Below are 72,089 nucleotides of genomic sequence, written 5' to 3'. Positions count from 1 at the left end.
AGCTTGTTACTTTCCTCCACGTTAAAAAGTGGAGGCCTCTTTCACTAGCCATTCATCATAAAATTATTGATTGCCATCACAAACAACACACACACAGCGAAGGGCCTTCCCTAGCAAATTGAGGTCTTAGAAGTGAAAGGGGCGTGGGACATCATCTGGACCAACCGCCTACACAAAGCAGGACTCCGCTCCCCAGCATCCCTGACAGATGTCTAGCTCAGTGGTTTTCGAACTGTGCTGCACATTAGCACCATCGGTGGAGTTTTTAAAGACCCCAATGCCGGGGTCACCCCAGATCAATTAAATTAGAATTGCTGGCATCAGCATTTCAAAACTTTCCTAGGGATTGTCCCGTGCAAGTGAGTGTTGCCTGGGGATCTAGCTCCTGCTCAGCTGTGCCCTGAGATGAAGAGTCCCTGTCCTGCTTTGGGGCGGGGGGTGGGGGGGGGCATTCACTGATGGGGAGCCTTTTCTGTTAGAATGAACAGGAAGTCATTCCTCTTTGAAAGCCACACAGAGCCAGTCAGCTTCCTCCGTCACTGGCCAGCCCTTCAGACATTTAAAGCTATTTGCAATATACCACACGCCATGACCCACAACGTTTTCCTTCCTGTGACCCAAAATATACTTTCATTAAACTCTTACAAATGCCATTCTGTAATGTGGATTTTGATTTACTCTTTAGATATTACTCTATCCCAGTTTCATTATTTTGGCTTCTTGAAAAAACCATTTGCCAACTGTAGAGAAAAAGGTGACGTGTCTCTCGAAGCTAAAGCGAACAGATTTCTGAGGAGCCAGTGTGGGACCCGAGGTGTCCTTTCCGCCAGCTGTCATGTTCCCGGCGGCCTGGCTCTGCCTGTCCCTGCACCCTCACTGCCTGTCGCTCCTGGCTCCCTTCGCTGTCCCTCCACTTTGCTCATCACCAGCGGCTGAGCCTGGGTGATGGCCAGCCTGCAGACGAGTGGCAGAAGGAAGAAGAGGAGAGGAGAGGAGAGGAGAGGGGAGGGGAGGGGAGGGGAGGGGAGGGGAGGGGAGGGGAGGGGAGGGGAGGGGAGGAGAGGATCTCATTGTCACACCCCCGATTCAGGCACCCAGAGGCCAGATCGAGCAGCAGATGACAAATTCCAGACTCATTTCTTGGGTTGGAATCCTGGCTCCCCCACTCACTGTAGGGACAATCATGCAAAAGCCTCGGAACTTAGAGCCTCAGTTACTTCATCTGTGAACCAAGAGAGTAATAACCATCACTAACCTCTATGAAATGCAAGTAATCTGTATAATGTACTTGGTGCGATGCCTGGTGCATAGCCACTCAGACAAAGAATTAACGTTACTGCCTGATTACTCCCCCCTGCCCCTCCCCCAAGCTCACCAGCCACCTACAATGTTCTAATCCATTTCCAACTTTGGCTGCCCAACAACACCGTCCACCCCAGCCTCCGCCAGCCTTGTCTTCGAACACCTGTCCGGAGCTTCACTTAGATTTTCAAGCCCAACACCCTGCCGCTCAAGACCTCAGCTGCGCTCCTAATGCCTCCCACAGGCACGAGGGGGTGGCGGTGGGGGAGTGAATATCCGCTCCTGTCCCACTGGCTCACAGGGGTTGGAAGGGAGGACCAGCAGCAGAACTCTTGCTCCTGATCAGAGTTCTTCTTTTCTGCCTTCGGCTGTTTTCCTCCAGCGGCCGAATGAAATGGAACCTGGAACTGTGATTTGTCCTCTCTTCGCAGCCTGCCAGGAGAATCACTACGGCTGTCTCGGGCACTGGAGGGTGGACTCTTATGTCCCTTTCCATTTAACAAACATTACATTTCTGACCAGGGTTTCTCAGACTCTGCGTACCAGCGATATGGCTTTTACTTTATTGGCTTCTTCATTTCGTTTCGTCAGGGCTGCCAGCAAAACTCTGGGAAAGCGATCTGTTAGGCCCCGTCTTCACCAGCCAAGATTTGAAGGGTGCAACAGACTGCAGACTTCCCAACTACAAAACAGCGCTTCCAATATGTGTTCCTGAGCAAGGGAACGCTTCCTTGTGGGAGCCCTTGCTCCCTCTGTTGGGTAAATGGATGACTTTCCAGGGACGCTGTGTAAGAGAGGGATTAAATAGAAATGGCCGGAGGCAGCTGCCAGATGGATGCCGCAGCCCAGCATACATTTCTAGCTGCTTCAACACAAGTTGAAATGAGGTCCTCTAACCATTCAGCCACGTTCCCTGAAGTGTGTACACGAGTCACTCACTAGGAAAGGGAAGAGGAGGTGGTACATTGGGTGTTGCTGATAGCTTCCGGGTGCCTGCTCCCCAAATATCAGACTGGTTTTACATGGATTTTATCTCAGTCCTCCCTCTTCTTACTACCACGGGCTTACCCACAGTGATTTCAAAGCAAGCAGCAAACAGAGAGCAAAAGGGGGGAAAACACCCGAAATTCCACCAAGAGATGAGAAAAAAATGTTTGATTCCAAGAACTCAGAATCACTTTAAGTAATACAAACCCCAATACTGTTCTCACTTCAAGTTACAATCTCTCAATCTTTCCATCCTAATTTCCAGTCACTTTACTTTAAGTGGGTGAATCTTTCCGGGTATCATGGCGGGCTTGCACTTCCTTATCCAAAGACATGACTTTACCTTGCCTGCACAGGTAGGGAGACACATCCACCAATACACTACAGGCATAACTGCATGAAGAGGTCCCAGCAGCTAACCCTGGCCTGTATATAAAGAAGATGTGCCTTCTATATTCACTCCCTGCAGTGGTTCTCAACCTTCTGGCCCTTTAAATACAGTTCCTCATGTTGTGACCCAACCATAAAATTATTTTTGTTGCTACTTCATAATTGTAATGTTGCTACTGTTATGAATCGCAATATAAATATCTGATATGCAGGATGGTCTTAGGCGACCCCTGTGAAAGGGTCGTTCGACAGCCAAAGGGGTCGCAACCCACAGGTTGAGATCTGCTGCCCTAGAGGGTAGAGTGCATCTTCTAAATTCACTCTAAGGCAGAGGACATCTGCTCTGAATCTAGTGGTGATGGGCAATAGTCCAGAGTGTGGTATTGGAGCAAGAAATAGTCCTACATCATTGACTTTATAACATCGTCACAGAACCAACTACATCAACCACCTCCAGGTAATTAACACACGCATACTCACAAACATCTGCCCTGAAATAAGCATCATGTCATTTCCTGTCATGTGATGCATTCCGTTATTTGTCAAACAAGTGTTAATCCACTCACTGTTAATATAGAAATGAAAACAGGAGCAGCACAGTTACTGTTTCTAAAATTCATGTTCTGAGTCTCCCTTGTCCTTGAGGTTCACAGATACCAGGATAAAACAAAATCAATATTTGTTCTCTTCATCCTGCATAAATATTTCCCCAGACAAGTGGCTATTTACTAGGCTGCGTCAAGATATGCTGCTGGAATATAAGAAGGTTTCCTGGAATGTTCTCTCCCACTGTGGGTCTGGGACCATGGCCTAGGAGGCTGTGCAAAAGGGAGAGGGAAGACATTGGTTGTGTGCCTACGACCGTGAGTCAACATGCCAGGCATTTACATGTGTTCTAGCGCTTCACCCTCGTAAACGCCCGACGAGACAGCTGCTTTTATTCACTTCGCTTTATAGACGAGAAAACTGGGACTCTGAAAGGTTAAGTAAATTTTCTTCTTAAAATGTTTCAATGACACATTTTCCCTTTTCTTCTCCTTCTCAGCCTGTTGGCTCTTTCTCCTTCTCCTCTTCATCCCTGACTCAGTTTTGGACATTCTCCATCTATCCCCCCTGGTGGTCGCATCCGGTACAAAGGTATTGAATACCATCCGTGTGCTCAGGGCTCTCTAAGTGGATATCCAGGCCCTAAGTCTCCTGTGACTACGAGACTTGTACATCCAACTGCCTATTTGACATCTACACTCACATGATGGGCAAGCATCTCCAAAATGTATGTCTCAATTGGAGGCCTTGATTTTCTTTTTCTCTCCAGATCTCTTTCTTCCTGATTTTGAACCACTTAAGTGAATGGCTACCTTATTCACACAACTGCTCAAAAAATCATTCTTTTTTCCTACCACTCTCCCAATCCATAACAAAAATATTGTGTGAATCTATTTCCATTTCCACCTTTGCTCTGATTGCTGGTAATATACCTCATCTTCCTTTCTTCTTCTTCTTGCCTAGAATGCAGATTTGATGGCTCGAGCTGCTGCAGCCATTTGTGAGTATGAGAGGAAAGGCACCAGAATCACAGAAACACTAGCTCTGATCGAACAGATACAAAAGTCACACTTCCAGACATCATATTCTCAGTAAAAATAACTCTTATTTCGTTAATCCAAAGTAGTCATTACTTGCAGATGAAAACATTCCTGATATACATTTTCTCCCCACCCTCATCTATCCATAGCCATACAGTACCTGGAGAGAACTTGTATTTTTGTAAACATTGGCAAGATTTGTTCAGTAGCCAAATATTTACTGAGCACATACTATGTGCACACAGATACAAGACACATCAATGAACAAAGCAAACAAAGCTAGGACACATCTGTGAACAAAGCAAAGACCCTCACCTTTGTGAAAGGATGAAAAGCAATAAGCATAATAAATACGTATTTTACATAGTATGTTAGAAGATGAGATGTACTGTATGGGGAAAAGGGGAGGAAAAAATAAAGCAGGGTTGATCAGAAGTGAGAGGTGCAATTTTAAACAGGTGGTCAGGACAGGCTTCTATGAGGTGACATTTGAGAAAAGACATGAGGGGCCTGGTGATCGTGGAGACAGGACGGAGTTGCCATCAGCTGAGATGAGGAAGGCTGATGTGGTATGAGATGGACATCTCGGTTTCAGCCATGTTGAATTTTAGATCTCTATCAAACATTTGAGAAAGATGATGTCGAATGGCAGGGAGATGTGCATGTCAACAATTCAGTTAGCAGGTCTGCACAGCAGATGGAAATGTGGGAGTCATGGCTATAGTTGGTATTTAAAGCCATGAGATCATGTGACATCACTAGGAAGGTGAGTGCAGTGAGAGAACAAAGAGGATGAGGGTCCTAGAACTCAATTAAAAAAATATATATATATTAATTGATTTTAATATATATATAATTGATTTTTTTTTTTAAAGAGGGAGAAGGGAGGGGGATAGAGAGATAGAAACATCAAAGAGAGAGAAACATCACTGATCAGCTGCCTCCTGCACACCCCCCATAGGGGATTGAGCCAGCAACCTGGGCATGTGCCCTGACTGGGAATCGAACCAGTTGCTCATACAATTTACCCCACTACCCAACACCTGGACACATCTTCAGTATAGCCCAAAGAACCCTTTATTTGCTTAGCTATCTTTCTCCTCTAGACTTTAAGCTCCTAAGGGTAAAGGTAAGATCTGATTTATTCTTTTATACCTTGCCAGGACTTAGTACAGTTGCTGAATGGGTATATAAATTAATGACTGACCCAACAATTCAAGATGGAAAAATGCAGGAAGAAGATTGAGTTTGTTAAACGTAATGTGTTCAGTACCAACCTCATAGGCCAAATATGTTCTGAGCACTGTCCTGGTAATGGAACTGTCATTTTTAATACAGTCACTAGGAACTAATGTGTTCTGAGTTCTATACTATCAACTCAGAATCACTCTTTTGGAAAATCTTAAAATAGTCAGTGATTTTAAAAATAGATTTTACTTTTTAGAGAAGTTTTAGGCTCACAGCAAAATTGAGTGGAAGGTAGAGAGGTTTTCTACACCCACCCATGCATAGATAGCCTCCCCTATTATTCACATTCCCCACCAGAGTGGAACATTGGTTACAACTGATGAACCTACACTGACACATCAAAATCACTCAAAGTCCATAGTTTACATGAAGGGTTTACACTTGGTGTTTTACATTCTATGGGTTTGGATAAATGTATAATAACATATATCCACCATTATAGTATCATAAAAAGTTTCACTACCTTAAAAATGCTCTGTGCTCTGCCTATTCATCCCTTTTGACCTCTACCACCAACCCAGGGCATTCATTGCTATTTTTTTCTTTTCTTTCCAATCCTCACTCGAGAATATGTTCTCATTGATTTTTAGAGATAGAGGAAGGGAGTAAGGGGGAGAGAGAGAGAGAGAGAAACAACAATGTGAGAAAGAAACATTGATTAGCTGCCTCTGGAACTTGCTCCAGCTGGGGATTGAACCTGCAACCTAGGTATGTGCCCTGACTAGGAATCGGACCCACACCTTTTGGTATACAGGATGACACTCCAACCAACTGATCTTTTTAATGTCTCCGTAGTCTTGCCTTTTTCAGATGTCATATAGTTAGAGTCACATAGTTTATAGCCTTTTCAGATTGGCTTTTTTCACTTAGTAAAATGCATTTACATTTCTTCCATGTCTTTTCTTGGCTTGATAGCCCATTTCTTCTTAATGCTGGATAATATTTCATTGTCTGGATGTGCCAAGTATATCCATCCATTCATTTACTGAAGGACATCTTCGTTGCTTCCAGGTTTGGGCAGTTATGAATAAAGCTTCTATAAACATTCATGTGTAGGTTTATGTGTGGACCTAAGTTTTCAACTCCCATGGGTAAATTCCAATGAATGTGATTGCTAGATCATATGGTAAGAGTATGTTTAATTTTGTAAACTGTCTTCCAAAGTGGCCGTGCCATTTTGCATTTCCACCAGCAATGACTGAGCGTTCCTATTGTTCCATATCCTTGTCAGCATTTGGTGTTGCCAGAGTTCCAGACTTTGGCCATTCTTACAGGTATGTAATGATATCTCATTGCTGTTTTAATTTGCATTTCCCTGGTGACATATGATGTGGAGAATCTTTCCATATGCTTATTTGTCATCTGTATATCTTCCTTGGTGAAGTGTCTGTTAAGGTCACTGGTCCACTTTTTAATTGGGTTGTTTATTTTCTTATTGTTGAGTTGCCTGTAATTTTGTGATTGGCCAATAACCTTGATCTTAAATGTTCTCAAATCTTAAACACCAATAGTTTTAAAGTTGGTTTTCCTACTTTTAGAAGCTACCATTAAGGAAGACTAGTTACATAGTAGTAAAATCTGGTCTCAGAACTTAAAAAATAACAGAAAAAGAGAATGGAAAGATAGATAAGAGCACAATGTTTTAGACTTCAGAGAGTCCTTGAACCTCTGAAATTGCAAAATTTGGCGTGTGTACACATGCACACTTGTCTAGAGAAAGAGACTACAGTCATGTATTAGAGTTCTAAAGGAATTTGTAAATCACAAAAGTTTAAATAAACCCATTGTTGCCAAGAGAAGACAGAAGAAACATCATTTTTATTTATTCCCAGATGACGGTATTAACAGTCACTTATTGAACATTTACTTTGTGGTTGGCACTGTTCTAAGCACTTTCGTAGATATTCTCATTTACTTGTCAAAACAACTCTTATTAATATCTTTAATTTTTAAATATGGAGACTTGAATTTAGAGAAGTCCTATAGTTCCACGTCCTGTGCCTAGTCCGTGGCAGAGAGAGATGCCAGAGCTGCCCCTTAACCACGATGCCATTTTCCTTCAGTCCTCTACATCATTTTCCTTTACCCCTCTCTGCCTTTCTTAATAATTTTGGTTAAAAAATAGCTTTTATTTTTAGCTCCCTGGCAGTCACACACTGGACAGTTCTCAGGTTTCTGGCAGAGCAACCCAGTTTGCGTGTCATAAATATAACTGAAGACATAACTGGCCACTGAGATACATTTTCCTTATTTTGCAATCTTGCTAATGGATGGGCCTCACAGTCCAAATGGAAAAGTCCTGGTGCCTCACCTAATTGACAGGCACTTTCCAAGTCCCGTTCGACTACTGAGTTCTGCTCATTAGGTTAATGAAAAGCAAATTTGCAGGATCCCTGCTAATGCAAAGCCTTCTAGTAGCAGCGATACACTTGCATGAAATGTATTTATCCGCTCTGATGTAAGTCCTAGCAAACCTCCAGAAATGTCCTGCATCTGCTGGCAATGCACTTGCTGCGGAAAACACCGAGCATCTCTCCAAAGGTCCTCTTTCAGGGAAATATTTAAAGGAGTGACATTAAATTGCTTTACCCCATGCGATGAGTGCAAGGCCATATTGTGTGTGCACCGGAGTGGGTGTTGGGTTTATGATCTGCCAGAAGTTAAAGATAAATCAGTGGTAGGCACTGTCGCGGGAGGGTTCAGCTCTCCAGGAACCTTTACCTCTGAGTGGTTACCTTGCCGATTTGACATTTACATTTGTCAAGTGCCTTTGCCCTCCACTGGGTGCAGGCACGTTTTGTGATTGCTAGTTCCAACGTGGAGAGGCTGACAGGGCGCCAGGGCACCTCTGAGCAGCCGCTGTGGTCACTTGCTCCTCTGAGACGACTGTCCCTGTATGTCTCTTTTATTTGCTCCCTCCCTTTCCTTTTCTGTTTTTTTTTCATGCTTCCCAGTAACACTGCACAAATATGACTACACGACAGGAAGCAGCACATACAAAGTGCTTAAGAGGAGGAGTCCAGAGTCAAACTGACCTAGCCCAGCTGAAATGACCTTGGGCAATAAACTCAACCGTAAAATGGGGCTAATAAAATAATTCCTTACAGAACTGGTACGAGGATTTTAATCCAGTCAGACCACATATGTGTAGTGCCTGTTGTAACTTTTGTTACCGTCAGCAGAAACAAAACAATATATGGCAGAATGAATGGAAAGGGTTACCTCTACGGTGCAGACCATTGGCTGTGGGATTTTTATTAAAGGAGAAGTGACTGAGGTCTGGAGCACTGGGGTGTCTCCAGAGGCCCAGAAACATGTAACCTGGCTGCAAAGGATGACAGGATTTTAGTAAGCAGGTGGGAAAGAGAGGAAACAGTGTAATTGGGCTGGTTTTAAACATGTCGGCAAGTTCTTGAACACGTCTTCCATGAAAGAAAACTCCAATTCCCTACCCTTGAAGGTGGGCTGGCCTCGCCGCTTGCTTCTAATGACCAGAACGTGGTGAAGGTGAGACTGCATGATTTCTGCTACTAAGTTAGAAAATGTGATCCACTGTGTCTGTCCCTCCAGTATCTATCTATCTATCTATCTATCTATCTATCTATCTACATACCTATCTATCACCTTCAGAGTCCCCAGCTACCCAGTAAGAAGTCAGGCTACCCTGAAGCTCCCATGGACTACGTGGGGAGACCACACAGAGTGAGGACACAGGCCCAAGGAGCCCCAGCATCCCAGCTTTCTCAGCTCTGGCATCAGGTATGTGCAGGAGCCTTCAGATAACTTTAGTCCCAGCCACCACCTGACAGTAACTGTGTGGGAGACCCTGAGCGACAACTGCCTAGTGGAGCCCAGTCAACCACCAGAACCCAAAAAAATAATAATAAAATGTTGTTATTTTAAGCCACTAAATTTGGGAGTAATTTGTTACCCATAGTAACTGAAACAACAAACCAAAAGCATTAGAGCACTGACCAACCAAAGCAAATTTACAAATGAAGTAACAAAAGTACGAAACCAGTCATTTTCAGCTCAAATAGGTTAATTTATTTTGATGGATGATGTTTTGCAGTAGCCAAATGGATGCTGACATCACTGAAAGCCAAATGCTACAGTGCAAGCTCTCATGCAGCAGACTGATACACGTGTGTCCCGAGATGACTCGCCGCTCCCGCCCCACTGCTCCATCCCAACCACCAGGCAAAAGCTGGCTTCCACGTAGCGCTGCATGCCATCATTGTGTTCTGGTCCTGCCTCTGTTCTTACACATCAGCTCATAGCAGTAACAGATGTTCTCCTTGATGCTACAGTGATCCAGACCTGATACTGAGGCTCAGAATTTTAAAAATATTGATTTCTTTTTAAGATTAACATGAAAATAAATATACAACATTTTAGAGGATTATCAACCACGTAGAAAGTATTAGACAACTTGATTGAAAAGGAAAAGAGAGAGACACTCCGGGTAGTTCCACATAAAAGGTGTCGCTACAGTGGAGTTGGGTTAGGAATGGCCCCACCAGCAGCGTCTGGAGTCTGCACTGTTACCTTGTAGTCAGTATGGGGTAGGGAGAGACGTGATGAAAGCTCCATTTAAGACCCATACGTGTATGATGAATTAGACCACGGTGAGGCTGGAGTCAGGGAGAGACTGGCTAACAGTGTCTTTTCTATACTCATCCAGGACTTCAAATATCAGTGCCCACCAAGTTCTCAGTGACGATGTGGTGCTCCACTGGGCTCTTTGAAAACTCAGGCTAGATCGTGAACTGGATGTCGTTTCCGCGCTGGGGATTTATGGTGTTCTTCCTCTACTCCTGCTCGTCATTGATAAATGATATAACCTTGGTCCTACCATTCATGTCCCAGCACCTCTAGGCCTTCATCTATCAAACAAGGGACAGTGACATATATATTCTATTCATGTTATAAATATTAAATGTTGGATATATGAACTCTTCAAGAAGCTTCAAGCCTTCACAGAATAGGATGAGTCTATACTCTTTAGAGTCCACTGTAGAGTTAGATCATACTTACAAGAGAACATTAAACTGTTGTAAAAAAAAAAAAAGACATACGATTTTTTTTTATTGCACAAACTATATTGTACAGCGTTAATAGAAATTTTTAAAATGAATAAAAGCCCAGTATTCCACAGCTACCAAATATCAACCATTTATTTTCCATATTTCTTGCTAGTTCTTATTCATATACATTCACACATTTACAAGGCATAGTTTAGCTGCACTGTTGTATTTTGCTTTTCTCACGTAAACATTAGCATTTTCATGTCATTCTGTACTGTTCAGAATTATAATTTTATACTAGTCCATCAAGTTGATACACCACAATTCATATAACTCCATGTTGCTTGAAGCACATCTGTATGTGTAACCTGTCCCTCCCTGCCCCCCCGCCCCCCCCCCCCCTCCCGACTCCTCTCCTTCCCTTCTGTGGGAGAGGAAAAAAGCAGCTCAAAAAGCACTAGGAATGGAATTACTGAGGCAAAGAGAATGAATATTTTTATTTTAAAATAATTCATTGAGCTCTTTCTTTTAAAAATTAGGGGATACTGTTTTATAAAAGACAAACTTTGGAGTGTGATGAAAACCCTGCACAGACAGGATTCAGTCAGTAGATTTCTCCACTGACGTTCTCCATTTCTGACGCTTGGTTTTCTGTCTTGGTGGCAGGGAAGGAAGTAGGAGTCGCTCCCTGAATCCACTCTGAAGAGTCTTTTTGAGGAGTAATATGTGGAAACACGGGCTCCCTGACTGAGTTAACAAACCGGTGATTGAATTAGCCCTGACAGAGGTGCGATTTAGACTAAGTACCGCCTTAGCACCTTGCCTGTGACGTCAGACGACCTCAGTTTGAGGAAATCTTCAATCCCAGCCAAACGAGGTTAAGCTCGTGTATTAAGTTGCAGGTAGTTCTCCAATATAGGGACACCCGAGGTTTAGCTGCCTGCTTGCAAATCATCCAGGGACAGCTGCTGGAGGACAGGGCTGGGCCTGGGACACCAAGTAAACAAGGTCACAGAGCCAGGGGACAAGCTCGCAGGAACGAGGCCATCCCACGTCCCCCCCCCCCCCCCCCCCCCCCCGCCCTCCCCCCCCACACCTTTTTATAAACAGTCACATCCTTTTCTTTTTTTTCAATCAGCACAAAAGTCTTTTTTATTTTTCCCACTTATCATGCCATGAATTCATAGGGAATGGGTTCCAGCAGCTCAGGCTCCTTTCCACTGGTTCTGACAAAGTGTGCTTGTCTGGGTGGAGCAGGCTGGCGCTTCAGGTGAGCCCAGGTACCTTTCTCTGGCTTCCTTCCTTTTCTGATCATTTCCCTTCACACGTTTCAGGATGCTATCTCGGCTCTTAGCTTAATATGCTCGATACACACATTCATTCTCTTGGCAAGAACCTTGCCCTTAACTTGCTTGTTCACAATAATGCCCACTGCATGCTGGGTGACACTGTAGACTCTTCCAGTTTTGCCCTGGCAACATGTGTGGGGCCTTCCTTTTTGAACAGCGCCCATTCCCTTCATGTCCACAATATCTCCTTCTTGTAGATTGGCATGTATGTGGCCAAAGGAACCGCTCCATGTTTTCTAAGAGGCCTAGAGAACATATAGCGGGGGCCTCTCTTTCCCTTTGTGTTAGTCATTTTGGAGAATGACTGGGAGATGGCAGTTCCAGCCGAAAGACAACAGTCACATTCTTGAAGATTAGGAACTATAACCTGGGACTCCCAGTCCAAGTACCTGAACTCTGTCACAGGTCACGGACCTGCCATCAGAGAACTTAACCAGAGGGGGAGGCAGTCGATTCTCTCCCGTGTGCATGGCTCCGGGACGCACTGAGCTGTTTTGTAAACAGTATAAATATTAACTGTGCCTGTTGCATGCCAAGCCAGCATTAGGCATTATGAAACAGGAATGACAGCCACTGAAAGCTAGACTTCGTCGGGTAAATGATATAAGCATTTCAGTTTTATCATTTGCTTTTGATGGGCGTGTGGAAATGTCTGCCTCGAGGAAGCAGCAGATGGGCTCAACTCCCTGAATCCATGATTCTCAACCTTGGCTGACTTCAGAACTCCCCAAATACAGAAAACGAGGCTCTGCCCACTTCAATTGAATCTGAAATTTCTGTGTGTACGTGGGGTGGGGGTGAGGGGACTTTGGAAATTTTGAATCCTGAACCCAAATTGAGCATCACCGTTCTCACACTATGGCAAAAAGTGTCTGACACGTGGATTTAAGTATAATTAGTACTAACTGTTACCCACATACCCAAGTTATTTGTTTAATGTCATCAACATTATTATTATGCACAGGAATCCTGCCCCCTTAGCATTCTTGGTGCTGGCTCCTTATCTGTCGCTTCCAATGTTTATTTCTCCTAAAGTTTCCCCCAAACCACAATGTGGATTTGGGCAGGCACAACCCATCATCTCATCGACAGCATCAGATACAGTATCATTCAGTGACCTCGTTGGACAAGGGAAAAACTCAATCTTTGCCAACAATGAGGGCCAAATGTGGAGCTCCCAGGCTCCGCCAGGCTCCAGAAAGAATCACAGAATGGAAGGGAACACAGCGTCTCTGCATCTTATGGGTGAGGGGATTGAGAACAGAGAGGTTGGAACTTGTTCATGATCACACACAGCCCGGGAGTGGGACAGTTGGGTCTGGAACCCAGGCCTCCCAGTTCCCCCGCCCCACCTGGGGAGAGAGGATGGGGCCCTTTAGGGGGAGGCGGAGTGGGCTTGCTCCCCCTCGCCCACCAGGCAGCTTTGCTGAAACCTGTTTTACGTAAGAGGCTTTAGGAAGGGTGGAAACCACGGCGCACTAGAGCATACTGGCGGTTCTGGTGTCAGTCACCATGTTTTTTGCAGGTTCAGGTAATCCAGCAGAGCCTGTTTACAGAGCGCTGGCCAGAGAAGTTTCCAGGTCTTTAAAACAGAACACGCACTGGCATCCACTCCTTTAGGGACTCCACCAAACTCGACTCTAGAGATCAGAGGTTCCCTTTCATTTAATCCTTTTAACTTGCAAAAGGGCCAAAGATCACTGTGTCTTGGACATTCTGCAATGTGAGAAGTTAACCTTTTCTAAATGAGTGAGTGAATGAATGAATAAAGTTAACCTTCCCATGCCTCCGTGCAAGAGCGCTTTTCTAGGTTTACGAGGACAAACACTCTTGATGTTTCACTGACCTCTTCAAAGTTCTCTTCAGCTTATGTATAGACATGCAAATTTGTAGCCATAACCTTTATGTTAATAAAAACAATCATAACAGTTCTCTATGTTATGTAGTCTGCAAGAATTATATCATTGAATTCTCCCAACAACCCAGTTATATTAGTTCCATTTTCCAGAGGAAGTCACTGAGCGCTGGGTTCTTGCCAAGGTTGAATACGTAATAGAAAGAGATTTGTCCACAGATTGCTCTGCCTCCAAAGCTGAGTCCTTCATCACTGAGACCAAAGCACACCTCACCTCATAAACCATTATAAATTCACTTGTTATTTGGCTGAGGCATATAAAAGTCACCTATTTTCTTTTTAGATCATCTTTAAATAGAGGGCATTTTGCCCCCACCTCTCATTTATCTGAAGAAACAAGCCCAGTGAATTATTTCAGGAGCAGCTAGAATTGCCACGAGCCTACGACAGACGGGGGCTGTACCCAAAGTAGCGTGGTAAGGCCCAGATATGAATGGGGGTACCGCCAGCACCTGACATGTCATTTATTCAGTATTATATGGACGGTGCTAGGCATCGCAGCTACAAAGTGAGATCAGAATGGGTTTTCTCTCTCGGTGGAACTCACAGTCTAGAGGGGAAACAAGACTTATAAATGGAACATTTCAATATAATATGACAAGTACTCAATTAGCACAAGCACAAGGCAAGTTTGGAGCACAGAGATGAGTCAATGAATCGAGGAAGGGGTGGCCAGAGAAGCCTACCTCAAGGTCATGGCCCATCCCCATCTGGTAAGTCTGGAAGGAGGAGGGGGAGCTAGCCAGACTGAGAAGATGGTGAGGAATGGGTGGGGAAGGGCACTGTAGACAGAAGAAATGGCACAAAGAGTAGAGCAAGAATAACAAAGGGGTACAAGGGGACTGTGAGCAGATCCATGTGTGGGATGTAAGATGTAAGGTAGGAGGGAGGTCGTGAGCTCACAGATGGCCTGATGTGTTTTGCGGAGCTTGGATTTCTCAGTAGACACTGGGAAATTATTTAAGAGCCTTAAGTTCATGAGTGACATGATCATATTTGTGCTTCAGTCTCATCACCCTGACCAGCTATCTCCTGTTTTCTGCTATCACCGGTGACTCAGACGTGTGACATTCTCCCATGAGTTTATCCGGTGGTTATGAGCAAACCCCCAAAAGAAATCCATGTCAAGACACATCATAACGACACTGCTAACAACTATGGACAAAGGAAAAGATCTTGAAATCAGAGAAACATGTCACCTTGTTTATAGGGAGAAGTAGTGAGAATAACAGAAATGGCAAAGGTGCCCGTGCTGTTTTCCCAATGCCGAAAGAAAAGACCATCCAGAATCTTAAAACGACAGAAAACAGTACGACTGAATCTGATTTTATCAAAATTAAAAAGGTTTGTTCTGTGGAAGGCCCTACGGAGAGTATGAAAAGATAGCGTACAGAATGGGAACTGATTTGTAAAACATATCTGACAAACAAGCAGGATCAAGACAATGTAAATAACTCGAGATCCGATGTTTAAAAAATCTAATTAGATTGTGGGCAAAACACATGGAGAGACATTTCACTGAAGAAGGCATTTAGATGGCAAATAAGCCCATGAAAAGATGTTCAAAATCATTCGTTGTTGGGAAATGTCAATTAAAACCACAATGAAATGCCTGTATACACCTATCAAAGCGTCTAAAATGAAAAATAGTGACAACACCAAATGTTGGGGAGGCTGAGGACAGACTGGATCACTCATACATCTCTGCCGAGACTATAAAAGGGGACACACGCTCTGCAAAACACTTTGGCTTGAAGAGGAGGCGGGCGACAGAGAGGTGGGCGTGCCTGCCAAGTTCGGCAGGTGTGTCCTTGTGGTGAGGGACTGTTCTGTGGCTTGGCTGTGTCCGTGTCCAGGTCCTGGTTGTGATGTCCTCCTACTGTTTTAGACGATGATACCACCGGGGGGAAACGGGGTAAGGGGCACGTGGTTCCTCTCTAATAGTTCTCACAACTGCATGTGAATCTGCAATTATCTCAAAATAAAATTTAACTTAAAAATAAGTTTGTCCTTGAAATGCCAGTGAATGGTACTACTTGATAGAGAGTTTCTGTAATTAAAAATGTTTGGCAGACACTGGAATAAACAAAATTTATCAGGTTTCCTTACTGGGGGGCTCCTCAGAGCCCTGCATCTGTATTTTTCTTTTAAAAAATATATTTATTGATTGATTTCAGAGAGGAAGGGAGAGGGAGAGAGAATTAGTACCATAGCAAAGTCTATCACTCATGGGTCCTTACTCCCAACCTCTGCTTCCCACTGAATCACACTGCCATCAAGTCTGATATAGGAGGAAAGGGAATATTCTCATGAGAGAGAATCATCCACTGGCTGCCTCCTTCACGCCCCCTGCTGGGGATCGAGCACACAACCTGGGCACGTGCCCTTGGCCAGAATCGAACCTGAGACCCTTCAGTCCAAAGGCCAACACTTTATCCACTGAGCCAAACCAGCTAGGGCTGCACTTTCTTTTACGTATAAGTAATGTGCCTAATGTCTTTCTAATAAGGCTGTTGTTAGGATTAAATGAGATGATACATGTAAGAGGGTACATAATACCTGAAACAAGTGTTAAGATGATTATTACTATTATATTTACTCTTTACCATAAATTTGTCACATTTGTGTTATTATATTAATTTTAAAAAATCTGGAGATTGAGGCTTAAAGAAGTTAAATAATTTGAAAGAGCACAGCTAGCAAGAGGCAGAGCCAGGATTTGATCTCAGATCTGTCTCTCAAATATCTGCTATTCATTTGATGTAATATTCCCTCAAAAAGTATGATTTCTTTAAAAAGTAAAAGTTAAAAGACAAGGGACAGACTAGGAAAGTATTTATAATTATATCACTTTCAAAGAATTTCATTCATTACCCTCATAAATCAATAAAGAAACTTTTCTAATATAACAATGGGCAAATCACCAATATATCAAATCGTGATAGTACCCAAAGGACATCTCAAAGTGTTCAGACTCAGAATGAAATGAAAAAAAATCCCTTTAAATTAATTTTAAATGCTTTTCTTTTTTCCAAAGTGAGGAAATCTTACATTCACTCATATAACAGCTGTGGTGAAATAGGTACTCTCAAACAGCTGTCCATGTTTAGCATAACTTTGGTAGTAGGGAATTTGCTGTAAAATACTTACTTTTAAACTAGTTTTTTTAATTTCTAAAAATTAATAATATTAATTAAAATTTTTAAAAATGAAGCAGATACAGAAAAACTTAATGCTCAAGAATGTTTATCACTGCATATTCATATGAGCAAACATGTGAGAAAAACTTTAATATCTCTCAGTAGGGGATGGTTAACAAATTATGGGACATTCATATGATTGCAGTAATAATCCTGTTTTTAAAAAGTACTGATATAAGAAAAATGCAAATATTTTTACATGAAAAAAAGCAGAAAACATCCAATTTTATAAAATCAAAATGTGTGTGTGTGTGTGTGTGTGTGTGTGTGTGTTTGAAGAAAATACATCAAAAGGTCAAAGGTGTCTCTGAGCTGAGGCTTTCATGAAGAATGCTTATATTCTTTACTATAATTTCAAAATTTTCCACAATAATAATTCAGGAAAAACAGCGACAATCTGCTTCTTCCAGTGGGTTAAATTCAACACCGATGTGAACACCATCAAGCCCCTGTTTTGTGGGTACCTCCCAGTTGGAAGGACTCCGGGGTCAGGGTGCTATCTCCCAGGGCTGTGGGAGAAGTGAGGGTGGGGAAGGGAACAGGATGTCAGCAGAAATTCTCTCCTGCACCAGCGACTAGTCAGCAGCAGGATGAAATGTGAGAGGACTGGCACGTGGATTCCCCCACGTACGCTCCCCTGCCCCTCCTGCTCACTGTTCACCACAGACTCTGCAATCACACGGGCACCAGGTTAGCTGTGTGCTGAATACCGAACGACTGTCAAAAGTTATCTCTTGCCAATTTGTTGAAAGGGATAATAACATTGAATAGTGTTTGACAGCCTGAGCACACTGTTGTTCACACCAAATATTATTTAGATCTTTTAAAGTGTGGAGCTGCTATGCCTTTTAATTTTCTGTGTAACTGCCTGGTGCATTGAGCATGCAACAGGTTATTTAGTGATTGCTGCCTAACAGGCACATAAACTCAACTTGTCTACAGACCTTTTGGGCTCTTCTACCAAGTCTGTTCTCCCAGTTTTCATCATCTCGGTACAAGGTGCTACCACTAACCATTTGTTTAACTTCCAGCCTATAGATTGGTCTTGCTTCTTCACTTTCCTAATACCTCTGACCCCTCCAGGTACCCACTCTGCTCCCAAAATACAGGGTGCCACCCAAAAATGTGTACATGCTTTAACAGCTGATAGCTCAATTGATGTTTCTTGTCAGATCTAACCCACTGGGATTAGTAATTACTCAAATTGTGTACACATTTTTGGGGGGACACCCTAGATATTCGGAATCCATCCACTTCTTTCTATCCACATTATAACCCATTAATCCAAGCCAAACCAAATGCATCTGGATTGGTACATTTTTCTTTCTGAACAGGTCTTCCTGCTTCTGTCCTGCCTCTTACAATAATCTCTGCCTGGAAATGCAAGTGATGTTTTATAACATAACGACTCTTAGAAAAAACTCCGAACTCCTTAAATAGGCTTTAGGTTCAACGTGATTTGACCCTGCCAACCTCTTTGATTTCACCTCCTACCACTCTCTCCACACCCACTTCCATAGTCTTCTTACTGGTCCCCAAGGAAGCCCGGCTTGTGCCCACCGTGGGGCCTTGTCCCAGCTCATCTCTCTGCCCCGAACCCTTTCCCCCCAGACCTCTGTTATTCAAGCCTTAGTGAAAATTCACCTCTGCATTAACTACCCTCCTTAACTTCCCAGTTCAAAGTCGCTCTATCACTTCCTGTTCTCCTTGCTTCCTAACAATTACAATTCTGCACTTAATATTTTATTTGTTTAATGTCTGTCTCAACTGAACGCAAGTCCCAGGGAGCTGGAGTCTGGTCTGTCTTGTATCCTACACCCCTAGAATCACACCTGGCAGGTAAATATTTATTCATGAATAAACATGTATCTAATCACATAAAATGTAGATATTCTCTGATTGACCTGCTGAGTCAGGAGAGGGTTCCACTAAGTGCAATGGGGTGAGAGACGGAGAGGAACTGACCTGTCAGAGGGGCTGGGAGCAGGGGCAGACCCAGCGGCAGGGACGAGAGAGACTCCAGGACAAGGAGGACAGTGACCCAGTCTGGCAGGTAATGACCACCAACAGGAGTGTGTGGTCAGTGTGCAAAGCACAGCACGGGTGATGTCGGAATGGACGGCGACTTCAGGGACAGTTGTCTGTGAGTGGCAAGCTCCAGGCAACTCACTAAGTTGCAGGTAGAACTGTGGTTGAGGAGAAATGGCAAGCCGCCAGGAGAAGCCCCCACGTAGCAGGAACTGGAGTGTGAGGCAGGTTATTCAGACAGGAACTCAGACTCAAGGAGCCGGGAGGGTCTCGGGACTCAGGACTGAGGCGCCAGACCAGCCTGGGTGTGGAGACAGAGGTTGAAGACGCCTTTCTGCCGGATCCCCTGTTCAGTTGGCTGGCGGCCAGCGCTGGGACTGTGTGTGCTTCAGCAATTTTACTACATCCAAGGGTATTTAATAGAACAAAATAAAAAGTATCCTCAGTCAGCAGGAGAACCAGAAACATCACTGTCGCTTGCGCAGTCGAGTCTGGGCTTAAAGGGAAGAGCGGCAAGGTGACTTCCCGGAGGCTTCCTGTCAGGTGCCACGGGACTAAAAGCACCTACAATGGCACCTTCAGATAGAGATGTAGCGTCATAACCACCCGTAGGCCAGCAGTGTCATCAGGACCCTATCAGGAAAAGCACTCCTCTTACCTGTGGCTCCACAAGCACGCATGGCAGCCGGCCGGGTCCCCTGCACGCTGTCGTCGGGAAGCAGAGGTGGACCTCCAGCAGGCGGGGGCCAGGCCAGGCCCTCCCTGCAGACACCCTCTGTGCCGTCACTGACCCCAGGACCCGATGCTGGGCAAGGCTTCCTTCCAGCCCTTCTCCCGGAGGCCTGCATGAGCCTGGAGCAGTGCTCTCCGCGGTGCCTGGCGAGTGGGATCACCTGGAGAGCTGTAAGAACCACCTCAGCGCCCGTCCTACACTTTCGGAGTCTGATGTGATTGGCCTGGGGTGTAGGCCCAGCTTCCGGGGTTTTTAAAAGCTCCCAGGTGGGTCTAATGTGCAGCCAAGGCAGAGCCTTGGTCCTGGAGCTGGATTGAACACAAATGGAGGAGTCACCTGTGTCAGTGCTGGTGGGGAGGGTGCTGAGGGGTACCCGGAAGCCAGGCAGAGTTGTCTATCAATTCCCAGCACAAATGGCTTTGCATCTATCACGTCTGCTTTATGTTGTCCTGTTAGATCAAATAGCTTTCAAATGTCTTGACATTATCAGTAAATAATTTTTGAAATTTCACCTAGATTTCATTTTGTCAATTATACAAAGAATTTTTACTCCTTGTTTTTTTTCATCTTGAAGAATCAGAGGCTCAGGGTTATGGCTGGAGGTCGCATGGGGCACTAATTATTTTGTTTGAAGCAGTAGCTTAGTGACGGCTGAAGCAGACTGGATAATCAGACAGACCGAGGTTAAAATCCCAGTTTGGCCACTTCCCAAATCTGCAAATGAGAAGTGAGATTTAGAGTGGCACCCATCTGATTCCGTCTTTGTAAAAATTAAATGAGCTTCTATATGTAAAGTTCGTGGCCTGGTAACTAGCCGATAGTAAGATCCTCTATTATCACTTCCACATCTTCGTACTCATTTTCTTTGCTGAAATCTTTCTTTACAGGTTGCAGCGTTCATTTCTTAGACGCACTATCATTTAGGCAACTTAATGTAAGCTTTCACAACAGTTGCATTCTATACTTTGGTATTAGTTAAGTTCCTTTTGGTTGCAAAAAGCAGAAACCAGCTCTGGCTTCCTTAAGGCAAAAAATCTCAAATTTTGGGAGGATAGCAGGTACGAAATAATGACAACCACGTCACAACAAAGCCAGCACTCATTCAGAGCAGCTCTAAGCCGCACAAGTCTAACCGACAGCATTAAAGTTGTCGCCTTTATTTGCCTTGCGGTTTTAAGTAGCATTATTTTTAAATACCTTGAGCTTTTTTGAAACCACATGCAACATGGACCAGGGCTGCCCTCCACAGAGCTGGCTGTGATGGGTGAGACAGCCTGGAAGCACCCGGTGGAGAGGCGGGCACACGTAGGCGCCCACTACAGGTGTGCTTCCAATTCTTTACATTGGTTTTCCTAATTTTTCAAACAAGATGTCCTTTGACCTACTGCATTTGATAAGGATGCCTCCTTGAGGATCCTTTCTTCTCTGTCCCATATGTCTTCAGGACTCAGCACTTCTGGGGGATGAATGAGGTCATATATCTATACCTATGTTCTGCTGGCCTACTGCCTCCACCACACATGCTGCACCTCTAGTCCATTAGGAAGCCACCCTCCTGCCACCCACACAACTGCGTGTCCCAGGAGGTGTCCCTCATGTACACGATGGCCCTGGTGACAATGGGACTCGCTGACCTCACCACTCCCACAGGAGTGGCCATCCTCTCTGCCTGTGGCCACCGTACTCTGCTCTTCACTCTGCTTAAAAGTCTCTTTAAGTACTCTTCTTTCTGTAGATAAGTTCTATTTTTTAAAATATATATTTTTATAGATTTCAGAGAGGAAGAGAGAGGGAGACAGAGATAAAAACATCAATGATGAGAGGGAATCATTGATCAGCTGCCTCTTGCACGCCCCACACTGGGGATCGAGCCTGCAACCCGGGCATGTGCTCTCACCTGGAATCGAACTATGACCTCCTGGTTCATAGGTCGATGCTCAACCACTGAGGCACGCAGGATGGGCAATAAGGTCTCTCTAAACAAGCTCTTCAAACCTCCCCTCCCCCAGATTCCTTATGCCCCTCCCCTGGCCTTCAGCCAGTCCAATGTCTCTGAATCCTAGTAATGGACAGACCTAGTGTTGTCTCCCATGAGGCTCCCTAACAGCCATGCCCAAGGCCCCAGGGAGACCTGCCTGTCCTGATAATTCAACAGATGTGCCGGAAGGTCTGGACCCCAGAGAAATAGAAGTCTCCACGACAAGGTCTTTGCTATGTCTATATCAACGCATCTTTTAATTTCTCTCCTCTTCATTTTCTATCTTCTCTCTTTTCATTTATCTTTATGAAATTTTAATTCATAGGGTACATTCTTTTGAGTTTTCTTTCCTATTAACAACAGAAGAATTTCAGAATGGCCATAAGAAAAACAAAGGCAATAACAACACAAAAATCACCTGAGCAGTTGATGAAGTCAAATTTATCATTTCAGCACCGACAAAAAGTATTATGGTTGAACAGAAATGAGTAAGAGAAAAATGTTTCTTTCTCATGGTTTAAAATCTTCAGTGGCATAGGACTTCTATCTGCTATTTGAAATGTCCCACCTGGGGTGTATTCAAAGTCTAAAACTCCAACAGCAATTCAATTTAGTATTTAAAAAAAAAAAGAACTATGTGTCAGGATAGACTACTATTGCCAGAGGAATCTTTCAAACAAATAAGTTAGGCTAAAGATAAAACAGACATTCAATAGAACAGACATTCAAAGACTAGTTCAACAAATGTTTGTGGGGTGACCAGCTCTTTGCTAGTGAATAGGTTCTTGAACTTACTAGTCAGAGGATTATAAAAATGAAGTTAGTCTTGCTATCTTTGCTAGGCTTCTAAAATGTTTTTTGGTTGTTTTTATTATTATTTTAACACTGAGAAAAAAGGCAATGCTTTCAATACATTAGTGAAAGATTCTGTGCCAATTGCAGCGTAATCAGGAAGCAGGGTTTCTCTTCCAGTAAGTGATTTCTGAAGTGTTTACATGGAAGAAAGGTTCTCAACTGGCACTATGTTAAAAATAGAATTTTATTGTATTTTGTAGTATCATCAGTGCCAGATTAGCCACATCTGTCACATTTACTCTGTAAACCAAGGAGTTAGTAGAATCTTGTTCCTGTACAGTGAAGAACACTGTTTTGTTGTTTTTTGAAATGCCACCTAAAATCTGCGAGGAAGGTTTCTTTTGGCATGAGGGACTTGACAGCTTATGGGGGAGCATGTGCGTGGCCCTGTGCGCAGGCTCGGAGGGTGGCCCCTGGGAGGCTGATAAAAGCTGGAAACAAAAATGCTTACACAGGCTGAGAATTAATTACCTCCATCCAGCACACGCAGTATCAAAGCGAGCCGGTCTCACTCACTGTCAGACCCTGCGGAGCTGAGAAGCAGATGATGATGGCTCCATGGCCAACATCCTTTGCTGCATGTTCTATGTATAGTTGGTGAGATGATTAAAAGATGAGTTCCCATCCTGAGGCATTTATAGCGCCCAGCTGTTGTGGCTCCTCTGATTCTTTCTGGGCTCAGTAGACACCTCTGGCTTTTTTTTTTTTTTTAAACAACCCTTTTTAACATTTTACAACAAGCAAATGTAACTAACATGCTGCTGGACCACTTTCCTGCCTGGCCCCAAATGCCTCCAACTAATACACAGAGATCCTTGAAAACACCCCAAATGTGACTAATTATCCAGCAGCATGTTGTTCAGTAGCAAATGAAAAACCAAAAAGCACGGGAAGGAGAAATATTTCAGGACTATGAAGCTAACCCAGGAATGCAAATTTGTTATGATTGAAATAGGAATCACTGCTGGGACTACATTTTAAAAATTTTTAATGAAGCTCATCTTTTCTCTGTCAAATAGAATCTCTTTAGCCAAGTGTCTGATCTTTTGTCAATGGAAAATAAAGCTAAGCATCATTTTACCGAATACTTACATATTTTCCCATTTTAAATAACCAGGTAGATTCCAGCTTGTACACAATGTTAGTGAAACCCACAGATTCACAACCCTGTGGTCCATCTTTCTTGGCATCTATGCAAGAGAATGAATAACAACAAAAATACTGTGACAGTGAAATTTAATGTCTAAGTGAGGATGTGTATGGGGGTTGCCTAATTTTCCCATTCACCTCTGAAGTCCTGGTGTGTTAGGGGAAGCAAAAATGGGTCTTCTTACAGGGGGCTCTAGGTGGGAAAAGTAGCAAGATATGGTGGAGCTGCCCTAGCCTCAGCATTGAGACGTGTGAAGGAGCAGAGCGGGGAAGACTATCTTTCACCAGTATGGGTAGGGGGCTTACACTTGGGAGCAGAGTGGAGATATCAGAGCTCAGTCCTGGGAGGTGTAACATTGAGTGAGTCGCTATGATGTCATTTTTGTCTTTCATCTTTCTAACTTCAGTGCCTACCCCAATACCTGGCAAATATTTACTTAATAAATATTTGTTGAGTTAGTTTATATTTTCTTTCCACCCACATTCTAGGGAACTTGTTCAGGTTTAAAGATGCAAAGAATCTGTGGGAAGCAATGAGATAAATTATAGCTGTTATGCTAGGAGCACTTTCAGAAACAAAGAAAATAGGGCTACAAAATTTGGGAGTTGTATTAGTCAGACATGTTAAGTTATGCTGTGGTTACAAACAACCCCTTAAATCTCAGAGACTTAACATAATAAAAATTTATTTCTAACTTATGCAAAGTCGAATGCAGATGTTCCTGGTCAGGTCATTCTCCTAGGTGGCTCTCTTCCAGGTGGTAACACAGGGATCTAGACTCTTTCCTTCTAGTACTTTTATCAACCTCTATGCCACCACTGTCCTCTGATCTACCCTTTTAACCAGCCAACCACAAAGTGAAACAAGAGCATAGAGAAGGTGCACCACTTTGAATTGTTTCATCCTGGAAGCTATACACCAGTTCTGCAACAAATTTCCATTATTGAGAACTAGTCACCTGTCCCCAACAGATAGGAGGGGCTGGAAAATGTAGTTTAGCTATGTGCCCAGGAAGAGAAAGGGGTCTGGTGAGTATCTAGATTCTAGCCAGTCTTTGCCATGAGAACCTGATCAAAGCACTGACTAAGACAGTAACAAGATAGTTAATAGCTGGAGAAGCCAAGCCACAGTAATAATGTCAATGAGTCAGAAGACCAGAAGAGGAGCAATCAAAGAGCAGCCAACCAGGGAGGCAGGTCAAGGTCAGTGCAAACACCCAGGGTTGGAGGGTAAAGGTCATTTCTGTCTCCAAGGAGAACCACCTTGAGATAGTGCTAGGGGAAGAAAGTTACTTAGAGGAGCTGGGGTGTAGGCAGGCCTCCTGTGAGGACACATAGACTATTCTCAGAGGTATCCACTTAGTACTTGTAATCTGTGGGCTCCAGGAAGGTGGAAATTATTAGGTGCAAGTCACATAATATTGGGCATATACACAACATGCTAGTAACTTTCATCTATTGAGCATCTGTTTTCCAGGCACTTTATATATATCATCTCTAATTCTTCCAATAGCTTTTCAGTATACTAGTTTTTCCTAGTTTAATGAGGAAACTAAACTTTAGAGCAGTGATGGCGAACCTATGACACACGTGTCAGAGGTGACACGCGAACTCATTTTTTTGGTTGATTTTTCTTTGTTAAATGGCATTTAAATATATAAAATAAATATCAAAAATATAAGTCTTTGTTTTACTATGGTTGCAAATATCAAAAAATTTCTATATGTGACACGGCACCAGAGTTAAGTTAGGGTTTTTCAAGATGCTGAGCTCAAAATGTTCGCCATCACTGCTTTAGAGGGATTAACTTGTCACACATTTTGTGAGTGATAAGCTGGCACATGAACATGTGAATCTGATACTAAATTCCAAACTGTACTGTAATAGCAGCTAAATCTACTGCCATGTGACAAACCGCCCCAATATATAGTGGCTTAAGAAGAAGGCTTCATTCTTTCCCATGAGCCTATGGGTTGGCCGAGCAGTCCTTACAATGTGGGCTGGGATTGGCTGGTTCTCTTGTCCATCTTCAGCCCGAGGGCAGGTGGGTGCAGGCTGCTTGACCTGGAAGGCCCTCAGCCAGGTGACTGGTTCTCCTCCAGGTGTTCTCTCATCCTCCAGCCCCCTCGCTCAGGTTCCAAGAGAGAATGGAAGCACGAGGCCTCATGAGGACGAGGCTTAGAACTGGCACACACCACTTCTGCCACGTGGCCAAAGGCAGTCATGAGACCAGCCCAGGTTCCAGAGCAGGGAAACAAGATCTCCTTCTTGATGGGAGGAGCGAAAAAGTCACTTTGTTAAGAGCTTGGGTGTGAGGAGGAGTAGAGAATTGGGGCCATACTGCAAACAACCTACCATAGCTACTATCTTAGATATTTTCCCCTAAAAAAGGTAGTAACATGGTGGTTAAAACGTGTTTTCCATTAATTGGTAAAAAGGGACGAGTCTTCCAAGGTGTATGTATGTGTTGTCTAGTCCCTCTCTCATCTAAAAAATCCGAGACAGACAATGTGCTAAATATCTTTTTTTATTTAGGGAGGCAGGGCACAAAAATACCCACCTCCAGGCACCGGATCTATCTACACAGAAAATAGTCTTACAGCAGAAGATTTTTAAAAAGGAAAATAAAACTGAACATTGTACTTCCTGCATGCCCTGCAGAGAAGGGAGGGGAGGGGGGTGAGGAGGCTGTGAAAGTGTGATGAGCAGCAGCTGGCTTTTATTTTTAAACACATAACATTGCTTCCCAGATGTGTGTGTGTGTTTTTTTCCTAGAAAAATGGAAGGAGACTTATGGATTCTAATACACAGGAATATCATTGGAGTGGACACTAATGTAATTGATATGGTTTTCAGAATAAAGTTGTTTCTTTATAACCTATTTGTTTTGTTGACAGAGTGGGAAGAAGAAATACACAGTGAATGCTGGAAGGAGAAAAGTGCCATAGATCCTCATTAGGCCCTCCAGAGAGGTTTGAAATGCCTGATTCGGGCTTTAGTCACGATTGACTTTCTTTCCGGGGGCTCAGTTTTGATGTTCATGGGCATGGGAACCCAAATCTCACAATCCTCTAGTACTTGAGGCCTTTGTTGGGAGGGAATAATCCAATACCAGCAGGGGTGGCTAGGGTGCTTCAGTATTATTTTTAAGTCCAAAGTTATGAGTGAACTAAAGGCATAACATTAGGAAAGCCTCAGGGAGAGCCAACCAAATTCCTCTTTTTTTATGAGGCCACTTGGTGGTAAATCTGGAAATGATAAGGCAACTGATGCATAACCAAATTGTCTTGCAGGTTTTATGGTCAATTTATGGGACTAATCTCTATAAACTCTCACCAAGGGTTGTAAAATAAAATGTCCACAGGGATCAGTAAGGTGGTAACTAGAGCAAGCAGGGAGAACGGTGATTATGGTGAACCCCACCTAAAGGGAACCGATTGAAACTTAAAACAAACAAACTCGAAAGCCAAACCAAGCCAGCCTGTGGCAGCTAGGCCTGCGCGGTGCCCGCCGTGACTTCTCAGGGTCAGTGCCAGAGCAATAGAAAGCCGGGTCCCTCCAGTCATGACGACTTGTACCAAATCAACACACGGATTAAAGACATTTTTGTTCTGGCTCCTTTTCTACTCTCTCGTTGTGAAACGTAAAATAATATCACAAAACTACGTGCCAGTCTCAAGAAGCACATTGGTATGTGATTGACAACGCTCAGGTTTCACCTGGTGTCTTCTCTAAAATTGTCTACACATATCAAGAAATGCAAAAACAAGTATTTCTTGGGGGGGGGGGGAGATAAAAAAGGTTCTAAACAACATATTTTCTCTTGAAACATATATGAAATTCAGATAAAAGTGTTATTTTTGCTGTGTTGTTAGGTAGCCCTTAGAGCAGTGGTTCTCAACCTTGGCTGCACATTAGACTCACCTGGGAATCTTTTTAAACTCCTCATCCTCCAGAATGAGGGCCAGAAATCGGGATTTTAAAAAAAGATTCCCAGGTGATTCTAATGTGCAGCCAAGGTTGAGAACCACTGTCTTAGAGACTGTATTGTGAAACCTGACTATAACCGAGACCCAGTGTGGCTCAGTGCATGTACTATGTCAGTTCAAAGGAAAGTACAAAAGCACAAAAGAAATAGATATTTATCTATATGTCTCCATGTCAAAAACCCTAGATATAAAGAAATCCCCAGTTTTTCCCCAATAAGAAAAATCACTGAAAACATGACCACAGTCGCTTTTTGAATCATTTCCACAATTTCCCTCTAAGCTGGCTGATCAGCACTTTCTGATTCCACGAATGAGGCTGTCACGGCAATGTTACCTCAAGGCCCAAGTACCTGCTTGTAAAATGTTAGCTCTCTTGTCTTTCTTGTTATTAATCTTGCTGGTGCTTATGTTTGATCTCCAGAACCTAAGTACTGTTTGCTTTTTAAAGACATATGAAGATCTATTTAAAGATTTATAAGATCTATAAAAGATGTTCTGTAGACCATATCACCAATCGCCATTGTGAGCTGATACCCCCAAAACAAACAACGAAATTTATACTTAGTATTTTTGCTTTTTTCTTAGATGCCACCAGGTGATTTGTAGACTCACTCAAAAAATAGCATCGATTGAGATCTTTTAGGTCAATTGCTTTCCCTGGACAGCACATAGCTGTTCAAAATAAAGTAAATGAGAGAGGGCCCCACATAGGAGAAACTTTGTAGGGACTTGGCTATGATTCCCCTCTTCTAAGGGATACTTTAGGGGAAAAAAAATCTCAGTTTACAACAGGCACAGATGATAATCAAACTAGTCCAATGCTATTTTGTCTTTTACAAAAGACCAAAGAACTGGGGGTGGGGATAGTGTTCCTAACGTCCAACAAAACCTCCTAACAACCCTCTCTCTGCTGGCACTAGTTCCACACGGGCAGCAGCTGCCACTCCACAAATCTCCCCATTCCCGGTTGCCCACTATAACATTCTCCCCCACACCCACCGGCACAGTGTCTCCCACGCACAGAGGTGGCACCATGGCTCACAATCTGCTCCTTTCTCTCCCATCCACGCTTTTCCCTTACCTCCACATGGCTCCTCCATTCTCTCTCCAGCCCACCCTCCACCCCCAGGCCTCCATTTATACTCCCACACAGACTCTCTGGGAAGTGTAGTCTACTCTCACCACAATTCTTTTTCTTGGGACAATTTGTCCATTGGCCAGATTCTACACCCAAAAGGAGTCCAGGTGCTGACAGAGCCACCCAGCAATAACCCTTCCTTCTGGAAAAGCTGAGAGAAGGGAGACAGGCATTTCTGTTCCTGCCACACATGAACAGGCACACCCTGTGTTGGGTGCTGGGATTTCACAACTATGCCCAGGGAGTTGCAAGCTCCCGCACGGCAGTAAAGATGTAACCCTCCTCAAACACGGTGCTAAATCCTCTCATTTCCCAAACCACCTATTGTTCCATCGCATTTGCTCTTATTTCTTTCCAGAATTTTTGGACTGGTGTTTTGTGGTAGGAAAAATTAACCTCTCGTACTCTAATATGTAGAGGCCAATTGCTTGAAGCTTTACCTTGCATTAACCAAGAGGAGGAAACAATGAGGTTTTTGGTGACTCTGTTAATTTTAAGTGGAACAAGAATAATATATTTCAGTTAATCCAGTGGTTTTTCATCCAAAATCTGCTTAGGCAATCCATCTACATTTAGGGATTTCAAAGAACATTCATTCTTGTGAGTCATGAATGTGGGCAGGGCTTAGTGGGGTGATTCTTCTGCCTCCTCTGGCTTGGGCTGGGCATAGTTGGTGGGAATAGGTGGCAGCAGGGCTTCCCTAAAGGATCCATGACAATATCACTCACGTGCCTGGCATGTTGGTAGGGACGGCTGGAAGGCTGGGCTCCACTGCACCCCTCTCATTTCTGTATAATCTCAGGGCCTCTCCATATGGGTAACTGGGATTAAAAAATGTTTTTTAATTTATTGGTTTGAGAGGAACATTGATTTGTTGTTCCACTTATTTATGCATTCATTAGTCAACTCTTGTATGTGCCCTGACCCTGGAATCAAACCCACAACCTTGGTATAGCAGGATGATGCTCTAACCAATTGACCTACGTGGCCAAAGTGGTAATTGGGAGTTTTATGTGACAGTTCAAAGTTTCAAGAGTGTACCAAGAGTCCGAAAGAGGGATCTGCCAATCTCTCAAGGACTGAATTAGAAATGGGTTTATTGCCACTTCCACTGTAGTCTTTTGGTCAAAGTAATTATAAGCTAAGTGAGGCTTCAAATGGAGCCACCATTTGATGGCAAAGGTGTAAAAAATTTGGCTATCTCTAACTCACCACACTTCCTTATCAAGATCTGTGCCTGGAGGACTCAGCTCCACTGGTTTCTTCCACAGCAGGTGCTGGCATACAATGACTATAGACCAAATCCGGCCCACCTCCCCTTTTTGCAAACAAAGCTTTATTAGGGCACAGTCAGACTCATTCATTGATATACCGTTATGGCTGTTTTCATACTACAACAGCAGAATTGAGTAGTTGTGACAGGCCCATGAAGCCCAAGATAATTACTATCTGGCCCTTTTATAGAAAAAGTGTGCCAACTCCTGTACTATCGCATAGAGAACCCAGTTATGACCGAGATAGCAGAAAGCATACCCCTTCCAGCCCTGGTCAATTGAGAGGTAAAGAGAGGGAGGAGCTCAGACATGTGTGTGTCTCATTGTGCCCCCTGGGAGTGGGTCCTCCAAGAAGTCTGTAGTAAAAACAACCAGATGAAAGGGAATCTATGGTCACCAAAGGTGGAGGCGGGGCAGGGCAGCAAGCCTAGGAGAAGACCTGTGTCCAGGCCCCACTGGCACGGACGGGCACAATATCACAGAACTGCTAGCAAGGCGCTGCCTGGATGAGCTGGGGCAGCTTTTCTGGTGGGGCGTTCTGGGGGGTCGGAAGGTCCTGTACGCTTTGGCAAACAGGAGCACAGAGGTGGGCATGTCTTGGGAGCAGCTTGGAGAGTTTAGGACCAGGGAAAAGGTCTGGAACCAGACACGCCCTTGTGGTCATCAGTCTAGAGACAGAACTAGTGGCCTCACTCCTAGCAGAACAATGAGAAACCCCCCCCCAGGTCATGCTTGCTGCCTGGTCCCCCACTGTCCCCAAAAGCAGCAGGAGAGGAGATAAGCTGAGTCCTTTAAGAGAGCAAGAGAGATGGCGCAAACTGAAAGAGACTGTATTTCTATCACTTATGGCAAATTCAGACTTGGTATTTGAACCTTCCCCTGCCCTCATCCCTGAAACGAATCAATAAGGTAACCCTGAGAAATGGCAGATGATTTATAGGAGTAGATAGACTACATTTTTCATATACCTGAATGTGGAGCATAAATTTTAGATGCTGTTACAGTGGGAGTCCACACATTTCTTATATTCTTTCAATTAAATCCCTATTGTGAAGGTCTTAACATCACTGCCAGGTCTTAACGTCAAACTTCTAATAGGACTGGAATGAACCTCCTTCTTGAGAGATGGAGGGTATTCCTGTGGTAGGTCATGAAGTGAGGTTTATGAGCAATCTGGCCCAGTTCCACTGTGGTTTGGCTTGATAATGACCTTGGGCAATGCAGTGTAATATAATGTTGCAAGAAGCCATTACAGCCAGGTTCCTCCCAAGAAAATAACAGTGGAGTTAATTCAGATGACTCCAGGGTACAGTTCCTGCCTCCATCCTAACAACACTATTACACTGTTCTACATGCCAAAGGGTTCATAATCAAACCAGTCCATTGCTGCTTTGTCTTTTAATGAACAAATCATTGGCTGTTGTAAACAGAGCTGAAGGGGTAGTTTTTACCTGTGAGGTCAAGTGCAGAAGGTGTGGTAGTGTGATTTTTCTCAAGCTGAGGCTCCGGCATGGTTGACTGTAACTGCCTGAAGACCTAAGGAAGGGGCATCCTGGGTTTGAAAACAAGGGCAACCTTTCTCTGGGATCCCTACTGGGTCCTTACGGGGCACAGACAAAGCCACCCCCAAAAACTGAGCTGTTAGTAGACAAAGTGTATATACCTTAGGTTACATTTTAAGGTAGGTCATCCACTACTGTGTAACAAACCAGCCCAAAACTCAGTGGCTTAAAACAACAATAATTTTATCTCTTCATGCTGTGGGTTGACTGTGCTCAATTGGGCAGTTCTTTTGCTCCATGTGATGTCATCTGGAGTCACAGTCATCTGAGGGTTCATCTGGTTTTGGAAAAACCAAGATGGTGATGAATTCTCAATGGGAGCTATTTACTACTATTCCACATAATCTATGTGGCTAGGGTCCAAGTCCTGGTGGCTGGGCTCCAAGTGGGAGCATGCCAAGTGCAAGCATCCCAAGAGGAAGGAAGTGAAAGTTCCAAGTCTCTTAAGGCCTGGACTTAGAAGTCATAGAATTTTATGTCTGCCATATTTTATTCATCAAAGCAATCATAGGGCCAGCCCAGGTTCAAGGAGAGGAGAAATAAGCCTTAACTTTGGACATGAGAAGTGGCATGGCTATACACAGAGGGGGAGTATTGGGGGACATCTATATCTATATACCTCTATCTCTATATTTCTCTCTCTCTCTCTCTCTCTCTCTCTCTCTTAGAGATTTACTGATTTTAAGGAAGACACACATGATTATGGAGGCTGATAAGTCTAAAATCTGTGTGGTAGGCCAGTATACTGGAGACCCAGGGAAGAATTAAGGTTTGACCCTAAAGGCAGTCTGCTGGTAGACTTTCTCCTTGCTTGGGCTCCCCAAGGGAAAGGTCAGTCTTTTTCTATTAAGACCTTCAGCTGATTAGATGAGGCCCACCCACATTATGAAAAGTAATCTGCTTTATTCAGAGTCTACTGATTTAAATGTTAATCTCACCCAAAACACACCTTCATCAGCAACCTCTAGAATGATGTTTGACCAAATATCTGGATACCAGGCCCTAACCAAGTTGACATAAAATTAACCATCACAGAGCCAACCTGGGAGCCTGGCTACCATAGAGGCCAAGGTTCCTTATGCCCATACCCCTTCTGACCACTCCTCCCCCTTTCTTCTACCCCACTCCTTTTGCATAGCTTCTTTTCTTCCCTTCTATCCCTTTTGGACTCCGCGGTCCTCTTCTCTGCCCCAGCCGCCTGTCTGTGGCCCTCTCTCTCTTCTAATGTTTTATTTTCCATAGGCAGAAAACTTAATGAAATATTTCCAACCTCAGCTATTATGCAGGGATGCCTCATTTGTTTGGTGCTCAGAGAATGAGGCACTTAAGGACTGTGGTGAGTGAGGTGGAAAGAACCCCTGGCGAGGGAACAGGCCGCTGGTGCTGTGGGACGTGACTGGTAACTTCCTCTCTGACCCTGAGTGTCCCCTCCTCATGCAGATTGAGCCCAAGGTTCTCTCTCTCCTCCCAGGCACCACATGGGCTCTGCAACAATGGCCATCTGGAGACAGTCTTTTTGGTTTTGCTTTGTTCTTAAACAGCAGAAATTTCTAAGATGATAGGAAGAGAGAGTGGCACCTTGTCTAGGCAGTAGGAAAGCTCTATTTTTTAGCAGATGGAGCTTGGAGAGTGGCGGTCAGATCTTTGTGGGTAAACAGTGGCCACCTGTGTTTATGTGGGAGTGGGAGTTACCCTCTGAGCTGGGTAGAAAACATCTCACAGAACTTGCATTTCGAACCTCTGGCCCAGTGCCTAGCTGTGGGATGAATGCAAAGCAAGTCTATCCATTTTTGCAATCTCTAAAAGCTTTTGCAATGTGTTGACTCATGGAGATCCTTTTGTTTGAATTTTTCTCTCTTCCTGGGAATGATTACACACACACACACACACACACACACACACACACACACACTTGAACGGATTGTTGAAGAGAAGATACAGCTCCAACTAACAACTATTAGAAGAGTAAACATTATCTCCGGTATCTGAAAGATAACAGGGAGTAAAAACTGCGAGACAGAAAAACTGAGTTTAAAAATACGTATGAGGGTCTCTACAGCTATGTATTTATGTAAATGCACAGAAAAGGCTCTGGAAGAGTGACTACCCAATATAACCGCGGTTATGCTTGGAGGGGAGAGTACTGGCATGGTGAGGGGGGCGTTCCACATTTGATTCTACATCTTTCTGTATCATTTTAACATCTAATACCAAGCAAGGGTGCCTGCTTTTCTTCGGTTTTTAAAAAGTGTGGGACAGACTATATATTAGGGCTGCTGTAACAAAGTAGCACAAATGAGGTGGCACAAGCAACAAAAACTTATCATCTCACAGTTCTGGAGGCTAGACGTCCAAGATCAAGGTGTTGGTGGCTGCTGAGGGCTGTGAGGGAGGATCTATTCCACGCCTTCGCCCGGCTCCTGGTGGTTGCTGGCAATTTGGGCGATCCTTGGCTTATGGGGGCCTCGCTGTGACTCCTGCCTTCATCTTCATGTGCCGTTTCCCTGTGTGCATGTCTGTGCCAGGTTCCCCCTTCTGATAAGCAAACCAGTTCTATCCGATTAGGAACCCACCCTCCTCTGGTATGACCTCCTCTTCACTCATCACATCTGCAAGGACCCCATTTCCAAGGAAGGCCACATTCTGAAGTGGGTGGGGCAGAGGGGGGACTTCAACATAGGCATTTTTTTTGGAGGGGGAGACAATGCAATCTTAACAGAGCATAACAACACCAATGAGTGTCTTGCAATTGTTTTTTAATGAAAGACACTTTTTGAAAGAATTGTGGTCAGCACCCTGTGGCGCATAAGTGCCAGCAGGACCTCGCCCCGTCATTATCCTCTCTAAGCTTCCCTTCCGCATCTATAAAACGGGGCCAAGAATATCTGCCTTCATTTTCCATGGAGTTGTGGGGAGGGTCGAATGGTACAATGCACCTCCGAGGGCTTTACGCTATGCACGGTCCGTGTCAAGGTAAGCTGATGGGGGTTCAAGCAGGGGAGCGAACCTGCTCACATACTGTGGCTGAAGGTGACCCCGAGGTGACGGATGTCACATCTAGCTTTCCCTCAGAACTATAACGTGCTGTCATACACTGAACCTGTGGGAAGAGATGTCAGGCACGCAGTTCGGGTATTTAAGGCTCTAATTCAGTGCACAGCATAATCCTTTTCATTTGAACAGATGCTTATTTTCCGAACTTCAAAATGTGGTCAAAGGGATACACAAAGGTCAAGGGGAAACAGACTTGTGACCTTGGCTTAGAAAGCAACAGTTCTTAACCTAGTCTGGCTCACACATTCTTTGGAGAATCTGATTTTTTAAAAACCCCATAGATGCTTACCTTAGAAAAAGACACCCACACAATTTTGCATATAATTTCCAGGAGTTCATGAACATGCAGTTCAGAATCTATATGATTTGAATAAAAGTTCTTAAGATAGAAGATACTTGAATGTTCAAAGAAGACTTGAGAAAAGCAATTCTTTAGAAGGAGCCAGATTTTTTTCCTGGTTTAGCTAAAAAGGAATTCTCAGTAAAAGAGGCTGAATTAATTGCAAATGCTTTCTGTACATTCCGTTGTGGGTTCCTGGTATCCTGGGAGCACCCACTTTTGTGATTTGGAACTAGGTTTTCTGAGAGGCACACTGCCAGATGACTCTCTACTAATTTCCAGTGGTGGGTACTGGTGGTCAAAACAGTGACACTGTCCCATGGGACTTGGCCTCAGGAAAGAGGTTCCCAGTAGAGCCAAAGCAGCCTAGTTGAGTTTCAGAAGTTTAGGCCGTGCAGATCCGAGAGAATATCTGATCATGTAAGAGCATGGTGTTCTGTAAGGGAGCTGGTAGAGTGCCCAGGGCCCAGCGTTACACCATTACAGGGAAGAAAGGAGTTGGGGGTCCCTGAGATGGACTTGGGACCTTGCTTCTCTTCCCACTGGGGTGGAGCAATAAAGCCTCCAGGTGGGCGGAGGGAGCTGATGACAGGGCCGGCCTGAGGCCTCACTCCCAGATGTGTCTCCTCTAAGAGGTGAGGCTGAGCGTCCAGGGCCTCAGGGTCACAGGAGTGGGGGGCATTTTGCATGCGCCCAAGAGTGGCCCAGAGGTGGTGGAGGGTCTTCGGCAGACCCACAGAGTTTCCTGCCCCAGTTCCAGAAATAGCAAATGATTCTGAAAGCCTGTTAGGACATGGTGGGGGGCAGGGGGGCCTGGACAAGCTTGACCTAGAAGGGCTGCTTGGTTGGGAGTGCAGGACAACTCTGCCCACCCTGCATGGACCCATAACCAAAGGTCAGAGGGGAGCTGGGTGTCTCTCCAAAGGCAGAGGTGGGATGACCTCAGGGGGACCGAGGCAGTACAGACGCCTTTCCCTTCTCATCCGCCACCTCCCAGCTCAGCTGCAACTCCATATCTACTGAATGACAGAGCTCAGTGGGAACTCCAAACAGAAGCAAAAATTAAGTACATATATACTTCATTTCTTGCTTTTGATGGGATTCAGGACACGCTACCCCCAAATATGGTACCCTGGCATAGGAAATAGCTTAAGCTGAAGGAATTTTAAACACTGGCAGGAAGGTCACTCTGACCTCTTCTCATCCTTCTTCCTTGACATGGATTATAAGCTTCCGTGTGAAGGCAGCCTCCTTGTTCCAAGGAGAGGGACGATATTGTTATTACCAGAGATGGACAGGGAATCTGGGGCCCAAAATTCTGCACAAACAAACCTTGTCAAAACAGCCCTTGTCTTCCCAGTTATCTCATCACCATTCACTACTCCTGGCCTAAACCCATTTGTCTTGCCAATTCTTTACAAATGTATTGTTTCTTTGTTTGAAGGGATGAAAGCTTCCTGCTCTGATCACTCTCTTGGGTCTTCTTTTTCTCATGAAGCCCCCACCCCCCACCCCCCGCCGTGTACATGTAGAAATTCAATAAACTGCATATGCTTCTCTCCTAGTCATCTGTCTTTGTCAGTCTAATTTTCAGACCCAGCCAGGCACCCAGAGAGAGTGGAAGACAACTTTGTTTCTTCCCTACAGTTGCCAACGACTGTGGCCCTTTGAGCCTGCCACACTTTCTTATGGGCTTTCACTAAGGAGCAATTCTTATTACTTTGGACCCAGAACATCTCATTGTCCTTTCCTTAGACATTTTGTATAAATGAACCTCAATTATACTTGTAACTGAGAAATCAGCAGCTTGGGTTTCCTCATTCTTCTAGAATTACGGGCGGTTAATATGGAATTAGAGTGGCTTGAGCCACCAGCTCACCTAAAGGGAGATGCCTAGAGTACCTTTGGACGTCTCTGGGAATCCCCAGAGGGCAGAGGGGTCTCTAGTCCACGCTGGCTCTGGCTTCAGATCTGTGTTTCCTGCTGTATTTGGAGCTTCTGGTCCATATACACCTCCTCACACCCCAGACAGCCCATTTCCCATCCCTCCCCCTCGGACATAGGCTGTGTTTGTAGCAGATTTGATGGAAATTTTGGGGAGGGACTACAGGCAAAGACCTGTAATCCAATGTCAGATGTTCCTCAGCCATTCCTGCTCCCAGGAACACCCTGCCCCCTGGCCCCTGCCATGATATCCCCAGGGTGACCTTCTCTTCTTTTTCTCTTGTCTTTGTAGAGCAATGTAGCCCTTTCTTTGTTCTGCTTTCTTAGGTATTTTGCCCTGGAGCCTCACTTTTCTCATTTAACCAGGCAATCAACAATAACAAAAGGCCCTCCTTAAGAGGATTTTCAGCAGTAGCATTTGAAATAACCATTGTCTTTCCTCAATCCTTCTCCAGGGAGAATAAATGGGCACAAATCCCACCCTGATTTAGAGGTGGGGGCGGGGGTGTTCATTACAGTTTCCAGTTTTCAAACTAGTCCTTCTGCCTGGCCATCATCTACTTTGCAGCCACTTCCGAACGGGGTGGGTGAGCAACGGTACCACACAAGCAATGTGTTCATTTTGGCCATTTCTCCCATTGACCCAGGGGCTGTAGACCGAGCGGTTTGGGAGTGATCCACAACCATCATCCTGACAACCCAAACAAGCAGGCAGCCAGCACAGTCTGGTCTTTTCATACCTACAGCACAGCCCACGCCCTTCTGCAGGAAGAATTACCTGCCTGAGCTCCTTACCAGTGGGAATGAATACAAAGGAGTACAGAGAGAGGAGAAGCCCTAGATAAATGATGGCTGAAAATAGCAGTCACACAGAGCAGGGGAGCTGCCTAGAATACTAAGAGCAAGACAGAAGTCAACAGTAATTACCCACATAAAAATGTTAGCTTTATTCTCTCCTCAGGTTTCCTATCTTTCATGCCTCACACTAGCATTTCGGGCGGAAGAAATTTACTTAGGGAAAATCGAATATGCTATTACCTTTAAAATCACCTGGTTTAATTTTAAGGATGTTTTTAGTTAAGGGAGAAAACAAGGTGGAGGAAATATGGGTACGGTTCTTATTACAATCTGAAGCAACTCGGGTAGAATAAACTGGAAGCATCCATTTTCTACCTCGCACCAGCTGGGGCTGCACCTGTGGGTGATGTCTGGTGGCTGAGAGGGTGGGCAGGGGTCCTGCCTCAGAGAGACCCTTGTCAGCAGCCTGCGGAACCCACAATAATTACTGTGAGACAGAATGAGCTGAGCCCTGCTGTGTCTTCAGCGTGAACCAGACCCTTCCAAGAATATGAATGACCTGAAGACAGTCCCTGCACCAAGTCACCTCACTGCTGACTTCTTCTTGGAGTTGACCCCTTCCCCCCACCACCCTGAAATACACCATTTGCTCTAAACATCTCTTTTAAAAAAACAAACAAAAACCCACACAAACTTACATAAAGAGATTTCCATTAACTGAATGCACCGATACAACTGGCTTATTAAAGTTCAAGGCTTGTATCATATTAATTAGGTCTAAACAGATGTGGCTTACCCAAGGCAACCTCTGCCCAGGAGCCCATCCTCCAGACCTGATGAACATCAGCCCAGACCTGAGCAGACTTTGAATCTAGAATACGGGGCTGATGGAGTCCCGACAGAACTGCCTGTGCATCTCCCAGTCCAGCAGGTTTCCTGGGCCACCACGGCTCACTGTCTGGGGACATTAACATGATTAGGCAAAGCCAATACAAGTGAGGTCAAGGTCACATTGCACAGTCTGAAATACCAAGGAATTGAGATTCAGACCCAGAGACGGCGCCATCACTGGTCTTAGAGGTTTACCTCCTGCACTCTGCCTGCGTAGACTCTTACCTTGATCAATTTTAAAACCAAGCCCCTGTTTTTCCAATGTGGTAACTTCAATCATTTACTGAGAAGAAAAATATTTCCTCAAGCTTTATGTCTTTCTTAGTTATGGATTGCCTCCTGGAGTCAAAAGCACTTAGTGATGATTTAGCCTCTGGACTCCTATTCCCAGCAGCACACGTCAGGTGGATAATTCTCCCAGCTTGGTCATCAAAGCAAACCCTACGCTTACGAGGTGGTTCCTGTGTGCAATTTTGCCTGTCATGCTGATTCAGAGAGAGAGGCTGACCAATGAGGACAACCTCCCCTCCTGCTTTTAATTACTGTAGGCCCGGAAGTGAATGGAAGTCCTTGGTGTGTGGCCACAAAGGGCCAGGGTTGTTAAGGGAAGGTTGCCTGAACTGTCAGCTTCATCTTTGGACTTCATAAGCCGCAGGCCAAGTTAAAAAGAAAAGTCACTGAGCTTGGTCAGCAGCCTGGGGGCCGCCTGCATCAGCATTGAGCTAATGAGACAGAGACAAATTAAAACCGTTTTCAGGATCAACAGCTGTCCTTGGGCCTCCTGCTCATAACTGGCTTTACGTTTTCTAGGGGCTGCTGCAGGTGCAGATCTGGGAAGAGAGAGAAAATGAGGATTGACTGGAGAGGCAGCCCTGGCAGGTTGGACCGCTTAGAAGCTGCCTCTCTGTTCCTGAATTCTACATGAGAACAGAGGGACAGTCACAGAGTTGAGACAATAGGAGGGAGAATTGATCCCAAATAGAAACAAGTAAGTCAGGAAACTGGGAGACACAGCTGCACAATAGACAGGAAACTCGGACAAGGCAAATAATAAGAGTGACCTAATAGAAAGAAAGTGAATAAAGATGCAAAAAAAGGGCAAAAAGGATGCCCAAGGTGGTTTAGAATGGATGAGGAGATATAGAATTGGACAAAAGAGGAGACATAGAAAAGATATTGTAAACAAAAATTGAGATGGAATTTATATATATATATATATATATATATATATATATATCACAGACACATTTGTAAATATCTGTATATAAAATAAGTAATATATATTCATTATAATAATAACATGTATGATGTAGAACATTAATAACCTCAATAATTTCCACCTACATTCTTTCCTTTAAAATAACCACCCTTAACAGTTTGGTGACTCTTCTGTCAGGTTTTTCCTTTTGCATATAAGTGTGGGTATTACTATGTGGATGGTAGAGCAAGGGAAGCAAGAGTGGAGGGAGCACTGTTAGGAGGTGATTTTGATGACAGCTCTGACACTTGGGCTGGAGAAAAATCTCTTGTTTTGAGAGCCTGTGGACAGCTTACTGGGCAAGATGGAAGAGGTAGAGAGCTAATGCCCCAGGCACAACTTTTACCAGTGTGGAATGGGCACTGGGGCTAGCTATCCAGTTTCCTCCCCCCTCAGGGAGACCATTCTGAAGTGTGTTCCACATAGATTATTAAGGGTCCCCAGTGGGATTCAGCTCCGATTTGCCCCCAGAGGTAACCTGCTCATGAATGCACCCTTTATTGTGTCCTTTCTTCCCTTTCTCACTTTCCCACGTATACAACAAAACAAACTAAAACAAAAATAAAAAACAAACAAAAACCCAACAAATTATTTGTACCCAAATCTCCGCCTCAGGATCTGCTTTGCATAAGATCCAAGCTGAGATGGAGCAGATGCAGCAGCAGTGAGAATGGGAAAGGTGGACGGGCCTGTGATGTATTTAGGAGGCAGGGGAACATGATGTGTCCAGGCAAAGGGCAAGGAGAGGAGTGAGGAAGATGAGTATGCCTCGGCTGATTGAAAAATAAGTTTTAAACTGTTTCTCTAAGAAAGTAATTTATGACATTACTTTATAGTTATACTCCATTCAGTCCAGAGGGGGTGAATGAAAATCTAAGAGAATGGACAATAGAATGTAAAACCTAAATGTAGATGAATCTAGACTCAAGATTATGGGGGAAGAAAGTATAAAATGAGAAGACAGCAAAAAACACATGAGCATTAATTACAAGGATTAGAAAATTGGAGAAAGTGACACAGAATAAATGAGGTAATGGGTAAAATGAGATGAATGGTCAAGGAGTGAAGAAATATAACAAATGAGATGAGGAATGAAGAAGTGAGTGGGATAAAAGATTACACGGTAAATTAGAGATGTTCATTTTACAGGCAAGGGAATGAGGAAATGGGAAGGAATATTAATAAAATTAATCTTGGCAACCAAAACTGTGAGAAAATGGATAATGAATAAGTGGGCAGAAAGAATGGATGAAGGAGTGTAAAAATGAAACAAAACAAAACAAAACATGATTGAGTGATTGAGACCATGAAAATGGCAACAGAGAAAAAACAGACAGTCCTAAAGAAGAAAATAAACTAAAAGTAAGAAATTGGAAGGAACATTCAGTGATAAATTAGTAGAATGAGGAAAGAGACATCTGCTGTGAAGAAATTAAAAGGAGGAATGGATACTTCAATCATACCTTTTGTAGGGTTCTGGAGTTTTCTCTGGTAGCCACCTGCAGCCTTCCCCCAGCTGGATGCAGATGGCTGGACAGCCTGGGGAGAGAAGAGCCAGGAATTATAAAAACAGTGAGGAACAGCAGCCAGGGAAGCCCCCAAATCAATGGAGTGCAGAGATGTAGCCAATGATTACCTGCACTTAAAGGTCTTCCAAAGACAAAACCTTAAACCTTATACTTGGCTTTACCATTTTCATTTATCTAAACTTCTTTAAAACCAACGTTTTCTTCCATAATATTAATTATCATAAAAAGAAACAGAGAAATGAGTCTTGCTGTTATTAGAAGACCACTAAATAAAATTATAATAGTACTGTGATAGATTCCTAAATGTCTCCCAAAATCTTTTTTAGTTTGGCACATTGCCATCCACCCAACCAAAAACTACAATTCCCAGCCTCCCTTGCTACTAGGTGTGGTTATGTGACTATTTGGACCAATAGGCTGTGGGAAGAATTGAAGTATACACCACTGGGTCATGCCTTTAACAAAACTGGCTATGAATTCCACTTTTTTTCTTCATTCCTGCTGGCTGAGAGATGGTGAAGGTGAGAGCAATAGCTACTTTAATCCAGTAGTGGAAGCCATATGGGTCTGATGTTGACCTTGGTCCTAGTAGCAGTGGCCACAGGACTGGGTCACTTGATGCAACTTGACTTCCATGACCTAGTCTATCAGAAAAGCTCTGAGTGGGAAGCGAGTCCTTTAAGCACACAGCCACTCCAAACCCTATCTTTTAGAGCTAAAATGTGAAAAGGAAACTTACATTGATGATTAGATAAGAAAGTAAGTTGACCAGGTCATGGGAATAGATCAGGGAGAGAGACATAGAACTGGCTGCCACCACTAGATAGGTAGCATCATGAAGCCCATAAAAGGAGATAACAATACTCAGTGAGAGAATATGGAGAACACAATGGCTACAAAGCGCCATGAACGGGAGAGGACAGTCCCATTAAAGAGACTGAGAGTCATGCTATCAAATGCTCCAGAGAGGTCAAAAAGAAAAGGGCTCAGAACTGCCTCCTGGATCTGGCAATTAACAAGGCTGACAACTTTCATGGGAGCAAATTAGGGGTCAAGGGGGCCTGATATGGACAACAAAGGGTTAATCAGAGTGTATGGAAGGCTAGGAAGTAGAGGCAGTGAGTGTAACTACTTCTTAATTTTGTTCTTGAACCCATTTACTTAACTCTCTACCCATTAACTTTTACCTAAGACGTATTTATTTTTCTCCATTCCTTGTTTATAGAATTCTGTTACTTTTTTAAAGACTGAATTCTTTAGGATTCTCTTAAGTTTTAAGATGCAATATCTATGCAGATGTCTTGGAGGATAACAATTATTTTTTTCTCTTCAAGTTCTTTTTTGTTTCTTAAAGTATATGTTCCTTTGGGGTTATAATCCCTTCGGCCCCCTCCTCTGTTTTCCTTGGTCTCTTTCTTTCATGTTGAAGGCTTTCCTTAGATGTCTCAAAATTCTTGGGAATCCATTCATTTTTAAGGATGAAGCTTTAAAATTGATTAAGAACTTGACCTGGTTGGCAGGCTTTATTTTATGGTTCGTGGGCATGGAGCTGGCATTTTTGTGGGAGCTTCATAAATGCCAGAATTCAGGAGGCTTTGCCCTGTAACCATTTATTTCTGTAGAGAGCAATCCTCCAATTAGCCTGAGGTAGAGAAGATTATGTAAAAGCTCTGTCATCCTGAATTTGAATTGGAAATATTAGCATGAACTCTTCTATCTTTACATCTACAATTCCTTTTTGAAATACAGAGAATCCTGGTTTTCAAGGACACGGGAGATATTAGAATCTGCTTCCACTTTTGTGCCGTAGAGCCCAGCTGACATTCAGCAGCCTGAGTACTCTTAAAAAAAAATAATTTTATTTTAGAACACTTTTAGATTTATAGAAAAATTATGACGGTAGTACAGAGAGTTCCCATATATCCCACACTTCCTTTCTCCTATTTCTTACATCTTAGATAAGTATGGTACATTTGTTACAATTAATGAATCAGTATCAATACAGCATCTTAAACTAAAGCCTTAGTTTCCACATAATGTCCATTTCTGGTCCAGGATCCCATCCAGGAGGCCACATTAGTCATTGTGTCTCCTTAGGCTCCTCTCTCAGATACTTCTTGTTCTTGATGGCTCTGAGGAATGCTGGTCAGTTGTAGAAATCTCTCAAGGGATTTGACTGATGATTTTCTCATGATAGTTAGATAGAGTTAGGCATTTGGGGGAAGAAGGCCTCAAAGATAAAGTGTCATTCTCATTACATTTATCAAGTGAACTTACTGTTGACATGACCTCTCATTGTTGATGTTGACCTTGGCCAGTGGCTGAGGGAGTGCCTGCCAGGTGTCTCCACTGTGAAGTTACTTTTCTCCTCTTTCCATGTTGTACTCTTTGGAAGGAAGTATGCTCAGTCCACACTTAAGAAGTAGAAAGTTATGCTTCACCTCCTTGAGGATGAAGTCTCTACATAAATTATTTGAGATTCTTCTGCACAGAATGCTCTTTTAAAAGCAAAATCAGATTACGTCAAGACGTTGATTAAATGCTCTAATGACTTCCCAGCTTCATGAGCCTAAAGTACCAACTCCTCACATGACCATGACCCAATGTCATTGGGTCCTCACTTCCTGTGATCTCCTGGGACCATGGCCCTGTGCAGTCTGACCCTACTCCTTACTCTGGGCTGCCTCCCAGGCTCGGATCTGCTTCCATTTTCTCTCTGACACCGTCCCATTCCGTTCTTCCCTTCTCACAGTCACAGTGGTCTACTTCTGATTCCTTAAAAATGTCAAATGCATTTTCATCTTAATGCTCTTACCTGAGCTGTTCCCTTCTACTTTTTTTCAATTTTATTTTTTAATTACAGTTTACATTCAATATTATTTTGTGTTAGTTTCAGGTGTACAGCATAGTGGTTAGACAATCATATATTTTACTGTTTCCTCCTCTCTTTGTAGGGCTGTTTCTTTCTTATTTGAATTCTTAGCTTAAAGGCCCCTGATCACATAGTTTAAACCAGCCACCCCCCCATTCACTCTCTACCAAGTCATCCTTCTTCATTTTCATCCCATTAATTATCATACTCTTAGTGATTTCATGTGCATATTTTATTCATTGTCTATTTCTACCCATCTAGAATGTTCAAGTGTTGTGAGAATAGTGTTTTTCTCCACTACCCATTCCTAAAATACCTATACCCAGAACTGGTTCTGATACAGAACCTGAATAAATGAATTAATTCATTTACCTTCCTCTGGAGGCAGATGAAGAGGATATACAAATACCAAGTCAGTCCACCCTCTTGAATCAGAGATTTCTGGAATTGTCTGAGTAGTAGAAAAAGGGTTAAAGCTGATGATTAACTAAGAAGTCACTAAATAAAGGCAACATGGACTGCATGTTTTAAGGGGAACTTATTGCATGACATTCTCCCAGGAAAGCACAGAGCTCTCCATGCCTGGCTTTTCCGTTTTCTTCAGATGAGCCATAACTAAGTTGGGAGTTTCATTATGTCTGCATGGTTAAAGGCACAGCCACCTCCCATAATGCTGTTTTCAATAAAAAGCAGGTTTCTCAGACTTAACATCTGCACTAATATATTCCACAGTCATGGGTTCAATGGAGTTGGAAAAACTTATCTCCCCTTCCTCCTCAGGAGCTAGAACCAAACTCTCCAGGTCTGAACTGTTCTTTCTATCACAGAACACCACTGACCAGCACCCACGGGCTCTCTTCTCTTTCAAGAATGGAGCCAGAGGGACTCATCAAAGAAGGAGGATTTCTGTTACAAGTAGATGTGTAGATAGCGTATAGTTACTTAGCAGAAAAGGGAGAGTAATGGACACTTTGCTGCCTGTTCTTAAACATATGCCATAGATTTGGTATGACCCAAGTTTCATGTTCATATCGCAGTTGTATATTCAGAAGGGCTAGGATTTGTGTCTGCACATAGTGCTAAGCACTGCACTATAAGTTCTGCCTGCCTATCTCATGGGACACCAGGGCTCCAGACCCCATCGGGAGCCTCATCACAACCGGCTTCTAGTGTCTTCCTTCCTCAGCTCCGAGGGGTGGCCAACTATATCGAAACCATCATGCTGTGTACAGAGCTTAGCGAGCCTCTGGGCCCAGAAAGTCCATCACCTTGAGATCCTGTGATTTTTCATCACCATCTGATGATGGGAATCCTCTTCTTGTTATTTATGGTTAATTATTTCATTTTATTTATTTGCTGTGTCACTGTTATTTTATTGCTCGTTGTTATTTATTGTTGACCTTATTGTTGCTGCCCAATCCAATCCTGCACAGCTCTTTTAAACTCTTGCTACTTATGTGTGGCTCATGGCCACATTTCAGCATTACTTGGGAGCTTGTTAAGAATGCAGATTCTCAGGTCCAGCTCTTGACCTACTAAATCATAACCTGCATTCTAGCAAGATCCCCAGGTGATTGCTGTGCCCATGTAAGTTTAAGAAGCACTCTAACCCACCAGGCCTGCTGCACCTGGAGATGGCACTGCACAGTAACAGACCTCCGGGCTGCCACACTGTACACGGGCTTGGTTCTGAAATGCCCCCCTCCTCTGTTTCTGACCCTACACTTGTCTTTCTTCATGTGGCTTCCCTACTTATAGGTGGGATCTGACATTAAGACTGTGGCTTTGGCCTTTCCTTCCCTCCTTAAACAGGATGGGGACTCTTCCTCTGGTTCTCCCAGCCCCGGGAGGAGGGACTGATGGGAGAAAGCAAGGATACTGAGAGAGCACCAGAAAGGTGAGGAACAGAACCATTTAAAGGACCTCAGGCGCAAGTATTTCACTATAAAGTGACAATTTTCCTGGACACCAAAAGAACATTGTATCCACAGGACACTTTGAATCAGGGCCACCCCAGCGCCCTCAGTAGGAGTAATTTATGGACATTTTCACCAGTGTTCCCTTGTCAATGTGCTTCAGCTACCATCTAACTCAGCCGCTGTGTTTCTTAGGCGAGAGAGAGAGAGAGAGAGAGAGAGAGAGAGAGAGAGTTAGTTTGGCTCAGTCTGGCCCCCTGAGTGCTTCTCCATGCCTCAGGGGGATGCTCTGGACTGGTCCAGTCAGCTGCGGTTCAGGATGAGGTTGCAATGTACAAACATGGCAGCTGGGGTTGAGGGTGAGACAGGTTTTCTCAGATGGGCAAGTGGTTGGGGGAAATTATCATCTCTACTACCAATACCTTAAAACACAGAGGGAGGTATGCGCTGAGCTCTGGCGTAACCCTTACTTCTCCAGACCAGCTGTCCTAGAATATACACTCAGACTTCTAGGCTCCCTAGAACATGCCGGTTACTTTAACATGGATTCAGATGTGTTTATAATTGTCCTATGTATTTATAAAGCAGAGTTTATATTTCACCATGCTAGCTATATCATTTCTTAAGACAGTTTCCAGCTAAAAAAACATCATTCATAATAGAAATCATCTGTAAGTGACCGATGGGAGAGTTTCACATACATTTAAATATTAGTTCGGTTTAGGTTTAACTCAGAAGATGTTGATATTCCAGTTCAAACGTTTTAAATGAGTACCATTCTGAATCTATCTGTTTCAGGAGATGTGTTCTTTAAAACTTTTGGTTTAGCGAAGAAAAAATTAGATGTGGGTTTGGTTCAGTGTTCTGCAAATAAAGATAGCTCATTCCTGTTTTTGTAAACAGGATATTCCATGCAAGTTCCAGACGTGTTTACAGTTATACAAGCAGCCGTAATTATCATTCTCCAAAAGGAAGGGGAGAAAACTGAAAGCCTTTTTTGTTCTCCCTGTTGCCAGATTGGTTTCTAACTAAACCATCTTGATTAATGGGTTTTTGTGATATTTTAAAACTCTTTCTAATGATGGAGATGCCAAACTGTCCTCGGTTAGACCATTCCGGGATGCTGTCCTCACGGGATGTTCTTCCATATAATTACCTGCAATTTCCACATGGCAATTTGCGTTCTTAGTCTTGTTTTCAACTGCTTGAGAGAATAGCTGGCTACTGTCTTCTGTCCACTGGGTAAACGAAGAAAGTAGCCTTCCTAAGTCGAAGATAAATAACCACACGTTTGAGTACAGACTCCTAAGAGACAACAGAAGATGTAATTAACTTGTCCTTAGTTTGACATACAGATGACCTGAGAAACGGTAGATACAAGTATGAAGTACATCTGATAGCCACACGTGGATATAATGTTGGGCAGTCTTAAGAAAGCTAGCTGCCCAACACACATTTAGTAAGACACACAAGGCTTTTGTCTTTAGTGGAAGGATATTGTTCTACCAGAATGAGTTTCTGGGGAAATGGAGACAATTGAGACTGACAGCTGTAAGATTCTGTAAATCTTCATTAGCATTAGCTTACATTTTCCATGTCCATTAAGTGGACTGGGGGATGGATAGGCACATTTATAAGGTGGAGGAGAAAAGACTGACAGGGAAATAGGACTATCCCGACTTGGAATTCATGAGGAGGTGACAGAGAGGATGACATCTACACCTCTGATTACTCAGGAAGAGAGGAGAGACATTTCAAAGCATATTAATGGGACCTAGAGAATTGTAGGGGCCATGTTTAGCTTAAGACAACAAGCAGCCTAGTTCTTCACATTTAATATGCAAATCTTAAATGATCCTTCTTATTTCTTTAAGCCAACTTTACCAGAAATAGTATATGGAAAAACATTGTTAGCAATGTACTTATAATAATTCTGTGCTTAAAAAGAAAAAAAAGAAAATAAATATAATTCTGTGCTTCAAAGTAATAGAATATTCTAATTCAGATTCTACTTTAATGTAGTCTTGCCAATTACTTAGACTTTACTGTATTAATGTTCCAGAAATAAATGCTTAGGGACAGGGGAGTAAAAAAAAAAAAGTTGATTTTTTATTTTTTATTTTTAGAAAATATAATCTAACTAACAAGGAATAGATCTTCCCAGCCTCATCTTCAAGTAGAAAGGAATAAGTGAACGTAAGCAGCAAGCAGGAACCTTTTACATCCAGCCATCTTGGACCGAGGTGAACTTACGCCGGCCCCCTTGAGCATTCACCATCTGGTCTCCACACTGGGAAAGGGACAGTGTCTAGTCTCCTAAAGACCAGCTGGGTTTCCTGACATAGGAGAGCAAACGATTATGCAAGGAGAAAGGTTTCTGCATGGGGACGCACCGTGAAGCCGACAGCAGTGGCATTTGCTGTCTGTCAAGCCCTTTAGAGACTCCCCTAAACTCTCTCTCGCCCTGGCAGCATTCTCCTGGGAACACAGGTGTCCTGGCCTGGGCAGTGCCCAGGGCGGTCCAGGCTGTCTCAGGCAGCAGTGGGTCTATTCGGGCAGAGAGGGCCCCGATGACTGCTCTGCTCATAGCGGGAGAGCCGGGTCAATAGCTGTCACAGCTCTCCACCAGGAGCCGAATCCTGGCTCTCAGGGATGCTCTCTCTGACCCCTGGGCTTCACCTGTTGAGCAGCTCAGTGACTCCGACTTAAAAACCTGATGAGTAAGGTTTCAGCCCAGTCTGCCTCCAGGGATTCTCTTTAAAATGCTACTTATAGCACATAATCAGCATAATCCTATTGGCAAGTACAGTATCATACTGATGAACCGTCTGATTTGCGAATTTGACAATTTTTTGATTTCCTACCATGTGCCAGTCACTTGCTAGGTTCAAAGGGGTTGAATAAATGCCATTAATTTGACAATTTTTGTGCCAGGTCAGACTGCCTGAGGGGCTGCCTTCACTAATAAAATCTCAAGGCAGATGCCTCGTGGCTTATTTCAAATGTGTTGACATGGATTATAGGAAGTGGGTATTCTGGAAGTTGGGGGTTGGGTAGTACCCTGGTGTCAGTTTGTCAAAATTATGGTATAGGATTAGATTGTTTCTGATTTGGCCCCTAGATGGCTGTGTGATTTTGGACCCGTCACTTAACTTCCAAAGGGGACCGGGCTAATTAAACACCACACGGTCCTCTCCTCCAGGGAGACCTCCTCAAACTCCCCCAGTGAATGTCTCTCACCCCCTCCCCAGTTTCCCGCGTGTGCACTTCTCTCATGTAACCAACGGCATTATATTGAAGTTACTCATTTACAGTCTGTTTCCCTCACTAGGTCCTATTCTTCTTCAACCCCCTTGCACCCAGCAAGTGACTGGCACATGGTAGGAAATCAACACATTTGCTGATCTGAACTGAGGGAAGGTCTCTGCAAGCTATGAAAGCCCATGATTCCAAATTAGGCAATGTTCGAGAATTTCAGAGAGGAGGCACAATGGGAAGGTACTCAGGTAATACGTGCTAGTGTATATAATGACAAATGGTGACCAACGAAGTTGAGCTAATGATCCTCATCCTTGACTGCACATTAGAATCCTCTGGGGAAAGTAACAACAAATAAACAAAACCATGCTCTCTCCCCACCCCACTCCCAACTGACAAGGTTATGATTTAGTTCCCACCTTTTTTATTTCCCCAAGGGGTGGAGAGGGGAGGTTCACCACTCCCAGACCCTTCTCCCCAGTCAGCTCTGTGTGCAGCCAGGGCTGAGTAAATCTTACCCACTCGTCCAAACCTTACTCAAAGGGGGTACCAAGCTATTACTATCCACTGAAGTTTTTAAACTTCATATATGAATCATCAAATAAATATTATATGCTCATCATATTAAAAAACTTAGAAAAATACATATAAGTAGGAAGACAAAAATACCTGTTATTTTCAGAGCTAATTATTTTTTCACATATTTCCTTTTCAGCATACATATTTCTAAGAAAATGCAGCTTCTGATTTGTAACTTGCTTTTTAAACGTAGCAGTGCATTGCAATCACCTATCTATGTCAATAGAAAGATTTCCTCACCACCACTGATTAATTTTTCATGGGCAGAACAATCAAGTTGTGCTTCTTTCAACTTCTTTCTTTGCAGACCTGGATAAGGCACATTCTGGGATATATTTAGAATTTAGATTCATTTTGAAAACAGTGTCTTCCTTAACATCTCAAACAAGCATTTTCCACAGAGTGCATCTAGTAAGGAATGTGTTCGACTGTTGGTTCTCTATTCGATTGTGGGTACGGCTTTGGCTCCAAGAGGAGGTCTGAGGATAAGTGACCATGCCAGGTTGGATTCCTTTGGTGTGTTAACACTAACCAGCCTGCACTTAGACACACAATTTCCGTGGGAGATTTTTCATAAATGGTTTGAATCCGGTACATTAAATATATAAAACAATGGTACTCGGGTATCAAATGGTAGAAATTTTATATGTAAAAATTACACAAACTCAGTGTTTAACCTAAACTGTAGTCTAGAATAGACTGCACCAAGGTTGCAATCTAATCTTTGTAAAGAGTAAGAAGAACATGAAATAATTTTCTAAAAACCACTGGATTATAAGATTTGGGGATTGTCACATTATCTCAGTACATCCCGAATCTCCGAGAGGTTCTGAATTGGAGACATTTTCCTTCCCCCATCAGATTCCCCACCCCCCAAGACAAAAGGTACAGGAACTCTGGAAACCACCTGCTGTATTGAGCCCCTAAAGCTGACACTAATATTAATACTAATGCTAATGCTAATACTAATAAATACTAACCCTAATGCTAAACACCAACACAGAGGGGATTTAATCCGGTCTCTCTCACGGTCACTAATTGTTGCCCTGGCGAATGTGGGACAGTCCATGGATTTACTGGACTCACCAGGCCTTGTCCTGTGCTTCAGTGTACATCTATCCTTGCTTACCTTTAATGCCTTCCTGAATCCCTGCCACTGAGCGGACAGCTGTTAAATGCAAAAGTACTTTCATTCATCTCAGTGGGAAAAAATACGATTAATTTCTCCCCAATCCAAGATACCTAACTACATTTCACTAACGGACATGAAAACACTTCAGTTGAATAATCAAGACAAATTTATGTACGTGATATACAACAATGTGAAAGTAAGTAAATACAATTTTTGTAGATAGAAATGGTAGAGTTTATGAAGGGAAGGGGGAAGCCTGAGAATAGGTGCTGGTGATTGGATCAGATTATCCCAGTACATCCTGAATCTCTGAGATTCAGGGCAGGGAAGATGGGCTGGCAGGTGATTGACTTCGGCAACATTTCTGGGGCTCGGGACTGCACTCAAACAGCATTTAACAATCATATTAAAGCACAGAAAAACACCTTATGGCAACATAAAGGCAAGAGGCATGGGAAACATGTTGTAATGGCACATGGGCACCATAGGCTGAGGAGCCATGGAAGCTGCTACCCTCTCCTACCTGTCACTTGGTGTATGAACCAAAGCAAAATACTTCAGGTTCCTCCAAACCTAAGGAACAACTCAAATTTTCTCCACATACTTGCTAACTTGAAACTGTGGTACTCAGTCAGTGGACAAGTGTGTTTTTGACTGAAACCATAATGTCAAAATACCACTTCTCACAATGTGTTTATTCAGCGTGTTTTTGAATGAAAAATTGTTATGCCAAAAGAAAAAAAAATGTTTGAGGCATCATTGCCTGAAAACTGGGTTAGCGTTTCAAAAGCCACTATGGTGAAATGTCATTAACTGAAAGTCTGTCACATAAGTGTGGACAAATACACCCTAGTCAGAGATGCGCTCTGTCCCTTTAGGAGTGTGTAATGTGGTTCTAGATCTTTCTTTTGTATGGGTCATTTCACCCATCTGGATAAAGCCAAGAGTCCTCATAATGAGCCTGCTTTGTAATTTTTCTGATTTTAATTTCCACTAAAGAGACAGTTTACTGGTAGCTCAAAGATTTATCGGAGCACATGATGGGTTTAAGACAACGGTGGAATACATCATGGAAACACAGAAAGGTTACAGAAAAGCAAAAGGCAGTTACCTTTTTTTTCAAAAAGAGTTGAGTCCTGCGGAGTGGCAGCATTCACTTCTTCAGCCAGCCCTCTGTTGCTATGTTAACAGCGCGGTCATATTTGCAGTCATTTCCATGTTTTCAGGCATCCGGTATTCCATTTTGTTAGGACATCTGTAATAATAAAAGCATAATATGCTAATTAGACCAGACGGCCTTCCAGATGTCCTTCCGGATGACCTTCCAAATGAAGCCTCAGTGGTGGGGGCCAAGGCCGAGGCAGAGGCAGCCGTGGCAGCGGAGGGGGCCGAGGCAGCTGCCACAGCAGTGGGGGCTGAGCCCCTTGCATGAATTTCATGCATCGGGCCTCTAGTTAATAAATAAAAATTCATTAAATATGATTGGCTAGTTGTTTGACATCAGCCATCAAGTAATCAAGCAGGCACCATTAGCAAGGGGATAAAGAAGGAAGTTGCCGGCTACGAAATAGGCTTCCCCTGACTTTCAGAAGACTAGGCTACATTTTCTTTTTTTTTTTTTTTTTTTTTTTTTTTTTTTTTTTTAATATATTTTATTGATTTTTGACAGAGAGGAAGGGAGAGGGATAGAGAGCTAGAAACATCGATGAGAGAGAAACATCGATCAGCTGCCTCCTGCACACTCCCCACTGGGGATGTGCCCACAGCCCAGGTACATGCCCTTGACCGGAATCGAACCCGGGACCTTTCAGTCCGCAGGCCGACGCTCTATCCACTGAGCCAAACCGGTTTCGGCTAGGCTACATTTTCAAAGCAAAGAATAAACCTCTGGTCTTTTCATTTAGAAAGTGTGATTCCACCTATGAATCAAGTCAGAAACAGAATGAAGCTGCAAAGAGTAATTTTAATTTTGCCATTCAGTGTGAGAGAAGTAGAAAATAATATGTCTCTTTTTTTAACGAAAAGAAAACATTATAAAACTCTAAAACATCCTTTTCACAGTTCCACAGGCAACCTACCTAACCTCCTACAAATTCAAAGTAGAGCTGCACGGAGGAAAGAGGCCTCCAGTGATTTTTATTGGGGCAGAGGACATGGCTTGGAAGACAGTGTAATGAAGGTCTTCCTTGTCTTGCTACTCTGCATTTTTACCTTGAATTTATTAGGTATATGCTTTTCCTTTCTGTGATACATTATGCACTCCCTCTAGTGTCAGAATTTGTATATGATCCGAAACCCAGTTTGACAAAGTGCTGCTATAAACATTAGAGTAAGGTTCAAGCTCCTAATTATGCCATATTTCAAAGATATTAAAGGCTACCTAATAGTAGGAAGAACAGCCCAGCCTGTAGTCGCTCTGGCTCAGAAAAGAACGCATATTTTTACCTGTGTTATGAAGAGACCTCTTCCAAGCCTTCCTTTCCTCCCTAAAGTGACCTATAAATAAGCTTAGAGCTTTATTAAAGCTTTAAATTCCTTTAATAATATGAAGTACTTATTAAATTCTAAATTCTGTAACTAAAAAAAATCCCACATAAAAACAAACAAACAAACAAAAAAACTGGCCAGAGATGAAAGAAAACTCCAGCTAGGAAGTACAGCACGCAGGAACATCATAAAATGTGTTGTCAAGATTTTCAGTTTATTAGCTATTTTCTTTCCATTTCTCTCATAGGAATGGGAAGCTATAATGGCTATTGTTTGCTTCAATCACATCCCATAAACTCTGCTGCCAGTGGCGTATCCAGCCTGGATCCCCCTCTTTTATAACTCACATCGATGCGCATCTCTTTCCCACCCTGCCCAGGCCTTGAGGGAGGCGGACACTGCCTCTGACTGCAGGGATGGCCCGGAGTGACTTACAGGCAATCCCAATTCTCTCCCCAGAGATGGCTCAGGAATACCCCTGTGACCCAATTTAGGCCAGTGAGATGTAGCAGGGATACTCTTCTTCAGTCTTCTAAGCCAGGTTCCAGAAGTGACTTTTTTTTTTTTTTATTCTGGCATGAGCTGATGTGAGGCCTCAGCCACCCTGCTACTTAGCATGAAAAGGAGGTTGACCCTGTGGGGGAGATTAGAGGCAAGAGAATCATGAGGTAATGCAGCAGGTACCCCTGGACAAATCAGCTATGGAACCCACACTATTAGTGGGTTCCTAAGTATGGGAGCTGATATGTGCAAAATTGTTTAAGCCAGTTTAATTGGGATTTTTATTACTTGCAGCCAAAATAATCCTCAAACTTTCAACAATTATCATATTTAATTTAAAAACTTCTTATATTGAAAACCCAATTACATATAAGCCCTGTTTTATATCTACTTTTATGCCAATTTACACAGAAAAATACAATGGTCAAGTGAATGAAATCTATATTCATTATCTAGCATTGGATAACAAACAAGCCCAAAATATAGTGACTTACCGTAAACATTTATTATCTGCCAGAGTTTCCGTGGGGCACGAATTGAGAGCAGCCTAGCTGGGTGGTTGCGAGCAAGACCTCAGCTGGGGCTGCACTCATCTGAAGGCTTGACTGGGGCTGGATGATGCTTCCAAGATGGCGCACTGACACGGCCAGCAAGTTGGTGCTGGATGTTGGTGGGAGGCCTCAGTTCCTTCCCACGTGAGCAGCTCCACAAGCTATTTGAGTGTCCTTAGGACATGACCTTTGGTTTCCCCAAGAGTGACTGCTGCTTCCAAGAAAGTGAGAGCCATTCTTTTCATGACCTAGCCTCAGAAGTCACACGGCCTCATTTCTACCACATTCCCATGATTGGAAGCAAATCTCTGAATCCTTCCACACTCAGTGGGAGGGAAATAGGCTCCACCTTTTGAAGGGAGGAATGCCAAAGAATTTTAAAATCACCCTGAGGACACCCATCTGTAGAAAAATGCCATTCCTCTCTCCTCTTCAGGCTTCCCTTCTTCATGTTATCTTTAGGTATCAGTATCTCCGTCTCCATGATCACTGTGTAGGGGAGCTTCAAACCGAGCTGCTCATTGAAAGGACCTCAGAGAGTTTTTAATGAAACAGCCGTTTCTGTTTTCACTTCGATGGTCTCCTGTTCTCCCTTCACCCCACGTGTGCACACCTCCTTTCCTTGTACCATGGAACCTTGGTTCTCCAACTTAATTCTTTCCGAAAGGCTGAATTGTTAGAAAATCGAATAATTTTTCCCATTAGAAAGAATGTAAATTAATCCATGCCAGACCCCCAAATGATTCCCTGTTTTAACCTTTCTTATATACAGTACATGTCTAATGTACTGTTTAATGTATAGATAAACACCTTTTTCTTAAATTTAGTGAACCACTCCCCTACCAGCCTTAAACAAATCACTTCTAGCACCCGTTCCAGGGGTGTCTTTCAGGTCAGTATGCAGCATCTTTGCTTGTTCATATATCACTGCCTCCAAAATGCTGGCACTGGCTAACGGCTTTCCATTTATCCAAGTCAACAACAGTTTTTCTACCTCGTCAACTGCCTTTGATCATTGTTTCTTTCACACTCTTAGCAACATTAGCACTCTTGATGGCCTCTTTGTTTTAAAATTGTATTAATCAGAGATTTTGCCAGCAACAAAAGTATTCTCTTTTTTATTTATTTATTGCCTGAGAGCTGCTTTTTTGTCATGCTGAGGTATCAGCATGAAAGGGTTGAAAACTGAAGTTTGGTTCCACAACCAAAACATTTGGCCGAGAACCGAACTGTGCGAGACGGGAGATGTTCGAGAAACAAGGTTTGACTGTACTCAAAGCCCATTTTCCTCAGGCTCTCTCCCTTCATAGAATCTGCCTCTTCCTGTTCTCAGGAAAAGGGCTCTCCTTGGACGCTCTGTGGTCTCCATGCATGCCTTTCGGGGCGGACCTCCTGTCTGGTTCAGCAGATATGTCCGGGGTCCGATTGCTTGAGCCCCAGCAGTGGACAGAGCTTAGACCCAATTCCTACCACATTTAAAAAGAAAATCTTTAAGATAAAAATAAAACTTTAAGAAAATGGGATTATCCCTAAACAATTCTCAACTATAAACAATTCATTTCCTTACGTTAAAATAAAATGTCTCACTGGATGCTTTGGACAGTTTAGAAAGGCCAGTTGTTACAAATCTTCCCACGTCTAACATATGCTCTTGAGGTTCCTCAGTCATTCTTTCCAGAAATATTCACTGAGCATCTACTATCTCTCAGGCAAATGCCACATACAGGGAAGCCAGCACGGGGCAGACACTCATGGTCCCTGCCTTCATGGCAGGTTAGCTGAATGGGGTGTCCTAGAATGGGGGCCACCATTTGAAGGAGGGACTTGTGGCTTTGAACATATGGTTGAAACCTTTTCACTTCTAGATGCAACACATTTCACTGAAGGGAAACCAGGCGGCTTTGGAACTAGGCCCACCGAGGTCTTGTCATCAAAACTCTGGCATGAAAGCCCTGGATGCTGCACAAAAACATCAACACGGAAATTACAAGCAGATTAAACAAACAAACAAAAAAGGAAAACAAACTGGGAAGGAGGCGTAGCTCTGTCTCCAGCTGAGGAGGGGGGCAGGCTCCAGCCCACATCAGTCTCTCCCGGTCTAATTCAGTGTTAATCATCGGCACCACACTATTTAACGTCTGATTACTGCTCGTGCTCTGTCTGCTACGATTTTGAATGACTCCAAGTCCATCCACGAAGGCAGGGATTAACTTCGTCCTTGGGGCTGAGCTCAGACTGGCCCTGGCGGTGCACCTTAGTGAATGTAACTGCAAGCTGACACTCCCGCAGGCCCCACTGTGTGTGTCTCAGCCTTCCCTAGGGTGTCCCCAACGCTTTTCTTCTTCAAACCCATCACTCTGGACTTGGCCTTTTTGCCCCAGCATCCTCATCTTGCCTCCATCCCTTTGGGGCCTGTCTCTGTTATCTTAATTCCCTCCCCAACTGGAAGATGACCTGCTTCCTACTCATTCGCATAATGCACATTTCCTGGACATTGCTATGTACTAGGGACACAAAGGCAATATGGCTCCTTGCCTTAAAGGGGTTTATAGTCCCACTAGTGGCCCAGTGCATGGATTCGTGCACATTGAAAGGAAATTAATTAGAAGGTGGCTGATGGGGTGGGACTGGACGAGACAGGGCGGACACGCCCTGGAGCCAACCTCCCGAGGTCCCTCCCCAGCCAGTCACACCTGGGCAGCACCATGGCTCCAAGGCGTCTGCAGAGTGAGCGGGGTCCCTTGGCCTGGCCTGGGCGGATTGGGCGGAAACCCGCTCTCCGACACCCCCCTGAGGGGTCCCGGAGTGCGAGAGGGCACTCTGCAAAGTTGCTGTCGCTCAGTAGTTCCTGCGTTGAGCGTCTGCCCCCTGGTGGTCAGTGTGCATCATACTTACTGGCCGATTGGATGGTCGGCTGGTTGCTTAGCCTTATATATATATAGATAAGGGGGTAGACCCAAGTGAATCAAGGACTATGGAACCAAGAGAAAAGCACTACACAGAGACAGTTCGGGGTCCCATTAGAACCCCTAGTAAATCCGGTGGGAGACTTAAATCAGACCTCCCAGGAATGAGAGGAGGAGTTTAAATTTTAAAGGATAGGTGTGTGATCAACAGGTGACCCTAAAATATTCAAGCTGCAAGAAGCCCATAGTGTGCCCCTTCTCTTGGGGTCTGTGAATATAACAAATCATCCTTTTAATGGCAGTCATCTCCTGTTCTGTTGGTGTCACCATATGGGACAGAATAATAATAAAATCAACATTTTAAATTACCAGGATTGTGTTTTATCAGGAGTGAGAGGATAAATATGGAGATGGACCAAGAAATCTCAGCTGGGAAAAGAGGAAATTCAGAGTGTAAGGGGTAGAGAGTCAGTCAAAAGTAGTAGGGTCAATAGACTAGGGTGTGATGGGTTGGAAAACTATTGCAATTTGTGCAATGGGAGGGAGACGGAAAAATAGGAGAGGGTGGTCAGACAGTGGGGTAATTGAAACTGAGAGCAATTATTGGCAGTGACTCAATCTAGACTGTCATTCTGGGAGTAGATGGCTGACTGTGAGGGTGGAGAGGTGGGAGGTCATCAGAGCAGTGGCCGGTAAGGAGGAGAAGAGAGGACTGTAGAAGAATCATCTATATGACTACTGAAACCACCAAGGATTCTCTCAGGGATAGCGTTGAGGCGGAGAGAGTAAACCAGGTGTAAAATCCTCCAGGGATCAGGAGAAGCGACCTGGAGATGAGCAGATGACTATGACAATTTGATTACAGTCTTTAAAGGTGACGGCATATCAAACATGAATCTGGGCACAGAACTGCAGCCCACATAACTTCTTCCTGGAACTCAAGGAGAGGGAGGCCATTGATCTCTGCTGGCAGGTAAGTCCAGCCCCTCGTTTACAAATAAGAGTGAGTGCAGCTGCATTCAAGGAGCTGTTCCATGTTGCCCCAGAATTTCCTAGGGTTGCCCAGAGGCTGCCAGATATGTGTGTGTGTTGCAGGGGTGGGAGCAGGAGAAGGAGTGGAAAAGAATTAATTGTTGAATTATTGATGATAGCCATTCTGATAGATTTGAGGGGGGCTGGATGAAAAAGATGAAGGGATTAACTAAAAACAAAAACAAAACACACACACACACACACACACACACACACACACTCACAGCCCAGACAAAAACATGGTGATTACGAGAGGGAAAGGGAATGGGGGAAGGAGGAAGAGGGTAAGGGGGGAATAAATGGTGATGGAAAGAGACTTCACCTTGGGTGGTGACCACACAATACACTATAAAGGTGATGTATTATAGAATCATACACCTGAAACCTACATAATTTTATTAACCCAGGTCACCCCAATAAATTCAATAAAAATTAAAGGAAAGAAAGAATTGTATAGTGCAAAGGAGAATGAAGAGATGGGGATCTGTACTCTCCACTCTGTCCACCCAACCTAAGAAGCTCTGGTTTTTATTGTTTACATGTGGGGTGTTCACTTGTGGCATAAGGTGTATACAGGATACCTGCCACTCTTCCAAACTTTCCCATGCTTATGGATTTAGGATACAGAGAGGATTACAAATATATTCCTTGCAAAAACCATCAATTTGCTATATGGCTGTTTATTGTGTAGAACAATTATGATAAGGAGCAAAGGGATTTAAGTCATGGCCCATATTAGTCTATGAAATAATGGATTGGGTTATAAAGATATTTTGGTTTATTTGAAATAAACTTTTCAGGAATTCTTCTTTTATTGGAAGCAATTTCTTTCTCCTATTTTATTTGCAAAGTTTTCATTCCAGTGAGTGAAACTGAAGTTTAGGCGGAGGTGTATAACACAGACAAATATAACCATTGATTTTTCCCCCCCCCGATATAATTTTATTGTAGCATATGTTTTGTCAAGATGTTGTGACATTACCTCAGGGTAGGCTTTGCAATGTAAATGTTTTGACTCAGCAAATGTTTCCTTCAGGACAAACACTGAAAGTTGACAAATCCATTTTGCTTAAAAAAACCCCACAAAAAAACAACAACAACCTCCTGGATTATACACTATTCATCCCCAAAGATGACGGCCAGGAACTCGTTTTTGTTTGTTTTAAATCACAGAGAAAACCTTACAGTCATATGGTGACTCCTTTACGTGAAAGTCAAGAAATTGATCTTGCCGAAACCGGTTTGGCTCAGTGGATGGAGCATCGGCCTGCGGACTGAAAGGTCCCAGGTTCGATTCCGGTCAAGGGCATGTACCTGGGTTGTGGGCACATCCCCAGTGGGAGATGTGCAGGAGGCGGCTGATCGATGTTTCTCTCTCATCGATGTTTCTAACTCTCTATCTTTCTCCCTTCCTCTCTGTAAAAAATCAATAAAATATATAAAAAAAAAAAAAAAAGAAATTGATCTTGCCTCCATTTATCTTCTCCTATGAAGGTCATCGTGCCTCTTCTTTTTAAAGGAAATTCCAAAATGTAACCCACCAGATGAACTGAACAAGCAATAGCTTTCTTGCTCCAGTGCACAACGTACTGAATAATAATAATAAAAAGACTTTGCTTATCCAGGCTTTGGGTAAATTTGCTTGGAAATCAAGCAATTGGCTCACCCAGTTTTCCTCTGAAGTTCCGGCATGCCCAGAGTAGCACTTGCTCCGGGGATTTCTGTACAGACTAGATTCTCGCTCTCTAGGGCTGGCTGTGCCGAGTGGCACTGTGGAGGCCACGAACAATTTATGTGTGTCCATGTGGAAGGCTGGACTTGATATGTACTGCTGCTCCTTAATTACCACTCCTTGAGAGGTTCCAAGCTTTCTTTTATGAATGGGGTTTTTCTCCATTGCAAAGTCGGCCAGTGGACATTCCTGTTAGCTGGTAATAATGAGGCTTTGGTGCCAGCTGTCATCACTGTAGCAGACCATGTGGGTCACTAGGTCCCTCTCTGAATGACAGTTGGGGCCTCATGATTAGAAAAGAGCTAATAGAGGGACTGAGTATGGTGCACTATAAATTTAGACCGAAGTTCAAGCCACTTAAACCCAATCAGCTCAGAGAGCCTAGCCTCTTATACTCTGACTAGAGACCCGATGCACAAAATTCATGCAAGAGTAGGCCTTCCTTCTCCCGGCTGCCAGCACCAGCTTCCCTCTAGCACCCGGGACCTGGGCTTCCCTTGCAGCCCTGGCTTCGTCTGGAAGGTCACCCGGAAGGATGTCCGGTCTAATTAGCATATTACGCTTTTATTATTATAGATGGGGGTAGTCCCTGATTTCAACAGGAGATTATTGGTTGTGAACATTTATTCATATGACCACATATCTGATAGATTCAAGGAGTCAGGAGAGCCCAAGACCTGGCTCTGATAGTAAAAGTGTAGTCGTAGGACAAAGATCTCACTTCTCTGAGTTCCCATCTTTCATTTACCTCATGAAGAGCTGTCATGAGGGTCAATGAAACAACATAACAGCTTATTCAGATACGAGGTATATTTATTATGTCTATAATTGTGTATCCTTGAAACACACTCAAAGACCCTATTGGTTAGCCCCTTCTTATAGACAAATAAATGTTAAGTTGTTCTTACGGGGTTGGCTAGATGTATACCCAGTGCCCAGTGTAATTTCTGCCACACATTCCTATTGATTTGCTACTTGATGAATGAATGAATAAAGGAATGAAATCTTCAGAGACATAAGTGTGTGGGGTCAGAATTCCTATGTCCTACAGCAGCCACCACCAAATACTAGGATGTGCTCAGATCTCTCATCGGTTCAGGAAAGTTTTGGGTGTCTCCAGATACTGTGATGGCAGCAGATGATCCCAGTCAGTGGGCGCCATGGTTAACCTAAGACATGGAGCTACTTGGAGGGGTGCCTTAGGCAAGGGAGGAGTGAGGGATATGAGAAGTCTGCCTAGAGTTGGCCCGATCCCTCTTTCTTGGAATGGCTCCATCCTTCCCAGGACGGCCATGGGCCTTCATGTGCCAGGGATGTCTGTCAGTGGGTGGCTAAATTGGGAGGCACCTAATCAGGGTGTTCTCTGATGCCCCACAGATGAGAAGCCTTTAGATCTCATTTTTTTTACTTGGAGGAAAGAGGGTTTCTTTTCATATTCAATATATCAAGTTCTGCTTCAGCTAGGACATAAAAAAGCTGCAGAGAGCGCCACTCCTTTTAAGAGGTAAAAGCTTGACAAACAACAAAGTCATAATTCTTCTTGAGACCGTTAATGGTCTGAGATTGTGGGAAACCAAATAGCTTGAAATTCAAGAAAATACGGGGCCTTCCAAGGAGAGATGTCAGGGCAGCACCGGCTCAACTGTGTAAAGCACAGGTGGGAGAGATGCCAAGGCCACGCAGGTGAATAAAAAAAATTCCGCTGAAACCTGAAACAGTTGCAAAGGCCAAGTGCAGACTAGGGGGACAGTATAGCATCCTGGGCAGTGGCAGTCACAACAGGAGTTCACAGGTGCCTTACAGACTCTTCTCCATGGACCGTGCCACTTAGTCACCGAGAAAGCTGGGCACCAGGAGGAGACTGGCCTGGAGGAGGGGCGTGGCCAGATAATGGGGGTACATACTGCCCCCTCTGGGAGGTGGAGTCCCCATCCCCTGACCAGGAACTGGCCTTCATGAGTTGCTTCTGATAAATAGAGTATGGAAAGTGGAAAAGTAACTTTATAGTGGAGAAAACTGGTCACGACCAAGGTCACCATCACCAATAAGTCATGAGGATATCCTGCCCCCTGAGGGGATGTTATGATAAGGGCACTTCACCTCTGTGGTATTTTATCCCCCAAATCCACAACCCCCATCTAACCATGAGGAAACAGAAGACAAACCAAAATTAAGGGGCAAAATACCTGATCAGGTCATGAAAAGCAAGGAAAGGTGGAGAAACTGTCACAGATCAGATTAGGCTAAGGAGACAGGGTGACTAAATGCAAGATAGGAGCTAGAACAGACAAATGATATTAATGGAAAACCTGGTGAAATCAAATAAAGTCTATAGTAACTGGGTTTTGATAACTATACCATGGTTATGTAAGATGTTAACATCGGGGGAGCAGGGGAAGGCTCTGTGAGAAAACTGCTATTTTGGCAAACTTTCTAGAAGTGTAAAATTGTTCCCATATAAAGGGGTGGGCACGTTTTGATTACAGGGGGAAGGAGGGAACTTTTTGAGATGCTGGAAATGTTCTATATGTTTGTCAAAACCTATATCCTTAAAAAGGTGAGTTTTACTGTATGTAAAGTTATACCTGATTAAACCTGACTTAGAATGTACATACATTACATCACTGTTGGGGGGCACATGTGGATGTGAGGCTTCGAAGAGAATGAAAGGGAAGGCCTCACTCTGTAGAAAAGTCACCATGCCCTAGCCTCCCTCTGTTAAGAATCTCAGTTTCAATACAGGGGGAAAGATCATATTTACTTCAAACTGCTTTTTTTAAAGTGCAAACTATGGGAGATGGGCCAAATTTTCAATTTCTGTAATACAGCAGGAGTAGTTATAGAAGTCTCAGCAGCTCCGATGTAAACAGAACCAGTGAGCCCAACATTGCAACAGAAACTCGGGAGGCAAGGGTAGGTCAATTTCTCCTCTGCACACACCTCTTCCTGTTGGTGAAACAGCTGCAACCACAAGGGTGGTACTCGTAGCCACGGGTGGCTCTTTAGAGCAAAGGGGAGGAGGACTTGAAAATAATTATTTAAAAAAAACATATGATTATAGCATAACATTGAAATTCAAAATAACCTAGAGTTATTAACAACATCCCATTCACCTCTGTCCCTAGCCCCTTCAGGTAACCCGAGTTACTATTATGCTTCCAGAGATATTCTATGCTCATACATGTATTCTTTTTTAATGCAAATGGTAGCATATTGTACACTCCTTTCTTCACTTTGCTTTCTTTTTACTATTATTATTTTAAAAACAAGCCTGCCTCATTACAAGGTGAACTTGAAGCACTTCAGCACAATACATATAAAATAATGGTTCAGAAAGTGAGATTAGAAGAAAAATATAGAACAAAGACAGGGGTTAGTTTAGGACAAAATATTCGTCCCTAAAGATGCTGAAGGGCTCCCAATGTGACTGATCTTTCTAGCAGCTAATAGAGGGTAAAACACAGCAGTTACTATGGGCACTATGACTATAGTGTCCATACCATAAAAACTAGCAGCTTATTCTTTTGTCATGTCCATGTCGTCCCTCTATGATAAAGTTAAACTATTGAATAAAAAATAAAATAAAACATCAACACCAAAAACATTTTTAAAAAAATCACTAGTTGGTTCTAAGAAATGAGTAAAATATCTCCCATGGATCCTCATTTCTAAAAAAGTACGGAGTGTAACAGAAACTCTTCAACATCCTCACTTCATCTCGCGCTTTCACTTTTTGTATCTAGAAGATCAATCCCTGTATCTACATGCCAAGCTGACTCATTCTTGGGAGCACGGAGTCCATGGCCACATAGTATTCTGTGGTGTGGCTGCACCATGATTTACTTCTCCGGTCCCTGATTCCTGGGCACTTAGAGTGTCTCTTGGGTTTCTCTTTTTCAAACCATGCTTCTGTTACAATTTCTTCCTGCATGCATCTTCAAGCATCTCTCTAAGGTAAATTCCTACAAGTGGATTTGCTGGGTCCATGTGTATGGCAGCTGTTTATTTCGACAGTGATTGCAAAATTGCTGTTCATGAACAGTGACTGATTTATACTCTCCACCTCCACAGCTGATTGTGCCTGCCTCCCCAAGCCTGCCTACTCAACCTGCAATCCTCCAGCCCGGTCTTGAAATACAAGTATTGCACATGAGATTGAGCATCACCCTGTGTGTTTCAGCACTTATTTTTTCTTTCCTTTTCTGTGACCTGTCTGTTCAGATCCCTTGTCCATTTTTTTTCTATTGGACTGCCTGTCTCTTGCTTAGGGCTGTAGGAACACCTTATATATTAAGGGAAATATCCCTTAGTGCTATCTGTTGCAATTTTTATCTTGTGGGCTATTTATCTTTTGAATATGTTCATGGCATCTATTTTTTTTTTTTTTTTGCCATGCAGAAAAATTTTATGTCATAAAATTTATCTACACAGTAATTTCTTTTATGGCTTTATGGATTTAAGGTTCCATTGGGCAAGGCATTCACCACTCTAAAAATTAATCACTGCTGCTGTCTTCCATTTCTTTTGCTTTAGTTTGCAATTTATTTCATGTAAAAGCGTAGGGTAGGACTCCAAGTTTATCCTCTTCCTGACAGCAATCCAGTTTTCCAAGGAGTGAATATTCTATCTCTGTCCCCTGATTTGAAATGGGGGTGGGCAGCTTCTTGAACTGAAGGAACCCCATGGCAATCTGCAAAGTCCTCCTCTGCAGCAGCTGCAACCTGCACACACTGCTTTCGTACACCTTGGGCAGCAGGGGAAGGAAGACCTCCGGGCGAGGCTTTCAAGAAAGGCCAGTTGAGTCCACACCCCCTCCTCACTGAGCTGGACGTGGCAGAGGCACGAGTTGGCCGGCACCCATGGTATCCTGTCATGCCTATGACGATGCTGCACCCTCCTGCTCTCATTTCTCATGGTGCTCTGGTCACACAATATTTCAGAATACCCTGTTCTTGAGGGTTTCTCCAGACAACGTGATCTTCCCTAGGTGTTCCACTAGAGGGTGCTTCAACTATACACATTTACATATGCTTAAACATGCAACCTATGTTGTTTGTGTGGGTCACACACATGCATGCCACACATCTGCTTTTTCATTGGCAATATATGACATGGGAGTATGACTGGATTTTTAATTCTCTCCTATTCCTTCCACACATGGTCCGATGACCCTCCCAGTAAGCTGCCAGAACCCAAAGGTGTGGGAAATGGAGATTTACCAAAATTGAAACAGCAATGACAGAAAAGGAGGGCTCATGAGCTGAGTCCCTCTCCTTGATCTCGTTCCCTGGAACAGTTTTTGGGGGAAGATGTGGGCTTACAGAAATTCCTCTAAAATACAGGAAATTAGGGAGCTAGGGCTCATTAAAGTCACAGGTAAGTATCCAAAGCTCCAGTTACTTTGCAGTGAGTTGTGTGTGTGTGTGTTGGGGGGGGGGGGGGGGGGGGAGAGAAGGAGTTGTATGTGGGTTGGTGATCCTCTGAGGTGAGTAGGGGTCCTTTCGGGATGTAGGAGGTGGGGTGAAGGGATAAGTGTCACCAAATAAGTGAGAAGCTTTGAACCGGCGATCATGGGGAAGACACTAAAAATGCAGGTTTTTAAAAGACATTTCCCTTTTTGGAAGGGAATTGCAGAAGTGGATTTAAAAGGTCACTTTTACCTAAAAACTCAAGGTAGAATAAATAAGAAACCTGGAAATGATGGCTTTGATGAGAATAGCCCGAAGTATTACAGGGAAATGATAATGGGGCCTTGTAGCTGATTTTGAAGACAAAGCTAAAACAGGCATCGATGAGAGACAGTGAGCAGTGGTGCATGTTATTGGAATCATCATCTGGAAGACTTTTTTTTTTTTAATCTTGCTTGCTGGGACTGAGATTCATGCATAAACATTTTTCAAAAAGTTTCCCAAATGATTCCAATGTGCACCCAAGTTCAAGAAACAGTAGCTTTCATCAGTGGTTCTCAGACTTGACTGAGCATCAGAGTCACCTGGAGGACTTGATGGCACACAGATTGCGGGTCCTACCTCCAGATTCAACAGGTTGGAGGTGGGCGACCAAAACCTCGTGCTTGCAGTGTGGTTAGTCTGAATTGAAATGTGTAGTAAGTTCAAAATACACAACAATAATAAACCGTCAGAAAGAGAAACTAAGAAAACAACCCCATTTACAATAGCATCAAAAAATAATAATAAAGGAATAAGTTTAACCGAGGAGGTAAAAGACCTGTACTCAGAAATTTAAAAGACACGTAAGAAATTAATTAAAGATACAAATAAATGGAAGCATAGTGCCATGCTCATGGATAGGAGGAACCATCATGAAAATGTCCATACTACCCAAAGCAATCTATAGAATCAATGCAATCCCTATCAAAATACCAATAGTGTTTTTTCATAGAACTAGAACAAATAATCCAAACATTTATGTGGACCACAAAAGACCCTGAATAGCCATACTTTGAGAAAAAAAAAGAACAAAGTTGGAGGTTATCACACTACCTGACATTAAACTATACTACAAGGCATAGTGATCAAAACAGCATGGTACTGGCATAAAAACAGACACATAGATCAATGGAACAGAATAAAGAGATCAGAAATAACACCATGTCTATCAGGACAATTAATATATAACAAAAGAGGCAAGAACATACAGTGGGGTAAAGACAGTCTGTTCAATAAACAATGCTGGGAAAATTGGACAGATAGATAGATGCAAGAAAATGAAACCATCTTCTCACACCATACACAAAAATAAACTCAAAATGGATTAAAGACTTAAATGTAAGACTTGATACCATAAAACTCCTACAAGAAAGCATAAGCAGTAAATGCTCTGACATTTCTCTTACAATATGTTCGCTGATATATCTCCTCAGCCAAGGACAAAAACAGAAACAGACTCATAGGTAGAGAGAACAGACTGGTGATTGCCAGAGGGGAGGAGGGTTGAGGGAGCTGGGTAAAAAAGGTGAAGGGATTAAGAAGTACAAATTGGCAGTTAGACAATACTCATGGGGAATACAGTCAATAATATTGTAATAACTAGATATGGTGTCAGGTGGGTACTTGAATTAATGGGGGAATCACGTGGTAAATTATATAACTGTCTAACCACTATGATGTATACCTAAAACTAATATAAAGTAATTTTTAATGTCAAATGTAATTAGAAAAGAAAAACTTTAAAAATACACACCAGATTTCAAAGACTTAGTACAAAAAAGTAAATACTGATTACAAACTAAAATGAGAATACCTTGTATCTAGTGGGCTAAATAAAACATATTGTTCAAGTTTATTTCACCTATTTCTTTTTACTTTTAAAAAATGTGGCTACTAGAAAATTAAAAATTACACATAGGCTCACATTGTATTTCTATGGAACTGGGCCGGTTTAGATTAGCATTTCAGAGGATAATCCTTAAACCACCTGTATGAGAACTACTTGGAGTACTGTTAAAAAGAGATTTCCAGGGCTTCAGGGGATCTGCACATTAAACAGCTCCCCGGCTGAGCCCGAGGCACTGCTGGCTTAGGTGAATCAAGCAAAGGATGGAGAAAGAAAAAATTTTCCATTTAGGAGTTGGTGCAATCACCACAAGGTCTGGGGCAAATGAGGAACCAAGAAAGAGAACACAGCATGCTCCCTCTTCATAGACAAAGCCCACACAAGGGTGTGATCTGTCCCGGGCTGGTGAATCGGAGAAGCAGGAATCTGGACATCTGTCTCCTTGCTACTCAAAATGTGGACCTTGAACCAACAGCCTGAGCATCACATGGGAGTTTGTTAGAAATGTAAATCTTAGGCCTCACCCCTAACCTACTGACTCAGAATCTGCATTTTAGCCAGATTCCTAGATGATTCAATAGCACATTAGCAAGATTTTTATAACTTTATTGAGGCGTATTTTACATATTATATAATTCACCCATTTCAAGTGTGCAATTCAATCATTCTTGGTGAAATTAGCAAATTGTGCAGCCATCACCATAAATCAGTTTCAAAACATCTCTATTACCCCAATAAGATCCCTCATGCCCATTTACTGTTAATCCCTGCTCCTACCCCCTCCCAGGCAAGCACTGATCTGCTTGCTATCTCTATAGATTTGCCTTTTCTAGAAATGTCATGTAAATGGAAGCATGCAATATACGTTCTTGCTTCTTTTGCTTAGCATAATGCTTTTTGAGGTTCATCATCTTGTACGAGTATCAACACTTCATTTCTTTTTATTGCCAAAAAACGTTCTATTGTAAGAATATATCCCATTTTGTTTATCTGTTCATCAATTGATGGGCATTTTGTTGTTGCTTCTTTTTCCAGTTTTCTGACTATTATGAATAATGCTGCTGAGAACATTTGGGTGCAAGTCCTTTTGTGGGCCTATGTTATTTCCCTTGGGTAAATCCTCAGGAGTGGAATCACTGGGGAAATGGTAATGTCCACTAACATTTGAGAGACACTGTTCTGGGGCATTTTCTGCGATGGCTCCTTGTGTAATGAAATGTGCACGGGCTTCGGGGTTCAGGTCTGGGTGAGACTTGCTTCCGTTACTAGCAATTTTGTGATGTTGTGCAAATAACTTTATTTGGTCCATGAAAGAGGCTTATAGTCCCTACTGCAGAGGGTTCCTATGAGGATTAATGAGATAGATGGACATAAACAGACATCAGAGCGGGGGGAACCTAGGATGAAGGCTGATTTTGTTACTTTTATAATTCTGGGAAAGTTACTAAACCTCTCAAAGGTTCAGTTTCTTTATCTGTAAATTCTGGATAACATATACTCTTTGTGAAGTCAATGTAAGGCTTAAGTGATGCATATAATCATCTCAACTCAATGCCTAATACATATTAGCTTCCAATGTATAAAGCCCCTTGCTCCAAGTGGGTGCTCAGGAAATGTTGGGTCACTAAAAGGTGGTTTCTAAAGCTTGTATGTGCATTGTTCCTGGGAAAGAAATAATTAGGACACACATACACCCGTTACCTTGCTTTGTGTGAGGGAATCAGGGGTTTCACACAAGCAAAGTTAAACGTTCTTGACAAGCTCACATGTGATTAATAGATATTCAACTCCCAAGTCCAGGACACATGACTGACACTGAAGCTTAGCCCTGGGACACGGAAATAAATGCACCCTGCTGGGCGACAGGCTCAGATTAGCTCAGCGGCTCTTGAGCATCAGCTTAAAGAAAAGTTCACCGGGTGACCCTGGGCTGATCAATTCCATCTAGCTGAGCAAAGAAACAACCTGCAGCTTCCAGAGGGGTCATAGGTCAGTGAACCTGACTGACCCTTCTTTTTAATCCTCACCCAAGGATATGGTTTTATTAATTTGAGAGAGAGGGAGGGAAGGAGAGAGGGAGGGAAAAAGAGAGCGATTGAGAAACATGGTTCAGTTGCCTCCCCCACACACCCTGACTGGGGATCAAGCCTGCAACCTTTTGGTGTACAGGACGACGCTCCAACCAACTGAGCCACTCAGCCAGGGCCCCTTTTTTTCAGATAATTCTATGAGCAGCTTTCAAGGGGAAATTTAATCCTGGCAACACTTCAGTTAACCCATTACCCAGACATACATCTATGATGACACTCCTTCTCCCTCCTTCTGACTTAGAGAACTCTTACAAAAAGTCAGTTATGCACAGGCACAGCAACACTTACTAGCAAGAGCTTTTGCATACGACTCCAGTGCCCTTGGTCACCCTCACTGGAGGCTAACAGGATGGCCTCCCTCTCCGCAGATGGGAAACATTTAGTGAAATCATCCCTGCGTCTCTACTGGCCAAATTGTGTCCTCAGTCCATTCTGGCTGGGAGGGCCTGCTCCCTGGAGAAACAGGAGAACCTCTTTCTTCCTCTCTTCCAGAAGTCCGCGGTGTTAGCTTGAGCTGCCATAACAAAACACCCCAGACTATGAGGCTTAAACCAACCACAGAACTTAATTTTCTCACAGTTCTGGAGGCTAGGCAGTCCAAGATAAGGTCTGGCAGGGTTCGGTCTCTGGTGAGGGCTCTCCTGGTTTGCAGAGAGCCGCCTCAGTGGTCCCTTATACTACTGCCACACTGGGGGCCAGGGCTTTAACATACGAACTTGGGGGAGGGGTGCACGATTCCCTCCACAGCATCCACATACCAGAAAGATGTTTTGGAGAGATCCCATTGTTTTGTGAACACAACTGCCCTCCCCTATGAGCGGAGGGGGGACATGTGTAGCTGAAATGAAAAGCACTCCCTGGAAAGGCAATGTGGGTCATGTGTTAGGAGCTAAGCTCCCAAACAACAGTGCTCACAGGGATAAAATAATGATCATTGCAGAAAGGGAGGCTAAAAGCTGAGCAGTGGCTATCATTTCATCTTATGCACAAAAAGGGGAGGCGGAGAAAAAGGCTTCTGACTCGGGCACCAATTGTGCAGCCTTCACTGTCGATGTGACTGCATCGCACTGGTGTATCTCAGCATTTAGCAGAGGATTCAAGTGCATCAGATCCTGCTGGGGCTTCACGGCAGCAGGAGCCATCCCAGTCCAGGAGGCCGTTATTATTCATCTGGTGACCTTTCACAAAGGGTGACTTTTCCTTCAGGATTTTTTTGTTGTTGTTGCAGTGACTGATATTTCTAATAAACTGGGCCTCTTCCCTCGCCCTCGTCCCCGCCCCCACTCCCCCATCAATTGTTGGTATCTGAATGTCGTGAAACTAAAAGCTGTGAAATTAAGCCTGCTGTGCTAGCTATGAAAACGGGGAGCTGAGATGGGACTGGAGGTCCCTCTCATGTAATATCAGTGCGTCGTTATGATACAAACTAAAGGGAACAGTACCAAACTCCAGGCGAAACGGTCCGCTGTGATGATGGGAACATGTGCCATTGAGCACAGTGTTGGTCTGGAAGCGTTCATGTCAACAACGTCTTTAATGCCAAACTGCCCAGGCGGCTGGGCCATGCTGGAGGACTTCTTTGCAGCCGCTCCCCTCATTTCCATCCCAACTCACTGCGACACGGCGGACGTTCTCCTTGGCAATCTGTGCAGATGTAAGAGCCAGGGGAGGGGCCTGGACCTGCCTGTCACAACATGCTGACTTCGAAGTTGTGTTTGTGTGCTGGTCTGAAGTGTCATTGTAAGTTCTAAGCACATGTGTTTTGGTGCATGTGTCATGGTGGCTCTCAGCAGCAGTGAAAGGGAGATTGCCATGACTTACAGGTGAGAATGCTCTGGTTAGAGCATTTAAAATGTTAATTTTATTATTATTATGGTGTGGCAAGGCCAACGGATCAGGATACAACTGCGGTTGAAAAGCTAGCTCGTTACACTCACAGATCCCAGGGGAGGGGACACCTGGGGAAGCACGGGGTCAGTCAGGAGCGGAGGAACGAGGGGAAATGCAGGGTTTCCACAGGAAGGAATGGCCAGGCAGGGTAAGCAGACTGAGGACTGGGTGGTTGGAATACCTGTGGGAGTTCTGGGGCAGGGAGGCTGTCCCTAGTTGCCTGGTACCTGGCCCTGGGGGAGCTGGATAGAGGTGGTGTTTGGGGTGTGGGCTCTGGATTGCTTGGTTTGCATGTGGAAGGCACACTGGCAGGTGAGTCCTGT

Source organism: Myotis yumanensis, unplaced genomic scaffold (genome assembly GCF_028538775.1).
Source record: "Myotis yumanensis isolate MYYU_CA2020_CCGP unplaced genomic scaffold, mMyoYum1.0.hap1 SCAF_9, whole genome shotgun sequence".
In the NCBI taxonomy this organism is placed as follows: domain Eukaryota; kingdom Metazoa; phylum Chordata; class Mammalia; order Chiroptera; family Vespertilionidae; genus Myotis; species Myotis yumanensis.
This window is presented reverse-complemented; position numbering follows the sequence as displayed.